This window comes from Ursus maritimus, unplaced genomic scaffold, assembly GCF_017311325.1.
Source record: "Ursus maritimus isolate PB19 unplaced genomic scaffold, ASM1731132v1 scaffold_10, whole genome shotgun sequence".
Taxonomy (NCBI): Eukaryota; Metazoa; Chordata; class Mammalia; order Carnivora; family Ursidae; genus Ursus; species Ursus maritimus.
Genome location: NW_024423344.1, coordinates 16,954,491 through 17,026,579, shown reverse-complemented (window position 1 = coordinate 17,026,579; position 72,089 = coordinate 16,954,491). Strand labels below are relative to the sequence as shown.

Below are 72,089 nucleotides of genomic sequence, written 5' to 3'. Positions count from 1 at the left end.
CAGAAAGCAAGTCTTGAACTTAAGTTCAACTTAAGTAACTCGCGTCTGTGAGAGACAAGAGCATGCTACAAAGTTAAGTGTCAGAGTCTGCAGGTATAGAGCCAGACACGGACTTATGGCCGCTTAATTAGAGCGAGGCCAGCTTGTGAGATCTCCTAGGGGACAACCAGATCATGTTTCCCAAGGTGCACACATATCTACATTACTAGGCATACTGTTCTAATATCCAGTTATTATTATTGTTGCCAAATCTCATTTTACAGATTATATGGAAGACCTATCTAAGTTACTAAACAAACAAACAAAAAAGTAAAAGGATCACAGATGCTATCTACTTTGGCTTAATCAGATTCTGAAATTTACAGAAATAAAGCATAATGTGTATGCAAACATAATCTATGCATTCTAGGGTCTGACTTTAAAGACCAACTCAAGCTGGTGGTGACAAAGTTGGAGAAGTCAAGAAGCATGCTCGTGTCTCTGGCCTGTACCAGTGAGTAGTTCAAGGGATGAACAGAATCAAAGGAAATGACCAAACAACCTAAACAACCATACCCGTGAAGATGGTGGAAAATCAGGAGGTATAAGTAAGGGAAGCATTTTAGGACAAAGTGGTTTACATTGTCAAGAACTTTGAAAGGTCAAATCATAAAAGTGGAATTTCTCTGGGAATGAGAATGGAGAACAGAGTGGGTCAGAGCAAGTTAGCATGAGATTCACATGGTAGAGGAGCAATATTCTGAAATATGCACTAAAATGGAAAAAGATTTGGACTCCCAACTTCCTGATAGATGGAATGTGAAGAATGAATCACATCCATAGGACAGGGCTACCTGGGGTCGGGGGTGGTTTCCTCATGTGAGCAGCAAGGATTCAGGAAGGGAAAATTGGTGAAAATTATTGTCAAAGCAGTAGGTAATTATTTAAAGCTCATTTATTTAACACAAAAGAAGTAAAGAAGTAATTGTTCCAGACTTAAAATAAAAGGGTTTAGGATGCCTGGGTGGCACAGTTGGTTAAGGGCCTGACTCTTGGTTTTGGTTCAGGTCATGATCTCAGGGTTGTAGGATTGAGCCCCGTGTAGGGCTCTGTGCTCAGCGTGGAGTCTGCTTAGATTCCCTCTCCTTTTCCCCCCTCCCCTTCCTTCTCACCACCTCCCCACTCCACTCTCTCTGTAAAATAAATAAATAAATACATATTTTAAAAAAATAGAAGGGTTTGAGGAAGAAATCATGGGAGAAAATGGATGACTGGGGAGAATAACAGTGAGAGTAGTTAACTATATAACAAGGATATAAAACAGGGTGGCTTTGGTGTGTTGCAAGATTTCCTAAAATAATTGATTTCCCAGGTTTCTGGTAGATTTGGGAAGAAAGTGAAAGCGTTACTTACTTTACTGTCCTTTCTGGGGAAAATCAGCCTCATCTTTGATTAATTGTGTTTCTGAGAGAATCTTAGCGCTGGTGAACAGGTGTCTAATAGGTTCAATTAGACATTAAGAATCTAACCGGAGTCCTAAATAGCAGTAGATTTATTTGTTGAATGAAGGCACTAACTGAAATCAACATTTTTTGAACCTTGAGACTTGTTGCTGAAAACCAGGAAAGAAAAAAGAGATTGGTTAAGGCAGTGACATAAACTTCTTCAAAAGGGGTTAATAGATCTAGTGCAATTTTTATAGGAGGCTAAATAAGTTAATTTCTAGCTCTCAATTTTTCTGTTTTCAAAAATCACTAGACTACCTCAATTCGTTCTTAGCCAGAAACAACTTGTTTATTTATCATATCTCTTATGGGTTGTTTGTGTGATGTTTATGGTTTTTTTGTTTTGTTTGTTTTTGTTTGTTTGTTTTGCCTCTTTCTCTCTAAAATGCTGCTCCATAATGCAGGGGCTTCGTTCCTGTTGTTCACTCTTTCTAGTTTCTAGTGTGGAGAAAAGTGTTTGGGCATTAAGGTATACCTAATAGGTATTTCTGAGTAAAGTTTTGAAATGTTCCTTCATACTATCAAGTGCATGTACTATCCCAAATTTCTCTATCAATAAGTCAAAGAAGTAGAAATACTAAAATGTATATAAACTCAATGGTTTTCTAAAATCACAAAGTTTATAGAAAACTTAACAAAGGAAAGAAAGAAATCTATTTTTTGAACACTTACTTATACGAGACTTTCATATACATTTTATTTGATGTAACTCATAAAGGTTGCTAATAGTTTTGTACGTGAAGGAAAAAGTTTAGTACTTTGCCCTGTGTCAAATGACATGTTTGTGGAATAAGATGGGTTTTGACATATGCACCTCACTTTGAAGAGGGAAAAAAAGGAAGAAGGAGGAAAAGCAGGTGAAGGATGAGAAAGGGAGGGAAGGAAGAGAAAGAAGAGAGAAGAAAAATTAGTATTTCTTGGGATAAACATTTTACCTCAGACTTTCATAAGAATTAGATGTGATAAACTCCATTCTCATATCATTCAATATTGATGATCATAGAATTTTTGTGATTTTTTTTCCCCAAGCAATTCATAGCTAAAATGCCATGGAGCTGGGATCTGAACTAGGGTATTTTAAAGGCCAAAGCCCACACTCTTCTGATTATATCACAGTCTTTGACATTAAGAGAAAATAAAGGCAGAGTATACTCAGTTTAATTTAGAACCCAAATTGATTTTCAGAAAACTGTATTTGCGCTGGTTCTTACAGTCATGGTAAATAGAGAGATACGGTATTCCTTCTTTCCCACAAATCCCCGTGTTTGGTTAGCTGGAGTTACATTGTTTTCATTTACATATTAATATCATACTAAAAATTAAAATATAAGGAAATAATGACTAACAAGCTATAGTCCTTTAGACATGGATAATTGTTTTCTCTCACATCAGATAACCTGTCAGAGACCCACAAAACACACACACAAAACACAAAAAGACTTTTTCTCGTTTGCGTTCTGCCTCCACAGAACATACCGTCTGGAGTCACCATGCGAGTCTGAAGGCACACATTCTGGAATTAGCCCCAAGAGTGAACTACGTGATGAAAAACAGATAACATTAAAGATTCGTTAAAGACGCATTTGACTTGCTGCGTTTTCAGTTAATAAAGGCAGAGCGATTCTAATGGGCTGTGCCTACTTCAGCTCTCCACTCTGTTCCCTGTCCTGAGCTTCCACGCCATTTCTTGATTATGTCATCACCAGCAACAGTCACTGTGGACCCTGTTAAGAGCTTCTATAATCTGATTACTGAATAAGGGAGGCATATAATAGCAGGAGATGAAAACTCATAAGCTACAGAAGTCAAAATTAGTTTTATGTGCAGAGAAAAAGAGATCCAGAAACAGTCGCATCAACATAGAGTCATGACACGATGTTTTACAAAGGTTTATCAATAAATTTGATATGAGACCAAAGGTAACAAATGCTGTTTTGTTTGTCGTTTTTGAAGTACCATATTTTTAAGATTTCTGTTATGAAATTTTTGATACCCGGCCTTTGCCTGACTCTAAAATAAAATAAATATATTCTTTTTTTTTTTAAAGATTTTATTTATTTATTCGACAGAGATAGAGACAGCCAGCGAGAGAGGGAACACAAGCAGGGGGAGTGGGAGAGGAAGAAGCAGGCTCATAGCGGAGGAGCCTGATGTGGGGCTCGATCCCATAACGCCGGGATCATGCCTGAGCCGAAGGCAGACGCTTAACCGCTGTGCCACCCAGGCGCCCCAGAATAAATATATTCTTTTGACACCCTGTGTGGAATAACTTTAGGCATTGAGCAGACTTGGCTATTGGCTGGTTGGAAGGGAACAAATAAGGACACAAATACTCTCTGTTTCTCTATGTGCTTGTCCTTCATTTCTTCATCTGCTGGGTGACTAGTTCTCAGGATCAGTGATGGCTTTTTCCACATATCAGAATATTCTCTTGACCTGACTGAAGCAGAGAAATAATGACAATTGTTACAGTGTTAACTCTTCTAACACAGGGTCTTGCAATAGCAATCTATTTATTTCCAACCTTTCACTCCTGGTCAAGAAGCAGGGGACATCTCTGAAGGAATTGTTTTGCAGAAGACACACAATGGGACATGTCCAGGTTGCAAATGGTTTGCTTGTGAGCATGGCAGGGAGAATTGTGAACTCCAGGCAGAGGGATAGTGGTACAAAGTGACTTCAAGCTGGGTTGGACCTTCGGAAGTAAGTTTGAGTATAAGTTTGTGCCCTGGTACCTGTATGTCTGTGTCACAGGCAGGGAGTAACCACAACCTGGCCCCCAGCTCGGAGGAAACTGTTAAAAGTAGTTTTTCCTGTGGAAAAAAGCTTGGCAGTGGCAACAAACTTGAGTGTTTTATAAGTTTATTATTGTGGACATACGAGAGTTTTCCATCTCTCTCTCTATTAGTACCATGAAATTCCCTATGAGATATTAATCCTAAATATAACCAGAAAAACCACAAAATATGATGTAGGAACGGCAGAGCTTTTAAAAATATTCACTCTAGATCTTTCCAAATAATATGCATTCTTCTTCCCATTGTAAAGATGATGAAACTGATAATCAAAAGGGCTAAATTTGCCAACATCTCCCACAACCAAGTAGACCTGTGCCAGAATTCAGATTCTTTGTTGCATGGAACAGGTGCTTGGGTTTTAGAGAAAAATGGCACCTACCCTATACTGTTCGAAACAAACCCTTTACTGGTTTCTTTTACACACTGTATGCTTTGAGCTTCTCAGTCTTGTTCTTTTCTGTCTGGGGTTGCTAATGGGAATCCAGGGTTGAAAACTGGGTATGCTGCCAGTAAAAGGAATCCCAGAAATGTATGATCTTTCTTCCTTTGTAGCTTTAATGGAGACACACCAGTCTGAGTCATAAAACCAGTTCAAAGAATCTCACCTACTAGGTAGTGGGTCAGTATCAATCTTTTTCTTTATCCTCTTCAGGATGGAGACTTCTGTGAAACTGTACAGCTATTAACTTTCTGTTTGTTTCTGTTATTATAAAACTACCCTTGAGTGTGTAGTTTGTAAACTACTCTCTGAACATCAGGAATTGTTGCTCTGACCCATAGAGAAGTAACATATTATTTCTAAAAATTCCGTCATCGTAATTGATTATCTAGCCTAACACATTGCTGTGCAGTAGTAGTCTAATTTATATACTCTTAAAATGTGCAAATTTTATAAAATAATTATTTGTCAAAACAACAGAGAATCATTGACACTTATATATTGTACCAAAATGTAGGAAGTTATAGATTTTTTTAAAATTCATTATTCAGAGGAATATTTTAGAGTTGTTACCGCATTTAAATTAACAATGTACTGTAACTACAGAATTTCAAGTTGGAAGGACTCTAAAATCATCTATTCTGGGACTCTAATGTCAGCTGAGGTCTTGTGAAGTGACTTGATACTCACAAGCATACACAGCAAGTTAGAGATGGAAGCACACTGGTAACACTGAGACCCAAGTTCCCGGATCCCTAGGCCAGCCTCCTAGATCTTACCCACGTGACCAGTCTTGAGGAATTGCACTGATCGGCACCTAACACAGGTCAAGTGCTGGATTTTAGAGCTTCCTATATAAACCTCTCCTACTGCGTGCGATCTGATTGGGGTTGCTCAGAAGCTGTGGTGAGCTTGTGGCAGGTTAACACCTCACGCCTAGATTAAGCCATGCTTAGAGACTCTGTGGCGGTTATGGTAGATTATGATGGCATTTACACCGAGTCATATTCAGGAAGTTTATGAATGAATTTTTATACTGTAATAATTTGTAGTATTTCATCTCCTGGTAAAATTTTTCCCCCAGGTACTAGTAAGCACCCATAACTACACTAAAAACGTTTACCACAATCTAGGGTCCATTTATCACAATTTGGTTGGCCATAGCTCATTCTCCAGAATCCAGCATTTGGGCCTTATTCCAACTTGTCTTCACCAAAATCTAGTTGCCTTAGCAATAAAATGGAGTTAATCATAGCATTTCATTTACTAATAATGAGAATAAAATGAAATGTTTGGAAGTTCTTTGAGGTGCAAAAATGTGTAAACAAACATAGGCCGACGGCTGCCTATCTTGCCTAAACTCAATTTATAGATGCTACAAAAGCAAGAGAGAGGTTGAAAGGTGTAGGGGTTTGGGGACAGAATGTTAGCCTAGGACATTATAAAAAGAGTACAGATTAACAAAGAGATTCCTAGATGTCTCGCACCAAGGGAATGGATATCTACAATGTCCGATAAGCATACTATTAAATATTATGCAGCAGTCAGAAGTAACAAACTCAATCCACACATAACCACATGGAATGATTTTTAAAATATGGTACTGAATAAAAAATGTACATATCTGTAGCAAAAATATGATCGTGTAAATTTATAATGTGCACACACACACACAAAACATTGTACATTTTTCATACCACACTTGTATACTTAAAATCATTGAGTTTCTTTTTTTAATTATTTAAAAAAAGTTTTTTTAGATTTTATTTATTTATTTGACAGAGGGAGAGATAACACATGTGCACGAGAGCAAGCAATCACAAGCAGGGGGAGCAGCGGAGGGAAAGGGAGGAGGCATAGGATCCCCACCATGCAGGGAGCCCCACGTGGGGCTTGAGTTCCAGGACCCTGGGATCATGACCTGAGCTGAAGGCAGACGCTGAACCAATTGAGCCACCCAGGCGCCCCAACAATCATTGAGTTTCTATGGGAATAAGAAGAATGCCATATGGGGAGAGTTTTTCTAAAAAAAGAAGGAAAAACATAACTCTATTGTCTTGATATTTCTTGCCCTAATAGTAATGTTGTACTTGACATTTTATGTTCCTAACCGGTGTAAGTACTTGTAGAATTGCTTTGTCAAACTAAGCAAGGATCATTAAGTACTTTAGTCGTCTTACATGCTCAAAGGAAAAATAAAGCGTCACTGCAGGGAATGGTCAGCAATCCCTATACTGAGGGATGAAAGATCACTCCAAACTTTGCCCTGAAAGAGAGGAAAAGGCAAGGGGGTCCACGCTCAGAGGTGAAGACACTTTGCTTTTCTTTTTATTGGTCCTTCAACATAATCACACATCCTTATCGCTGTTCCTCAAGCACAGGATGTGTGAAAAGGGGTCTTCCTGAACCTGGGAGGCTCTGTTTACAGAAGAGAGATGATATGCTAATTTGGGCATGTTCCACCAGGTCTGCTAAACAGCCTAAGGGACAATGCCTACCTCCCTTAGATCACAGGGCGACAGTTTGGGCTGGGAAAGCTTGCAGAAGGCAAGTCGCCGCAGCATTCCAACGGCAGAGTGGTCAAGTAGGCCTCGAAACTCCAAAGGCCTACGCCCTTCTCCGAAACCTTCCCTGCCCTTAGCGGCCTGTGTGTTACATTGTAGCAAGCCAGGTATTAACGGCTGATTTCATGCTCTACCTTAACCCCAACAGGTTCCCTCTGCTGTAAAAAAAAAAGAAAAAAAGAAAAGAAAAGAAAAGAAAGAAAGCAAAAAGAAAAGAAAACAATAATAAAACAGAACAAGGAAATAGACTTAAACTTCCCTATGCTGGTAATGTTTCATCTTTAATCCACCAACACCATGAAGAAAGAGAAAAGAGCAGGAAGATGAAGAGGAGTAAGAAAGTAGGGAGCACCGCTTAACATTAGGCTGGGCCTCACCTGTCTTCACTGTCGGTACAGAAAAGTGTCCCGTGATAGTTTCACAGCAATCATCCCAGTAACACACATAATTTTTACCAAGTGCAAATTGTCATTTTCTCTTATTGATAATTGTTTTCACACACACACAGACACACAGACACACACACACACACACACACACACACACTCCATTCATGTCTTTAGTGTCTGCTTAGATAATAAAGGTGCACAAAAAAGACTATAAATAGTCTGACTCCATTTTTGATGTTCGCTCACTAATAGCTTTCCAGCCCCTCTCTTTTCTCCTCTTGACTCCCATCTAGACAAGCCAATAAGAAAGTCCACACACTCTCTCTCCCTTGGTCTGGTAGGAAATTCAAGCCAGGCAAACCCAGTGTCTGTTGTGAGACCACCCGCCCTGGCCCTAAACCTTAACTCCAATAAAAGTCAAAGTCATTCTCCCAAACCACTTTTGAACCTTCTCCAGAGTCTACTTCCCAGTGAAAGCTTTATTACATAAGTAATGCATTTCTTTTTTTTTTTTTTAAGATTTTATTTATTTATTAGACAGAGAGAGAGACAGCCAGCGAGAGAGGGAACACAAGCAGGGGGAGTGGGAGAGGAAGAAGCAGGCTCATAGCGGAGGAGCCTGATGTGGGGCTCGATCCCACATCGCCGGGATCACGCTCTGAGCTGAAGGCAGACGCTTAACTGCTGTGCCACCCAGGAGCCCCAGTAATGTATTTCTTTATACCCTCCTTGTGCGTGTGTGGCATCCCAAGTCTTGATAACCAGACCAGATTTGAATAGTGGAGTCGACCCTGCTCCTGTCCTCAGGGCAACCACAAATCCAAAGGGAAAATAAAATGTACACAGGCACTAATTTTCATTCACACAGTCATGCTAATGATGATGCTGGCCTGAGGGGCCAGCACATAGTGAGTAAAAGACATGCATTGATTACCTGTGTTCTCCTACCTGAAATTATCATTAAGGCTGAATGCAAAAAAAAAAAAAATATATATATATATATATATATATATATAAAATTTCATCTCTATTTCATTTTGAATAGAGATGAAGGCAAAAATATATATATATATAATTTCATCTCTATTTCATTTTGAATAAAATAAAAATAGCACTTAAGCACAATAAGTGTTTTACAAGCCACGGCGAATATATTACTATGATAACATTGGTAACATGAAATCCAATAGAAATAGCAACAGTGATCTTGACATACTCCTAGGATTAGTTTTCTTTTGATACACCACATGGCACACAGGTAAGACCTGCAAAGACCTCAAGCAGAACACCTAAGCTACAATTTAACGCAACCTCAGAAGGAGGTTATACAAAGCTTTACCCTCAAAGTCACCTTGCAAAATAATCTGAAACTCCTTTTTAGACCATACATTTTACATGTTGATAAGAGACCCAAAGCATGAGCAAAAGATGGTTGCTTTTTCAGGGCACGCCAGTAGAATAGAAACCTTGTCAGATACTCCTTACTTTTAAGGCAGTGGCAACTGTCGGTGTCCCCTGGCAGACAAAACTCAAAAATCAAAAACCAAACAACGCAACAATGAAATACCTTAAACCTTTCTAGACAAAAGACTAAAAAGGAATTTTAAAGACACTTTACAGTTATAAATAAAATAAAATAAAAATAAATAATAAATAAATGTTATTCGTATAATGTTATAAAAAGTTATTGAATATCACCCTGATACATTTGAATAATATTCCTATGTGTGTATATATGATATATATATTTCTCTTTAATTTGGATATGTTCTGTTGCGAAGACTGGTCAGTTTAGCATCTCAGTGTCACTGTGACCTAACCTTACAACTCTCCCAGTAAAATTATTCAGCAATTACTTTGTCTTTGTTCATTCAGCCTGCCCTTTCTCCCCTATTGGGAAAGAGCCGGGCTATCCCTCTATATCTCCCCAGAGAGGATTTCCTGAATAAGTTGAGTAGAGACTTCTACATATGTTCCTTCCTCCAGAGGTGTCTTAATCCTAAAACTCCGAATCTTCTTTCAGCCACTTCACAGTTTAAGAAGTACTTTTACACACAGTGCACTCCATCTTCAACAAAAACCAACTCTGGGTGTTTCCACGGTTGTGTCTGGTACTATTGCACAATGGTGTCTAGCGGTCCATCACCGTGCCTGTCAAGGCGAAAAGTAAGTCTCTCTGAGTGCCTTTTGAGGGTCTCTTCTAACATAAACACAGAGTTGGCAATTTTGAGTAATACTCGCTTCTGTCAACTTTGAAAAGGCACAGAACTTACTCTATTTGGACATTTACTTAAAATCTTCCTCCTTCTTTAAAAATAACTACTAAAACATCTCTGAAGGGTTCAAAGGACAGATATTATTAGCTGGTTACTCAGCTAAGGAGATTGAGGTATAGGGATGTAGGAGATTTTCCCAGTGATCTCCCAGCTGGTGACTGGGTGATCAAGGGTTCACCCCAAGCCATCTGACCTCCCGAAATATAGAGCATGGTGTCTCTCTTTGCCTCAAGACATTAGGTTTTAACTTCTTTACTCTAAGTCTTTTTACTTTTATTAATATTCAAATCTTCCTTTAAATTTTAACAGTAGTATGTAAGTTTCTGTGAAAGTGATCCAATACGAAGGTTATAGAGAGTAATGAAAGGAGAGAAATGAAGAGAAAATAACCTTTGCTAAGAGACAGACGTGGTACCGGATTCATAAGTTTACTTAGAGTTTTTCCAAACTTTTCTTCTCAGAATCTGGTCTCAAACAAAAAGATCATAAACTCATCTTTACCTTGAAAAATTAGCAGCTGATAACAGATTAAAGTTCTACTTCTGCTTTCAGAGTACACTTTAACAGATAAAAATTTTTTTAAAGATTTTATTTATTTATTAGAAAGAGAGAGAGAGCACAAAGAGGGGGAGTGGCAGGCAGAGGGAGAGGGAGAAGCAGGCTCCCTATTGCCCTGGGAGCCTGATACGGAGCTCGAGCCCAGGACCCGGGATCCTGACCTGAGCCAAAGGCAGCTAACCGACTAAGACATCCAGGTGCCCAACAAATAAAATTCTTAAGCAAAAAACAAAACAAAACAAAAAACAAAGACTTTCATGCAGTAGAATTTCAGGCTACATCAAATGGTGGAAGACCTTAGAAGGATGAAAAATCTGGAAGGGAAAGAAGAGTGTCTCTGCCTGTCTCTGAGAATGCACCCAGTAAGAATTTTACTGCTCAGCTTTTAGATTTGATGGTTAGGGTCACTACCAGTCGATGGGCTAACTCCAAACACCATCTATCCCACTTCATATCTTCAACTGTGTGAAGTTATAGAACGCTATTTGAATCAAAAAGGGATCCAGAGAACCATCTAATCTAATTGCTTTATTTTGAACTAATCGAAACCCACAATCTTTATACTGAGTTCTAAATATTTTATCTATTCAAGAGATTTTTACAAACTTAATTTGTTAGAAGCTTAAAGCACTTCTTGGAATAACTTACAAGGATCAACAACAAAATCCAACTAATATACTTTGTGTCGGAGTCACCAAAACTAGTGGTTCTCAATCCTGGGTTGCTTATTGTTATTTCTCAGAGAAGTATTGATTTATTTTTTTCTGGGATGGTGGTCTGGCTATCTTATTTTTAAAAGCTCTTCAGCTCATTGTAATGTGTAGGTTGGGTCAATAAACACTGATTTAGACATTTTATATAAGAGTGCTTTAGAGCCCAAATTAACTGGGTGGTAGCCAAAATATTTTCCTTCCAAAGTAAGTATAAAACCCTTGTATTTTTTAAGGTTTTAAACTGGACATATAGATAAGTTAAAAGCCATCTTCTAAGACTTTAGTTACTAACAGTTTATCAAAAACATTTTCATCTGCTACATCCTAGATTTGCTATTTTGTCATCAAAGTCTCCAAGGAATTAGGTTAGTTATATCTGAATAATCTACAAAGAAAATACCTCTTCTTGAAGCTTTGAAAGAAAAAGAAATCACTTATTTTTGTTTTATTAACACATTAATTAAGAGTTATTACAATAAAACTAATAATTTGGAAGACTAGAAATCAAGAACTTCTAATGATGCTAAAAGCATAGTAAAAACACATATATTTTTATTCTCAAATGGATCAGATTTTTAAGCCACATGATCATGTATATAATACTTAAATAAAATACAAATGTTCTAGGTATGTTCCTGATCACTAGCACAAAGGTAGCAAGAAAGCACTTAATTGGAAATGTAGTGATCAGAAAATACTAGGTTTTTAATTGTGAGTACACGTTGAGCTGTCCAAGAATCCACTTTGGCAAAAGAGCCCAAATTCTGGTATAAAATTTCTCAGCAGATTAAAACTTTGAGAGTCCTTGGAGAAAATGCCATGTTGTGTTAAAGGCTCTTATCTCTACAAGGGCAAGTCTGAACACAATCAGATAAGTATCCAAAATATTAGGACTTATCGTTTATAATGTTCAGAATAAAAATCTCTAGGCCTTGGCTAGAGACTCTAGAAAGGAACATAGTTCAGGAGGAACTCTCAAAATATAACTCCTATGGTAAATTATATAATGCCTCATTAAAGTTAAAAAGGAAAAGAACCTAAGAAAACTTAGGGTATCTGCCTAAAGAGCCCTGAATTTAAAGGAGAAGATACGTAATTTTAAAATAATAAGAATATGGAAGAAGGCCAAAGCCCAAAGTGAATTGTGGTTTGTGGAAAATTGTAAAAGTAACCGCAAAAGGCTTTATCATATATTTTCACAGAAAAAAGCAAATCAGGAAAGGAGAAGATCTGTTCTTAGCGACGGATCTTTCACATAGGTAAAGCTCTTCTCAGTGTCTTTTCTCCAAACTGGTTAGGGAAAAACCACATTTTTCATAGAAAAATGGAAGTCTAGGTAGGTGTTAAGAAAGTAAGAGTACCTAACTGCCTCAAATAAGTTTAAATCCATCCACCAGAATAACTTCTGTCCCACGCTACTGAAAGTGTGTGCAGAGGAGACCACTGGATGCCTAGTGTTGGTCTATGACGGGCTATGACTGAACAAGACGCATGCTAGGAGATGGCGCAAAAGCAAACGAAGCTCAGATTTTAAGAAGAAAGGCTTGGGAATGTGGTATTCACTACAGATGAGATTCTGCATATCATTAAATTCATAGTTTTTTGAGCATATATAAGAAGAAGCCATGATTATCAAGATTCAAGCATGGGTTCACTAAGAGCAACTCACGCCTGGTTAACTTAACAAATGACTATGTCACTGATTGAAAGGTATGTAGATTTCAATATAATGTAGACACGAAAGGTATGTAGATTTCAATATAATATTATTCATGAACTACTTTTATAGGGATAGTACAATGAAAGGAATCTTTGGTAAACAGAGTATGTTGGACTTTAATACTAGTCATTCATGAACTTTTCAATAAGGATAGTATGGGCTGGATGCCAGGACGATAAGCAGATGAGCAATCATTCTCAAAAAGCTGTGATCAAGATGGTCACCAGGTTCCTGCTGATCTTTGAACTCTATCTTTGACCTGTTATTTTCAAAATTAATATATAGAATTGGGATTAAAAATTCAGATGCCAGTTCATAGATGTGAACACGGCATGAAGCTGAAACAGGTAGAAGAAAAATAAAACACTTCCCTGAATGCTAGTGAATATTCTAACTGGATTATGTTGATAAGCAAAACTCTTTATAAGCAGATTGCTTTTAAATATTCCGAAGGGATTATAGGCTTTGATGTCTCAGTAAATCTTTGTTTCTACATATGCCAAATAGTAATGGATGGTTTTACAGAAAGTTAAATAGGAGAAAAAATAGAAATATTTGAGATATTATGCTTATTGGCCTTAGGAGAGAAGTAGATTTCCTTTTTTTTTTTTTTTAAGATTTATTTATTTATTTCAGAGAGAGAGCATGAGCAGGAGAGGCAGAGAGAGTCCCAAGCAGACTCTGGGCTAAGCAGGGAGCCTGGCACTAGCCCCATCTCACAACCTTGAGACCACTACCCGAGTGGAAACCTTGAGTCTGATGCTTAACCGAGACCACCTAGGTGGCCCGAGAAATAGATTTTCTTTTATTTATATTTCTCTTCAGAGCAGTTTCAGGTTACAAAATCGATCTAAAAAATCAGTTGTGTTTTGGGGCGCCTGGGTGGCACAGCGGTTAAGCATCTGCCTTCGGCTCAGGGCGTGATCCCAGCGTTATGAGATCGAGCCCCACATCAGGCTCCTCGGCTATGAGCCTGCTTCTTCCTCTCCCACTCCCCCTGCTTGTGTTCCCTCTCTAGCTGGCTGTCTCTATCTCTGTTGAATAAATAAATAAAACCTTTTAAAAAAAATCAGTTGTGTTTTTATATACTAACAATAACTATCTGGAAAAGAAATTAAGAAAACAATCCAATTTCAATAGCATCACAAATAATAAAATATTTAAGAATAAATTTAACCAGGGAAAGAAATATATACTCAAAAATTTAAGACATTGATGAAAAAAATTAAAGACACAAATAAACAGAAGACATCCTGTGGTCATGGATGAGAAAAAGTTAATATTGTTAAAATGTCCACACTACCCAAAGCTATCTATAGATTCAATGCAATCTCTATCAAGATTCCAAGGGCATTTTTCACAGAAATAGAAAAAACAATCTTAAATTTGTATGAAACCACAAAAGACCCTGAATAGCCAAAGTAATCTTGAGAAAGAACAAAGCTGGAGGCATCACACTTTCTGACTTCAAAGTATATTACAAAACAGTATGGTATTGGCATAAAAATAGACACATAGATACACATGAATTGAGAGCCCAGAAATAAACCCACACATATACAGTCAACTAATGTCTGACAAGGAAGTCAAGAATACTAAATGGATAAGGATAGTTTCTTCAATAAAGGATGTTGGGAAAACTGGATATTCACATACAAAAAGAGAGAGAGAGACAGATTGGACCTCTATGTTATACCACTCACAAAACTTAACTTAAAATGGATTAAAACCCTTAAACATAAGACCTGACAGGTAAAAATCCCAGAAGAAAACATAGGAAAAAAACACTAGCAATGGACAATTGAAAGATTAAATGGAAAAAAATCTACCATTTGTAATAGCATCAAAGAGCATAAAATACTTTGTGAAGATTCATCTCAAAAAAAAAAATGCATACAGATTAACAGTTGCAAAATTTAGTTGCAACCAGTAGAGGTCAGACATTTAAGTTTTCAATATGATGCTCAGATACTAAAGTCATCCAGTTTAGAATTCTGTTCCTGATTTTTCAAAATATTTTCTAAATTATCTTTCATTATTAAAAGCCCTTTCTGTTCCAAAAGCTCAAAGCATTCCCTGCCTGAATGGAGAAGTGTTTTACATTGTATTTAAGCCAAGCTGCAAAATTCTAAGAGAAGTGTGATCCAGTAACACAGAAAGATGAAGCACAAACAGCCTGGTGATTTTCTGATGATTTTATGAAAATAAAGTAACTATGAGATATATATTACTTCCATATACATTATCTAATTTAACCATAGGTTAGAGGGCTCTATAGCCATTTCTAGATCTATGAGGAGTCTCAAGAGCCTAAATGCCATTCTCTCATAGCTACAGATATTAGGATCCTCCTGCATTTGAAGGGTGCAGTCTACGTGCTCTCTTCTTACATTTGGGCTGACTCGTACTGGCTTCAACTACTAACATGCATGGCGGAAGATCTCCATGTGTGCTAGGAGGCCAGCTCAAAAAAGATCATGCATATTCTGCTTTTTAAGTGGATAGATGAGCTGTCATGCATGAAGTCCTAACTACTCAGAGGCCACCGTGCTGGAGAGACCACATGGAGATGCCCCCCCACCCCCGTAGTCCCAGCTGAGCTCAGTCTTCCAGTTACCAATGCGCTGGACATGTGAGCGAAGACACCATCTTGGAAGTAGAGCCCCAGATGTTCCAGCTGGCATCTGGCAGTCACTGGAATCGCCCTAGCCGTTCTTGTTTTCCCAGCTGAAGCCACAGACATCATGGAGCAGGAGGGCTTATAAACAATTCCCATTGTGCACAGTCGGAAGCCCTGACCCGCTGACACCAAAGTGCAAGAAATGGATTCCTATTTGATGCCACTCAGTTTGGAGTGATCTGTTGGGCAGAAATAGATAACTGGAACACACAGAGAAGTTACCTGAGCTCCCCTTCTTCAACTGGGCTTTTATTCAAGGCAGAAATCTCCAAAATGTGGGTCCACGTGGCAAATGATTTGGTTGCTTTTCTGTTACCTTCTGGCTATTAATCTTGTAAGAGTAGGGGCTGGGGGAGAAACTGGAGAGAAAGCTGCTGCATGGTAAAAATAGGTGCAGACAGATGTTTAAATACAACTGAAAACTGGACATAATGTGTTCCAAAAGTGAAGTTCCCAAAATATTCTCTCAGGCTGAAGGATAATTAATTTGCAAACTCTATAGCTTTACGTTTGTTCGGCGATTAAGATTTCTTGTTGTATTAGCACTCTCAGCTCCCAGCCAAAAGAGTAGTTTCCCTGCCACACCTGACTTTGTGAATAAATTCCAAACAGTGCTAATGCATATGACCATATCCATTATACTTAATATCTGTTATGGTTATTATTATTTGAACCGATCTCTGCATACTTAAGAGTTTATTCTATTTAATGGAAAATGATTTGCTAAAGGCAAAGTAACATACAACTGTGTATGTTTGTTTCTATGAAGCTTAAAAGGCAGACTTAAAGAATCCAAGGTTTGGGTCATCTGCGTTCGTTAACAGTTGGTTAATCCTGGGATCCAGCCCTGCATAGGGCTCCCTGCTCGGTGGGGAGTCTGTTTCTCCCTCTCCCTCTGCCCCTGCTTGTGTTCTCTCTCACTTGCTCTCTCTCTCAAATAAACAACTAAAATATTAAAACAAACAAAAAAAATCAAAGTTTTTTTTTCTCATATAAAGGCCAAAGCTTTCACTATTATAGGCCTTTATTTTTCCGGAATAAGAACCACAGAATTAATCTCTATGTCTACTTGAATAATATTCCTCCCCAGAACTGTTTCTAACAATGTCCCCTTCTTTCTGGTTGTTCATTATATACTGGAAAGCTAAGCTGTCCAAACCCTGATGCAGGTCATGCATAACCAGATATAACCTGAGATCTTGCGCGTTGTCTAATTCCACTTTTCCTGCAAGTATGGGTGTCACTGGGAAAAAGAATAAAAATATAAAGAATGTTGCACAATTGTTAGCATAAAACAACTAGCAGTTCTTTTCCATTTTTGGTTTACATATTGGTTTACATATGAGAAAATTGTAGTGAATAAAAACCTTTATCAGATCCACACACTTAAAGGAGAATTGACATTTTCAAGTAAATTTGCATAAGAAAGCAGGAAACTTCATGATAATATCGGAGAGGAACAAGAAAGAATCTCTAACAGTAACAATACTGAATCTCTGCAATCGGAAATTAATCATTTAAGACCAATATTTGGAAAAGCAGAAAAAGTTTCTTTTAGAGCAGAATATATTCAATGTCTTTGAGGATAGCAGACAGGTTATGGTTGGAAAATGGGAAGTAACTCAGTTTCTCCCCCCTGCCACCCCCAGGCCGGGAAGAAGTACAGATTTTTAGAAGTGGAGGGAGAGAGGATATATACCATGTATTACAAACACTGGAAATAGAAGATGGAGAGAATTTGAGGACAATGTTGGCACGGACAAATAAACAGAGGGGATATCAGCAGACGGGGAGTGTGGGACCTGAGAATATTTCTATTTCAGAGGGAAAAGGCCCAAGAAGGTGATAAATGGGTGATTATCAAAGATTTTTTTCATATCAATTTCATATAAATTATTTAAATCAAAATGTAATGGTATCTGTGCTTCTAGAAACATGTACTGTACTTTCTCCACTAGATGTCTCCAGAGAAATACAAGTAAATATTGTTAATAAGAAATGCTGCTAATAAGCCCCCGGTGTAAAAATTTCGGAAGTATTCAGTTCAATTAGGGACAATAGTTACATTGATTACTTAGTATGAAAGTGAGATTTATCACTTGATGGGCTTTTAAAGGAAATGAGAGTCTAAATTTTAAAAAGAATGATGGCATTCTTTTACTACAGACATTTACTATAGAAATTTACCCACATTTACTACAGAAAACTTTCTATATACTTCCAAATGAATTGACATTAAAGAGAAATCGTATAATGCTTATTTGGGGGCCAAGTTAGTTATCTCTTTCTCTGAATACAAATTCATTACCTTTCACATATCATAGATTTCCTCCACTGGAAATATATTGGGAGTATGGCTTCAGAGGTACCACTTCTTGCGGGCTTTACACTGGGTCAGCCACAAATATCTGAGCCTATGTATTGTCCTTTTGACTTCTTTAAGTCGGGTATTGATTTTCAATTTTATTTTAGCTATATTTTTAGGTATACTTCAGGTAATATTTTAAAGAAGTAAAAAAAATCACAAAATCTAATTTTTGCTTAATTTGAATTCCTTTTACTTTTGGCTTTCCCTCACTCAAAGGAAACCAAGATCACTGGAACTTTGTCAGAACTTCAGTTTACACGGCTGCAAACCTAGGTACCAAAAAATGCTAAGACCTTCACTGGCCAAGCACTTGGACACTGAGACATGCTGCCCCCATGAATGTGTGGCATTAACTTCAAGGCCTTGTCATGTTTCATAATCAAGTTCTATTATCTATAGTTTACAAATACACCAGTAAGAAATGAAGTGATACTCAAGGAATGTTTCAAGATCCCACACACCATACGTTAAAAAGCAGGAGTTTAGACATAACTTGGGGCAAATAACTACTCTGGATCATTCAAAACCAAGGAAATGCCTTTTAAAAATCTACTCCTGGCTTGGGTATCCAGGTTTGTTGAATCCATGGACAATGTCCAGTCCTAGAGAGTGTAGGCATGTTGGTTACATGCTAGCTAGAGTAAGCATGATGTTACAATGACTTCACAGTCTCCAGAGGCTACAAGACTTGCTACCAAGATCCACCGGATAATTTGCAAACTGCCCATAAATTAACATCCTGATAGCTAGAAACAAATGTCTCTGTCTTTCAGACGCATTATTTTTCTTTGGTTGCATAATAAGCCATTTCCTTTTCATTAATGACTTACATTTCCAGGTCAGACTTTACAACCCTGAAGGTCAGATTCAATTGCCAAGATTTCAATCCTCCTCAAAATTGCTAATAAAATTACGTAGACAACCTAGGGGCAATATCCTTTCATGAAGCAGAAGAATAAGGGCCTTGTGTGGGGAGAAAGAATGAGAGAGAGATTGATCTCTGCCGAGTGTCCCAAAAAGAGAGAATGGTGTCCTTCTCAAGCTCTTTCTCTCTTTTCCACATCTTAGACTACCTTTTCTTCCATTCTCTGAAACTACTTTCTTCCCTCACCCTACCCTGCACTGCCAGATATAGACTAGCGTTCAATTGTTCGCCTCAGGGAAGCGAGGATCCTGGCTAAAGCAGTTGCTTGGACTTTAGACCACTCCATAATATCGTATAATATCACACTTCTGGGCTGAGCTTGGCTTTTCCAGTATCAGTGCTTCCATGCTTTTGTATTTACCCTAAAGTTTTCCTTCTCTTGGAATGTTCTCTAACCTCTAAATTCACATGTAGTTTATATGTACAATCTGGCCCTCATTTTCAAGATCCTCCTTGGTGGCATTACTCATCCTGGGTGTAAATATTTGCCGAGGGCTAACATTTGTTGACTTCCATGGGACTTATATAATTTCCAAAATGATGCTCAGGATGGATAGATTTAAGACTCTATTATTTGAAACTCTGAAAAAAAAAAGATTTCAGAGCCTTTTTAGTATATGAACATATATCATGCTTTTTATGAAAAGTAAACCTGTATCCCAGTCAGAAAGGAGCAGTCCTCTTTTGAAATATGAATGCATATTCATTTTTCTTACTCATCTCATGCAATTATTTGTCCATTTAGACCACCAAAGGAATCAAGGTGAATGGACGCCATTGATTCCAATGGTTACAAGGAACAACTAGGTGAAAATTGTTCTTAAAAGTAATCAATATATTTTCAATGTACTGCAGACACTACGAAGAAAGTAGGTAACGTGACAGGAAATCATTGATTCTGCCTTCATCCCGTACTTATAATAAGTCTGTTTGTCATCATTTGGGACTGTGTTTAAAGACATCTTTTACCCACGATACACATTATCCAAGTCTGTATCTCTTTCTCTCAATACCTAAGTCCTTCCTCTCCAGTCAGACCCCACCGGATTTAAGCAGATTTCAGCTTCATTACAGAAAACTTCTTAATAGTTGCAGCTGTCTAATAGGAAAAGGGTTGCATTGATATCAGTGAGAATCCAAGTTAAGAATGAATGACCATTATAATGGTGATGTCAGAGAAATCTCTGTATTATAAGTTTGATTTATCCTTCTATAATTCCCAAATTCCATTATTATGTCTTAGAAGATAAGTAATCTACATTATAATGTCTAATCAGTCTAGAATTGAAGACTTTTATATAACTATGTTACCAAGAATATTCTAACAGTTCATTTACTGGTATTAAGAACTTATTTTCATAAAACAGTCTTTCCATCTTACTCAATAAACAATTACTGACCACCTAACAATGTACACACATAAGAATAACAGAAACTTATGATATAAAGCAAACTAGTAACATAAGATGCTGTTAGAATAATTCCATTCAAAAATATATAAATGTTAGAAGAATCTTCTTCCTGCAAGGGACCAGGGACAAAATCTAATTTACGTTTTATGCTCTCTTCTCTCCAGTTCTCCTTTTGAATTGCTCTTTCATTTTCTTTTTTTTTTTTTTTTAAGATTTTATTTATTTATTTGACAGAGAGAGAGAGACAGCCAGCGAGAGAGGGAACACAAGCAGGGGGAGTGGGAGAGGAAGAAGCAGGCTTCTAGCAGAGGAGCCTGATGTGGGGCTCGATCCCGTAACGCCAGGATCACGCCCTGGGCCGAAGGCAGACGCTTAACCGCTGTGCCACCCAGGTGCCCCTGCTCTTTCATTTTCTGTACCTTAATACCAAGACTTTCAAATTGTGAGCAGGCCTCTGAATCATATTTCAGAATATTGTCTAATTGTATGCTTTCTTAATAAACTAGCTGTCGGTTGCAGAACGATTTTGGTGCCCCAAGGCAAAATTCTATAACAAGTTTAACATAACTCTCCTGATACCTGGAATCATCTCAGGCCCATCCGGCCTCCCCTAAAAGCCCTTGCAAGAGAACATGGTGAGGCAGTATCAAATTTCTCTATATCGCCAGTGGGGAAACAATACCAATGTGCTATTACAGAGGGAACACTTTGTGACAAGACGGGTTGGAATTACACTTCTATTTTAGGATAGTGAGCAACTTATGTTTTCAAGAAGACTCATCGCAGGTTATCGTTTCGGCTTATTGTTGACGTCTGACATTCAGATGTCTTTTACCTGGCGTTCCGACCATTTGACGTACCATGTGCGGAGAGGTAAGAGCTCATATTCTTTCGGATTGGAATCGCATGGTGTAACATGGAGACTTTGGTTACTTTTGATAAAAAGCAGAAGAAGACTTCTGGCAATGCTCTTTTTTCTTAATATGTCTTTAATCTATTACAGCTAGATTAGTAATACTTGTTTCCAACAGGGGCTGCTTTTGTCCAGTGGTTGTGAGATGTGCCGCCTAGACAAGTTCATCATCATGTGAAGTATGTAATGAAAAAACAATAAAGCACAAATGTTTTTCTTTTCTGCTTCATTTCAAGAGTTAGGAAAACTTGCCAGAAGTAGATTTATGTTAACTCTGTCTATTCCTTGATATTTGAAAAGAGAAGTGAAATGGGAAGTATCTCCCCAGTTTACTAGTATTTCAAGGAACATGTGGTCTCTCCTATATTTTCCCTCAGCAATTAAAGTTCTTATTTCATATTTTGTACAAGTTTTAGATCTATCCAACATCTGCTTTTAATCAACAGCCATTACTGCCTTATGATTATCAAACTTACATTTGCTTTCTGGTGAAAAATAATAACCCTTCAGTTCTGATGTGAACTAAATGTAAGAGATGTGATAAGATCAAACAATGATCTCATTGAGCACGGGGACATATACTCTGCAAGGGATGGATTGCAGACTAGTCCTTCAAACCCAAACAAAACCATTTTCCATAAACCCCTCCAAAGTACAAAAGAATAAAACTGAAATATGAACATGCAAAGAGTGAGTTATTAAGGAGGAATATAAATAATTTAACAATAAAAATAAATATCTTCTTCAGAATGAGATGTAAAAGAGGCTCAATGTGTTCAGTAAACATCGCTAACAAAAGTGCACGTTAGCTGCCAACTTGAAGTTGCTGATGTTTTTTGGAGAGAGCTCAGATTCCCAGGTTATACAGTGCTCCCTCCCACGACTCTGACATGTATATAAACTCTGAGCTCTCCAAAGCCCACTGCCAGTTCTCTTCGTGGACTAACTGCAACGGAGAGACTAAAGATGATTCCTTTCTTACCCATATTTTCTCTACTCTTGCTGGTTGTTGTTAACCCTGCAAACGCCAATGGCCATTATGACAAGATCTTGGCTCATAGCCGAATCAGGGGCCGGGATCAGGGGTAAGTCAGTGGTTAGGTTTTATAAATCTTTTTTTCCCCCCTTAGCTTGCTATATGTATAAGTATCTCTAAAGTTCCTTAAATACACCAGGGGTTTTTTCTACTTATTAGAAAGTAGTAAGAAAAAGGAAAAAAGGAGTATTCTGTGATTTATATGTGTGTTTTAAACTTTAAAAATCACTGTCAAAATAATTTGCATGTAATTGCTTTTTCTGAAGCATTATATAATTTTAATCTAGTTGACAGCATTTAACAGGGCATTTCTTTATTATTTCATTTATTCGTATTTTTATTTCCTTCCAAAAATCTGAAAAGAGGTTTTCAAAATTAAAAATATACGGTTAGGGCTTTCATTATGTAAACAACTTTGAAATATCTCACATGATGTTAGGGACATTTTCATTTTAGTTATGTATGAAAATTAAATAATGATTAATGTAACTAGTTCTTTGAATATTTTAAAGCATTTAAGAATGCTTTTAAATCCTGTATTCTGTAAAATTTGCAAACATAACATATTTCTTGGAATAAATTCAACTACAACTTAGCATTTTTAAAGTTAATAGGCATAATTTAGTAACTTAACCAACTATTTATAATTTTTTTTTTGAAATGGATCTTGGCACTTCTTCTAATGTCTCAGAGGGATTTTCACAGAGCTCAAAATTTCCTTTGCTTTACAGTGCAAATAAGACTTCCTATCTTTTTAAGAGAGAAAGACACTTAAAATTCTGGCAGAGGATGTTCTGATCTACTATTTCCATTCAAAGAAATAGATTTTCCTTTGTGCAGCCCTATTAATCAGTTAATTTTAGCACTCATTTACTTCTGTGATTACTTACCTGGAAAATTACAGCCTATTGTGTCTTTGGACCTAGTAAAACCTGTCTCTCCTCCTTGTTCCAGAGTCCGGTGTTGCAGATTAGAGTCCAAAACGAGCACATGTTTGGTTTAAAAAGGGTCAGTAGATTGTCTTGCTATTAAAAGTAACAAGAATGAAAACAAAATTAAGTTGAATTTAATGCTGCTTGAATATTCCTACTAGATTAACTTTTGAAACACTGGGGTTCTCCTTTCAAGGATGTATAATTTCCTCTCTCTTTTTCTCTCCCGTAGACTTTAGTTTTTCTGATGATTCAGTGTGCTTGGATCAAGAGGCAGATTTGTGCAAGACTAAAATCACATCTTTGAAAACTGAGTCCACATGTTAACTTTTTTTTCTGAACCATCTGACCTGAAAATATGAAAAACTCATTGTCATTAGGACACTAACTTTCTTTTCTTCTCTGTCTTCCAGCCCAAATGTTTGCGCCCTTCAACAGATTTTAGGCACCAAAAAGAAATACTTCAGCACTTGTAGGAACTGGTACCAAGGTGCTATCTGTGGAAAGAAAACGTAAGTCTCATCTTTTTTCTTAATGTGCCAATCCCAAAGATGTCTATGTCTTCCCTTGGACATACACACCATTTTTCTTGAAAATATTCTCCCAGATTGCAAGCTTGAAAACAAAAATTGGAACATAAACGTGAATAAAGGAATTCTCCCTGCATTTCTCCCTCTGCTAGTGGACCTCTCATGAGCCCTGAATTTATCTGTCGTGGAGATCCAAAGGAAAAAATCATATGGCGATGCATAGAATCAGTGTGAGACTGTGTCATTTCTACCCTTGGCTTGGTTCTCTTTTTTGGGCGAGACACTTAATCTCTATGCCTCATTTTATACAAATGGTTTCCTCGGTTTCCTCATTTTATTAAAAAAAAGAACAAATTGATCTAAAATATCAGGATTTTTGTAGCACAAACTAATGTTCGTCTACACTCATGTGGAAATTATCTGAAATACTCCAGTTTACCGCAAAATTTTCATCAAAGCTTGAAGTTGGAAAGAACTTAAGCTTCACCTCTTCATTTAATCCAGTTATTCCATCCCAAACTACCAGATTCGCAAGGGTCCACAAAGGTGATAAAGACCATCATTACATATACCATTTTAATAGCCAAAAAGACAATTACTCTTTACTTAGTTATATATTTCACTGATTAACTTAAAATCAGAAAGTATTTTTTATTACTTGATAGAAATAGGTATTGGTTTAATCTCTCAATAAATGTTGGTAGGAAAATACAATCCTGAGCATATAAAAGTTGAGAATTACTCATGTGGTCCAAGTTCTTCATTTTAAAGTGAAGGAGCTGAGTCATAGAATAAGTTACTATATCAAAAAAATTAGAGATACCATTGCTGGTCAAGAAAACAGTGCTTCCCATTAATTTGGACTCACTCTCAATGAAAGATGCCTTGAGAATCAAATACCTGAATGAGAACCTGCTTAGTACATCATCATTAAACTTTAGTTACCCTGAATAGGTGGAAGGATTGGGGGATTGTTAAAAACTTATTCTTAACTTAATAATGTTGGTACAAATATTAAATATAGCGTCACTGAACTTGGAGCCTTCATTTCTTTACCTGTGAAATGTGGATTTTATAGTTACAGTTTCTGGGGATAAAATGATTTGATGAATGTGAAATTGCTAAGTAAATCACAATATCAATTGTTCTTAAATTGAAAGTGCTTAAACAAATGGGTATATATGGGTGGGAAAAGGAGTTGTGACCAGACGCCTATCTAAAATGCATAAGACACATGTTGTGATGAGCACTGGGTGTTAACTAATGAATCATTGAACACCACATCAAACACTAATGAAAATAAATAAAATAAATAAAATGCATAAGATTGTCTTTATTTCCAGATAAAAATCATGTATTCAATGCATATAACCTTAGCTGGACTCTACTTCTCCATGGTCACTAAACCTAGAACACCACAGAACTTTGCTGCTTGTTCCTGTTCATTTGCTTAATAGAGTTTCAACTGATGATACTTTTTGGCCTGGACCTTATTCTTATTAGTTTGCAGACATCTGCTAGACTTGTGAGTCATTCATACAATTACAATGTAAGTCAGTGGTTGCAATGATCTTGGCCATGATGCAGGCTGGGCCCCATTTGGGAACTCCAGGGCTCTAGATTCTCCTCCCTTTTTTCTTCATATTCGTGGTTGCCATGAGGCATATTTGAAATGCACACCAACTGCATAAGGACCTGCTCTCTGAATTATTCAGGGGATATATTTATTACATCCTTCCTGGAAGTTAGGAAAGTATGATATAATCTCACTTTAACCATCTAAATATATTAGAGATGCCAAGGCTTGTACAAAGGTTACGCCAACATTCTTTCTTGTTCTCCACTAGAAAAAAAAAAAAATCCTGCTTTGAAGCCTGGCTTTTTACCAGAAACATAACAGTGTCTCCTTTGTTAAATTATATTAGCTTATTTCCCCCAAGTAGCTTCATTTTCACAAACACATTTACATCTGCTCTCTGAAATAAATGTAAAGGCTAGATGCTAGTTTCAAATAATCAAATAAATCAATAACATTGACAAGAGGAATGCCTGTTTTGCCATCTGCTTGCAGCTGCTAAAATTTCCAGAGATATCGTTAGGACTTTGTATCAGTTGACAGAAATGTTCGTCTTTTGGTTGAACAGTTGCTTTGTGGATTTGAAGGAAGTAATTGGGCAGGTCTAATGATAAACACGAATTTCCTAAGTTTAAGATATTTCCTACAACATATATTGGCCGAATAATACAGTATTTTGTAGACTTCCTATCAGCTTGCATTTTCATGAGATTTTAGATAACTAATCAGAAAATGAAGATAAATTTTTCACTTTCAGAGGTGTGCATGGTAATGATTTTTTCTTTACTCTTGTTTTATCCTACTAACCATATGGGAAATTTAAGTTTGGTGTAGAATAAGTGTTTTCCTGAAGAAACCTACAGTTTGTTTTCAAAATATCAACTCAGATAACCATATTGTTCAACTATTAGCTGAAATTGCAACTGTTTTGGAATTTCATTCCATCTGGCGTACTAATTGTCTACATTAAGGCTAATCCTTGGGTCATATTAGCATGTGTTAAAGAAATTTTTGTTACATTAACAATTTCCTCTTCTATTCATTCTTTTACTTCAAGTCAGTACTATCAATACTGGACCAATAAACATGTATCTCACTTTTTTAATTGTTTACAATATATGCTAAAGCTAATGTGGAAGAAATTCTGAATCAATCCTTTGGCATCCAAATATTCAAATTTATTTATATGGGGATCTAAGTAAATAAATTGTTTCAGGGGCCATTTTAGGATTTGTATAAGGCTCCCATATAGTTTCCATATGTTCCTAATACCAACTATTCTTGAAGTTATTTTAAAATTGATGAACAATTTGAAATTACCATTTTCCACTTAATTTTGTCCATGTTTATTTTTATCTATCAACTATCTTTAAGTCAGTTTTCTATGCCAGAAATTTTTCTTCTCATTCACCTTTTATACTGTACTGCATACATGTATATGCATAAATAATGGTACATTGTACTTTTTAAATTGACATCAAGAAAATAGAGAAATAAGAATCTAAGATCACAAATAAGACCACAAATCATGGATAATCAATTAATGGACCTGGCTTTAATTTGAAAAGCTTATTTACTTTTTTTTTTTTTAAGATTTTTTATTTATTTATTTGACAGAGATAGAGACAGCCAGCGAGAGAGGGAACACAAGCAGGGGGAGTGGGAGAGGAAGAAGCAGGCTCATAGAGGAGGAGCCTGATGTGGGGCTCGATCCTGGAACGCCGGGATCACTCCCTGAGCCGAAGGCAGACGCTTTAACCGCTGTGCCACCCAGGCGCCCCTACTTTTTAAACTATAGAAGACCATTTCTTACATCATTAATAATTCTACTTTTTATAAACTTGCTATTATTGTAAATTTTTTCATACTAAGAAAACATTTTTTATTCTTATAGTGATCTTTTTCTTAAATATATCCAAATACTCTCATTCATTCGTACTTTTTGAATACAATTATCACTAGAAAAAAAAAACAGAAATAAATAATATCTGAACTAGTTAATGCATGTTTAATTATTAAATTACAAGATAATCAGTCTTAAGTAATTATCTTAAATTGCATGACATGGAATTTATCAATTAAAAATTACAAAATGGTTTGTATTTCCTCTTTACTTATAATATTCCCCCATTTACAATTTTTGTTTTCTACATTCACCTTCATATTTCTATTGAGAGGAAACAGAGCATTATGTAAAATTTTAATTAAAAATACTACCTATGCTACATTTTGAAGACCAGAAAATATCAAATGGAATTTGATAAAATGAAGCTCAGGATTATATTTTTAATAAAGTAAGAAATAAAAGCAATTATATAGATGATTTCAGGGTACTATTTTCCCACAAAATAGAGTAATTTAAACAAACTTATTTTGGATATATCTTTGTTTGCTGAATTTTCTGGTTTGTTGCCTTAATTATGCCTTTATATAACTTAATACACTTTGTGAACTTTGAACAAAATAGTATTTCCTTGAATATTGTATTGTAGAAGATTTTTCTCAAGATTGTATTTAAAATGATCAAACTAATAACTCTACTGGCAATTCAAACCTAAAATATTATTTTAGTTAGCAGTGGAACAGCTTTTATTGATTGGAACGAGTTAATATATTTACTGATGTTTCTCGTTTCTAATAACCTTATACTGATAAACATTTCTAACTATTTATATTTCACAAAATGATTTCCGAAGTATCCTTTTATTTGGGAGTCACAACTAGCCTGTGAGTAGGTACCATAGCTACCACATCCATGTTAAATAGGTGGAGAAACTGAGACTCAAATTTGTTAAATGACTTGCTCAAGATCACACATCTGCCAAGGATAGAACTGGGAACCGAACCTCAGTCATCTGCCTCAAGATCCTGGAACTTTTCTACAATGTCATGACATTATATAGAGAAATCAAACTAATATCGATAACTTGGTATCAGGAAAAAAATCCAATTCTAGAGTCTCAGAAATCGTGGCAATAAGTGGTATATTTTTTGCTAAGATTATATGGAAATGAATTCTACGTAGTTCCTCATTTTAATATTGATTTTCTTCCGATATACAGGACTGTGTTATATGAATGTTGCCCTGGTTATATGAGAATGGAAGGAATGAAAGGCTGCCCAGCAGGTAAAATTTTAATTACTGAAATAAATGAGGAAGTTGTCTTGTGTGAGGAAAAAGATTTGAGGTAGCTCAACTTGTAGAGAAGCTGTGTGTGTGTGTGTGTGTGTGTGTGTGTGTGTTTAGCACCATGATAAATCCTAAGATATACCACCATCTTTGTGTTAATCGTGACTTTGTCATGGTGACGAAGTATTAAAACATACTGCTCATGCACTGAATGTTGAACCATCTAACAGAAGCTTGATTATAAATTTAAATTAGTTCAACTTTTCCTTCAAGAATGAAAATCCTCTCTACAAAATCCGTCTTTGAATTTGTCTACAAACATGGAGTGGACTAGTCGGGAAGGCATAATCTTCTGTAATTGAACAGCTCTGATTTTATAACATCCTTCTTATTGAAAATTGATTTTCTAAAATTGCCAACTAGAGAAAAAATAGTTAATCCAGTTCCTCTTTGAAATAACAGCCATTCAGATATTCAACACCAATCATCACATACTTCCTCTGCCTATCCTCTCTTTCTCAACAGAATTCTCTTCTCTGAGGTAATCATCCCCAGTTCTTCTAATAAACATAAACTTTGGGGCCCTCACCATCATGGACACCAATGCACAAAAAGCCTCTAACCCAGTCATCTTCTTTCTGAATGTGATTCTAGACTGGTGTCTGCATTCTCTGTGGGTCCCAGCAGCTGAGAGAATAAAATCAAGACAAATACTTCCCTTTGGGGGGGGCCCTGAACTTTGGTTAATGTCATAGATAACCATGTCCTATCATTAGCTCATAATGAATTCATGATTAATTAAAATTAATTACAGGTCTTTCTATCAAGTCAGGCCTTTCTCTAGGATTTATTTTTTTCAACTTGGGTATAAGGACATACATGGATCTCTGTTAATTTTGACTTGTTTTTCTCATCTTTTTGGGGTCTTTTTAAATCCTGATTTTGTAATTTAATTTATTAATTGTGTCACCTCGTCTTTATATATTCACAAATGTAATAACCATTTCTTTCATGATATTATCCAAATCATATGAGTTTTCAAATAAGATAGGGTCAAAAAATGAATAAATTAGCTGCATCAACTTTCAGGTTGACATTCATATATTAATATTGCTTCTGAAGTTCAAGAGAAACATTCTGGAAGCGTCAGATACTTCCATCCTTTTCCTTCCTGAAGTTAAGCTGAGAAGAAGTAGTTTCCTTTCGAAACCTAAATCTATAAAAATTAATATCATTAATTATACCATTTAGGAGTTTAAGCCAACATGAAAGAAAATAGTATCTTTGCCATCCTCAGTGAGAAGTGAGGAGCATCTTTTTTTTTTCAGTGAGGCAGAAAAATTTACGGATAATTATGATTGAACAATTATTGACATAGCAGGAGTCATATCTACATATGCTAATTGTTGACCAGGATGATAATTTATAATTCATTTTCCCTCAGCACAAAGGATATATGAAATAATAGTTTTCAATGGTAGTTTATTATTTAGCCCTCAAAAGACAACTTTTGTATAAAATTGATAATTCATAGAATTTTATTGCTAAAATTATCAGTTAAATGTATTGAGGAACGTAGAGTAAAGCTTAAATGATTGTGAAATAATATTCTTGAAATATTATCCTAAGTAATTCTTCATTTCTTGATTATTTCAGTTTTGCCAATTGACCATGTTTATGGCACTCTGGGCATCGTGGGAGCCACCACAACACAACGCTATTCTGATGTCTCCAGACTGAGGGAAGAGATTGAAGGGAAGGGATCATTCACTTACTTTGCGCCGAGTAATGAGGCTTGGGACAACTTGGATTCTGTAATTCATCATTTTTATTAATATAATTATTTTATTGTCATTTTAATTGATTTGTTAACTTGGAAATTAATAGAAATTTTATATCTTTTATTATACATATATGAGGATACATAAAAGAATGAGTTATTAAGTGTAAGGATGAAAGCATTTTGATACATCCATAAATGGAGTAACTCCCCAGCAGATTCATAGAATTATTTAAAAAAGGCGAACCAAGAGTGGACTGAACTGGTGTTTATTATTATTCTATTTTACTCTTTTCCTCTCTCCTTTTTGATTGGGAAGAAACATATTGAATTTTAGATGACATATCTAATAGAAAGGTAAGTTAAGAAGCCTAGTGGAATTTAAAATTTATTATAAGGCATATTATAAAGATACAATTAATTATTTTTAATTATATGGGAATATATTTAGCTCAGATATTGACATATTTATAAATGTGTATAGATGTTTAAATAAAGTATTATAAACAATGCATTTGATTTTCAGACTTTTTGTGCATAGTTTGTAATACGCTAAATTTCCAATCTGTAACACTGGTATAGAAATATATTCCTACTTTCTACTTGATATGACAGTGAATCGATATTTACTACTAGAGTCAAATAATATTTAGTAAAACTTAGGCAGATTCCTCTAGATATGATCTTGTTACATTAATTGTGTGGTTAATTTCTTGCATTACGGAACTCTCTCTGCTGGACGTCCTTGACCGTGTCTCTTAACCACCTTTCTGGTTCCTTTTGCTGACTCCCTCTTCTTCCTTCACTTAAGAATGAGTCTTACTAAAGTCTCTTCTGGGAATTAGACTCTGCTCTTTATGTACACTTCTAATGGCTTTAGCTATCACTTTAGTGCATATAACCATGAAATCTGTTTCTGTAGCTGTTCTTCTTGGAAACTCAGGAGAATATTTCTAATGTCCATTTCAATGTTTCTCCTTAGACACAGCACTGCATCTTTAAACAAAAACTTATCTAAAACATGTGCCATTTTCTTTCTCCACACAAACAATTGCTTTTCTGTTGCCTTTTTTTCCCATAATTGGCAGTACCCATCTTAAGTGTTTAGACTTCAAAATGGTGAGTCATCCCACTTCTGCTTTAATTCTTACAAACTGTTGTTAGTCATCAAGGTCTCATGTTTCATCCTCTTCACTAATACTCTCATTTTAGCTATGCTTTATCACCAGATTAACCTTCCCAAAGCCCAGACTAATCATGATATTCCAATGCCACAAAATCTTCAGTGGCTCCTTGTTGCCAGTTTACTCAGGCATTAAAGCCTTCCACATTATTGTGCTCCACACTTTTTCGAAAATTCTTTCTTAACATTATCTAAGAAACATGAAAGTATGTGCTAACCAAACTGAACAATATCTGCCCTCCCAACATTCATCCCTGTGTCAGCAACTGGACTTAGAATGATCACTACTATTCCTACCTTATCTACCCTTTAAGGCCTATCCCCAAGCCTTGAAGAGCTGCCTTTCCTCATTTGATCCATAGTGTGATTATAAGTATTTTAATGATGAACTGAAATAAAATAAACTGCTATCATTTCAATTTTTCCTAGGATATCCGGAGAGGCTTGGAGAGCAACGTAAATGTTGAATTATTGAACGCTTTACATAGCCATATGGTTAATAACAGAATGTTGACCAAAGACTTAAAAAATGGCATGATTATTCCTTCAATGTATAACAATTTGGGGCTTTTCATTAACCATTATCCTAATGGGGTAAGTTTCATGAATAAAAGGTACATTTCTGAGTAATATTGCTTTTAATTTTTTCTATACCTTTTATATCATGTTCACAGAAATAGTAAAATGTTAGTGAATATAAGTACTAGATTATGCCTTTTCCCCACAGTGGCTGACTTCTACAAGAGAGTGATTGGGAAGAGGAAATTAAATTCACAGTTCTTTGACAGTAGACTTAGATGTCCTAAAAAAAGGAAATTTTAGTAGTTGTGTTTGAAAAAAAATAACCAAAGAAAAAATAGTAAATAAGAATTTATCAAAGAATAATCAGACAATGTATTCCTTTATTTATCCTTTAGCTACTATACTGATTTATCATGTATAGATAAGTCTTTGTGGGAAACTTCCAACTGGGTCACAGGGCTCTTTCAATAAATTTCCAGGGATGAAAAGGGTCAGTGGTAAGGCAATAATTGGGAAATCACTGGAAAAGGACTGATTATATTTGTGCAATAACTATTTCTCTCTCTCAGAACTCACTTAAGGACGGATAGACTTTTTCATGTAATTCATTGACCTATAGCTGAAATAGTTTATGACTATCTCTATAAAGGGAAGAGAAGGAAAAAAAGCAATAACTCAAATGAAAAAAAATGCTTTTTTGCCTTAGTTTCTAGATCTCTTAAGTGTAACTGGATTGGGTTTTCAACTGGTCCTATTTTCTCTTAGTTTCTTTTTTAGACAGAGTGATATATGTCTTTATCCTCAACATTTACATTTAGAATGTTGACTCCTTCATGTTACATTTACTAGTAGAAATGAAAAATAGATAATGGCCTTGCAGTCTCAGTGATCAATGGATGGCTCTTTTTTCGGCACTTTAATTCTCCCAAATAATTATAGGTTGTCACTGTTAACTGCGCTCGAATCATCCATGGGAACCAGATTGCAACAAATGGTGTTGTACATGTCATTGACCGTGTCCTTACACAAATTGGTACCTCAATTCAAGACTTCATTGAAGCAGAAGATGACCTCTCATCTTTTAGGGTAAGTACAAGAAATAACAGCGGATTGTCTTGGATCATTGAAATTTCTTTTTCTGTGTCAGAATCTAACAATAAAAATGCTACTTAAAAAATCTGGCAGAAATGTAACAAATATGTTTCTTGAAATGAAAAGAGTTTTATTTTACACTGAAGAAGTCATCCCATATGACATAATAATACTTGTGTGGACATGATAGGTACAGAATGGTTAGTTATGTGCCTGTAGTGTATTTACTGCATTTAGCATGTGTCCATCTCAGTTATATGTACTGCTGGATATTGCTACAGTCACACAAATACGGTCAGAATTCCCATTCTCACAAACAGGTTTGAGGAAAGTTGGAAAGGTTGTGCCAAAAAATAATCTTTTAAAGATCTAACAAGAACAAACTTCTATAATTTTCTATAGAATCAACTCCCTCATGACAGCCTAGGTTAAGTGTGTTGTAATTTTCTTTTGGATTTGCAATGTGCAAGCCTCTTAAAAGCACATTTGTGTTTCAGGCAGCTGCTATCACATCTGATATACTGGAGTCCCTTGGAAGAGACGGTCACTTCACACTCTTTGCTCCCACCAATGAGGCTTTTGAGAAACTTCCACGAGGTGTCCTAGAAAGGATAATGGGAGATAAAGTGGCTTCTGAAGGTACTAAAATGTCCTCCTCTATGAGAAGCCTCCCAGAATTCCAAGAAGAAAAGAAAATTTTAAAAAAAGTTTAAGTCATGCCAGTATTATCAGCTTTGATAAGCAAAGGCAAAGAAAAACTTTTGTTCTGAATTGGACTACAAAAATTAAAAAAAAAAAACAAAACACACCAAAGCCCTTGAAAGAGTCAGCAGAGTAATTAAATAATTAATAATTAATTTAAAAATAAGAACATCATAAAGATCACATTCTTTTTTACTGCTTTCAAGTAAATAAGTAGCAGGCATTAAAAAGGATTTAGCCATTGTTGAAAAGAAATATTAGATCATCAAATTTTAATATCATATATGTGTTATGTAATGCTTTTAATTCTAAATTTATGCTAAAAGGTATAATTAAGTTGAGAAAATTGCATGGTTCTCTTGGGCTATTACTTATTTATAAACAAAATTTGGCTTTGTTCTAGTCTCCCTTTCCATTTTCAAATAGATTTTACATTGTGAGTAGTGCATTTAATTTACTCAGTCTCTCCCAAAATACATTTAACCAATTTAAAATGAGAAATTTTGATGATACAGATATAGACATAATACAGCTGAGGAATAGATACCTTCAGATATCTTCCAAGAAATCGTCTTTATTTTGTCTGCTCTCCAGATGTTTTCTGTAGGGGATTATTTGTCTTACCCTCCTCCTCTATTAATCTCTTTACAAATCATATGCAGTTATTCTGTTATGAGCAGCTAATGCAAGATGCTGCTTGGGTGTTTTGGAATAGGTATCTCTAATAAATACAGGAACCCTTCTCCTTGCTTTTCCATCAGAAAATACTTTCTTATGATAGTGGGAAGTTGCTCTAACACATTTTCTAAGTACTACACAAATCATTTCATGCAACTGACCTTCTCTTCTTACTTCCTACTGAACTGAGCTATTTCTATTGTGTAGTTCTTATAGTTAATTGAAGAAGTGTTCCTAGAAAATAAACAATTTAAACACCCTCGGTCAATACTTAGGTCTTATATTGTATTTTATTTCTTAGAAATACTTAGGTCCTCAGTGAAACATGTCTTTTAAGGGTTAAGTGCAATTTCCCTTGATCTCAAAACGTGCTGTTTTTAATTTGTCTTCCAGCTCTCATGAAGTACCACCTTTTGAACACCCTCCAGTGTTCTGAAGCTATCATGGGAGGAGCAGTCTTTGAGACTCTGGAAGGAAACACCATCGAGATAGGATGTGATGGTGACAGCATAACAGTGAATGGAATCAAAATGGTGAACAAAAAAGATATCGTGACAAATAATGGTGTCATCCATTTGATTGATCAGGTCCTAATTCCTGATTCTGGTGAGCAACAGTTTCAGATTCTTCCACCTACTACTGTTTACCATTTATGATGCCTCAAGACTAAATCCATGAAAAATGAATGTGTAGTATAAGGAAAGGCATGGGAAGCACAAATACAGCACAGTGAACGGACTACTAAGTAGCCTGTGTAGTCATGGGCTCTCCACGCACAGAACTTCCGCTTTCCAGGGCTTCTAACACTTACTATTTATTTATTTATTTATTTATTTATTTATTTATTTATTTTTAAATATTTTATTTATTTATTTGACAGAGAGACAGCCAGTGAGAGAACGCCGGGATCACGCCCCGAGCCGAAGGCAGACGCTTAATGACTGCGCTACCCACGCGCCCCTAACACTTAAAATTTATAAAGGTTCTCACAGTACCACAGTTTTGCTTGAAAATGAAAGGCAAGATATAGCCAAATGGTCAGTTTTGGATAAATGAAAGAGCTATGGCACTCACAAGAGCAGAGAGAGGCGGGAGGCGAGCAACAGAGAATTAAAGACAATGAAAATAAGAAGCCGGAAAAATATTTTCTTTCTGAAATCCTCTGTGGTTATCGACCCCCCCAAAAAGCAATCTGGAACTCTTACTAGGGAAGAGCAGGATATCTTATCACATTGTCATTGCAGCAAATAGCTTATAGAGAACAGCCAAAAATTGATTTACTAATAACAAAGATGATAATAACAAAGATGACATTGTTGGGATGGTGATGGTTTACTTTACAGCCAAACAAGTTATTGAGCTGGCTGGAAATCAGCAAACCACTTTCACAGACCTCGTGGCCCAATTAGGCTTGGCATCTGCTCTGCGGCCAGATGGAGAATACACTTTGCTGGCACCTGTGAATAATGCATTTTCAGGTATGTACTGGACACTGTCATGCCTACTCTACATTCCCAACCAACCCTCACACACCTTTTTTCTTCACCATGATTGTTTGCATTAAGGAATAACAAACGTTTTACGAAGTGTTAATTATTTCTTCATTGGCTACACAGCGTTAGCACCATGTTGTCTCTATCAAAATGTCCTTCATTTCCAAACATTTCATTATAATAGGTAATAGCCTACAGGGAGTGAAAGTTTGTGATAAGGAGTGGTCAGTTATTCTGACTCTAATCATATTTCCAGCACACATAAGGAATGTATTAATAGATCTTAAGAAAAATTAAACTGATTCATTTATTTAACACTGACATAATATTTAAGAATAAATAGCTTCATTTTTCATCTCAAAATTTGATATAAGGTGTCAAATTATAAATAAATAAAAGCAGACTATTTTATTATAACTTCTGTATTATGATGTAAACTATTGTTGTAAGTATTTTATCTAGTAGCTGCTCCTCAAGGATGGTGTTTAAATTAATGTAACCTGTCATTTTTTTCAGAAAAGTGATTTCACAAAACATATTTAAATTGTAAAGCAAATTTTACTAATTAAAACATAAGTACTATTTTAAAAATGTTTTTCTAAATGCTAAATTGTGATACATAAAATTATTAATAAAAATTCAAATTCCTAGAAATGCTGTTATTCCTTTTTGTAATAACTATATTCAGATGTGTTGACATTAACCCACCTTTAGGACGGTGGATGTGCTTTGAATTTCTTTTCAGAAGTAAAGATAAATTTACAAATGACTTGTCAGTAGTGTTTCATGTGACCAATGTATATCAAATTCTCAGAAAAAATCTTGGCCAATATTAGAGTTTAACTTTTGCCAATGACACCATAAAACTATGTAGCCCTTACATAGATGGAATCCATTGTTTGGACTCCATAGAATGTCACAGTCATTTGATGGAAGAGCTCAGAGTTCCTAATTGGTGCATGGAATTCATAGCCTTGAGGCTTTAGTTGACTCATATATTTTATGAGTGTAGAAGCCATAATATCCATAGTATTAGGGATTATCCATTTTCATGATTTTCTCTTACCAGGAGGAATTTTAATGCTTTCTAAATAATCCTTTTTTCTCATGAATTTATTTATAGATGATACTCTGAGCATGGATCAGCGGCTTCTTAAATTAATTCTGCAGAATCACATATTGAAAGTAAAAGTTGGCCTTAATGAGCTTTACAATGGACAAAAGCTTGAAACCATTGGAGGCAAACAGCTCAGAGTCTTTGTCTATCGTACAGTAAGTCAATACAATCAGAAAAAGATAAAATATCCACATTGGCTTAAATGTCAAATGACATGTCCTTGTCTAAAAATATTGTTACAACGAATGTTTCCAGAATTTTGTGAATGAGCTTTTAGTAATAGTAAATATTCATAGGAGGATCAGGGAACTGAGTAATGTATGAAAAGCCCATGAGGAAAGGACACAAAAAGAGCTGAGTATTAATAATTCAGATAATGTGCATTTGTTTCATTATAAATAACTTTCTGTTCTAAAGCATTACTTATTTCAATTCTAGAAATTACTACAACTCCTCTAAAATAAGCTTTTGATATATGGAGTCCTATAAGTTTACAAGGTAATTTTTTTATAGACACGTAAAGATCTCTGAAGTCTACAAAATGGTTGTAACATACATTATCTGAGGGAATATTTCTAGAAAATATTGCTTATGAAAATTACAATTCAAGTAGTGGTGCTGTTCAATTTCTGTCTAGGGAACAGATGCATCCAGAGCTCAAAGATTTCACAAGAAGTCAAGCATTACCTGATACAACACACAGCAGCTGCTCATGATGGTTCGACAATCCCAAGGCACACATTTTACAGGATTCAGAAAATGGGCCACATACACATATATTTGTTCAAAAACAGTATAACAAAATCAATAATGTGGCATAATTGATACAACCTTATAGTCAGGAAAATATAGTTAATATCTGTGAAGATCAAAAAAGGCACTGAAGTCAGGAAACTTTTTGGTTAAAGAGGGTCCTAAGGAGTTAAAGAGTGAAAGTTTCTTAAAGAAGGTGTGGAAGAATGGTTCAAACCTGGAGAAGAATGACGAAAAATATAGACATGGAATTCTATGGAATTTTTGTTATTTACGGATGAAACTACCTGCCTGACACATAAGGTAGCTTAACCAGTAGTAGAAAACCTGACTGAATAAGAAGTGTGAAGTCAGATTGTGCCAGACCTTAAAAACAGAAGTGAGATGCTATTTCCTCTGGTCAGAGAATCAGGAGACCTCTTAGAAGAGTCAATCCATTAGCTCAACTGTGCATCTACTTCCACATAGGACATTTCAAGTAAGGAAATAGTTGTATCTTTCCCTTCTTTGCTAGGCCGTCTGCATTGAAAATTCATGCATGGTGAGAGGAAGCAAACAAGGAAGAAATGGTGCCATTCACATCTTCCGAGAGATCATCAAACCAGCAGAGAAATCCCTCCATGAAAAATTAAAACAAGATAAGCGCTTTAGGTAAGCTTATTGGTTTCACCCCCACAAAAACAAAAACAAAAACAAAATCACTGTGAGAACCATTGATATAGTTTTGTTTCCCAGTTAGTATTCCAAAAGGCACTCAATATTCAGTATTACTGAACACAGAATTTAGAATAAGAAGTCCATGCAAATGTTTTCAAAACTGAAATATGTTCTTAACACTATTTTGCTTCTTAGTGCACCATAACATGGTTTGGTGAGTGAAACAATCTAATAGATTGACCTACTCCTTATAATTTTTTAATATTTAAGTTTTTGAAAAATGACAGTAAATACCAGCAAAGACTATTTTGTGGAATATTAAATGAAAAACACACACTTCTATTTTGTTATGAAGTATGACCTTGTCAAGTTTTATAAGATAAAAACTGAGTTTAGGAAATTTAAAAACCATATGTATATTTAAATAATTTCCTCATGATAAAACTTTCTTAACAGGTAAATTACATTTGAAACATGAAAATGCATGAACAGGGGGGCCTGGGTTGCAGAGTCAGTTAAGTGTCCAACTCTTAGTTTAGACTCAGGTTGTGATCTCAGGGTCGTGAGATCGAGCCCGGTGATGGGCTTCTCGCTCAGCACAGAGTCTGCTTGGGATTCTCTCTCTTCCTTTTCCTCTGACCCTCCCCCAACCCCTCAAATAGATAAATAAAACTTAAAAACAACAACAACAAAGAAAATGCATGAACAATTTCTCATGCTTTCCACCATAAATGGATTCTATTCTATTCCACGCATACCTAAACCTAAATCTAACAGAATAAACGTGTGTCTTTCCTGCTTAGCATCTTCCTCAGCCTACTGGAGGCTGCAGACTTGAAAGAGCTCCTGACACAACCTGGGGATTGGACTTTATTTGTTCCAACCAATGATGCCTTTAAGGGAATGACAAATGAAGAAAAAGAAATTCTGATTCGTGAGTAGAAGTGAATACCAGATATTTGCCCCTAGAGTTCAGGATCTCATTTCTTCCTCAAGCATTCCTGCCCAGAAGAAGTCAGCCTCCAAAATGTCCCCTCTTTAATATTCATGTCTAGCCTTTGTTTCCTTTAATTCCACTTGGAATATGTGGAGGGTCACTCTAATGTTCTTCATTAACTGCTTGCTGTCGTGGTTGTTGACCTAGATGTTCACTTATGCTATTTCTATTGAAGTCCACACAATTGGGTGACAAAGAAAGAAGTCACAATCCCAAAAATAATTTGATTTTTGTCCTCCCAGTACATTGGCTAATATTTTGATTGAACAGACTGAAGTGACTGTTTTGACATGGCATTGGTAGCAACTTGAGAGAACAATGATATGATGAGAAACTACAGTGCGGAAAAAACAAAGACAAAGAAATATTTCTATCCTTAGTCTTTCCAGCATCAAAATATCAAAAAAATATGACATGTTATAAATATATATTTTCCCCCAGGAGACAAAAATGCCCTTCAAAACATCATCCTTTATCACCTAACACCGGGAGTTTTCATTGGAAAAGGATTTGAACCTGGTGTTACTAACATCCTGAAGACCACACAAGGAAGCAAGATCTATCTGAAAGGAGTAAGTTCTCTAGAATGAATTTATGATAGCATTCATCCATTGTTCAATTACCTTAATGTTAACTTTTCATTAATTTCTCATTGACATTATCCTGTTTTGATAGGTAAATGATACACTTCTGGTGAACGAAGTGAAATCAAAAGAATCTGACATCATGACAACAAATGGTGTCATTCATGTTGTAGATAAACTCCTCTACCCAGCAGGTTGGTAATTATTGAACTCATTAGTGAATTAATCTTTTTCAATAGAAACCTAGACTTTTATTTCACACTTTCTTGCCAATACTCATTTAATATTCCTCTTCATAGACACACCTGTTGGAAATGATCAGCTGCTGGAAATACTTAATAAACTGATCAAATACATTCAAATTAAGGTACAGAACATTATTGGATTTGTTTGTACTGTGCTGAACAGATATGGCAATTTTAACATAAAAGACTAGAAATGTATACATTAATAGGTAGATGTACACTGGACTTGGACTGATCTTTGTTGATTATGTACCACTGGCCCACCTGTGAATAAATGACGTAATTTCTTTATGGTTTTATTCAACAAATACCTATTAAAAGCTACTTGGGTCCAAGCAGTATATTAAGTGTAATGGGAAATATAACTGGAATCAGAGATGGAAATTTATTTAAAAACTTACAGTCCAATTGGAAAGAAAAGACATGATGATAAAAAAACTATAATCTTTCTATCATTAAATACCTTTGCTACAGAATATAAGGTAAAGTATTTACTTGTAAAAAACTGTCACTAATCAGAGTGGTTAAAGGCAAAAAAGTGTTTTGCTCCTTTGTCTTTGTAGGGTCAAAGTATCAGAAAACATATGAAACACTATTTAAAAACCTATTTAATTTTAGATTAATATTTTATAATTTTTAAGACTCTGAGTAACAAGTCCCATAGTTTTTATGCCATCTGGCCCAATAGTAGGAGATTGCAAAATGAATTAAAGTGGTGCCATCATTTTGTTAATAAAACTATTAATTTCACATTACTAAATAACAAATATTTATTTTCAGTTTGTTCGTGGTAGCACCTTCAAAGAAATCCCCATGACTGTCTACAGTAAGTACATAATGAATATTCGTCACATACCAGTGGCAAGATGTAAAAAAAAGAAAACACAATAAGTTTCTTTGTACTTGGAAGCAGAAACTATTGATAATCTGGTATTTAGAATTCCAAACAATGGCAAATTTCATCCCTCTTGAAGCAAGTTAAGGTATGGATAAGACCTCTCAGCCAGGGCCATACTCTTCAGCTCCTGTGAACCCCTTACCCATTCATCAAAAAAACAGGAATGATAAGATATGAGAATAGCAGTAAAATATAATAGCTAGCATGGAAAAGAGGCAGGGAAAAAAAGACATACAAACATACGAAGAGGAGAGACAGTTAAAAGGCCCTCCAGAGTTATCTGAAAATTCAGATGTGTGGACACAGAAATAACACTGCTGAAGGATTTGCAGCTCATTCTACCCTCAAGCCGTCCCCTAAGGACAGGGTGGGCCGTGGTGTGCCAAAGAATCCTAATGTTTATGAATTGGCAGTTCAAAAACTCTCCCCATCCAAAATTGGATGAAGAAACAAAGAATTTGCCAGGCAATAAACCTAAGGTTTCTAGATGCCAAGGTTCTTTTATCCCTGACTCTACCAGATTATCAAAATTAAACCTCTACTACTTAACAACGGTAAAGGGTATTCTATTCTCATAAATGTATCTTGTAGTATTCCTTTTTCAACGTGGCTTTTTCTTCATTTGTCTTTTTTCTTTCTTTCTCCGTAGCTTTCAAAGCAGAAATTCTTTTCATTTTGTTTTGACTCTACAATTAAACACTTAAAATGTACCAGTAGCAAAAGCATTACTTCAATTCCCACTCTTATCCTGGCTAGAAAATAATTCTGTTTTATACTCTGAGCATTCTGTTACTGAATTTAAAAAATTTGCCTTAGGATTTACACTAGAGATGGAAAAAGAATGACGACAATGGAAGGAGCAAAACAAAATGTCTGCTGCTCTTACTGATTTCAATTATGTAATAATAAGATACGCAAATCCAGTATCAGGCCAGCTTAGCACTATTTTAAAGATGTAGCTGGACTAGCTATGAATCAACATGGTATAAATTCCAGTGTGGAAGTATACAATCTTGTATATATTTTAAAATAAATTAAAGAACCATTATGGGCTCTATTCATCAGAAATGTTATGTCATCTTTCTCATTAACGTTGTATATCTGCACCACTTTTCTTTACCTTTCCTACTTTACCCATGATAGGTCCACTACTTTCTATATATGCCAATGAAATATTTTGCTTACAATGAGCCAAAATGTTATAATTCCTCTATTTTCCTCTATTAAAATTGAATCCGCACTCACAGAAAAGAAGTTACATTTTATGAAATTATGCAGATCTAATAAACCTTGTCTATGTACTCAAAGAACTTGAAACAGCTCTGAGATTTACATTCCGATGCACGATGTTTAACTCCTGCCCAGACAGGCATGCCGCTATTTAGAAGTGTACTTCAAATAGAGGTAGAGAGTAATTAAACCTAAGATTACATTTTTACATTCCTTCATTGACTTGTCTCTAAAATTCTTTAATTTCCTTGTTACATATTACTGTTGTTCCCCAAATATCATACATTTTGATTGTATGGGGGGGAATGCTCTGTATTATACATTACCAAATATGTAACCTTTGAAGTAGAGCAGAACAAAATCAGTATGTAATCCTCAGTCCGGGACCTGTCAAAACTCTAATTCTTCAGGCAAGCAAGACTGAAACAAAATTACCAACCAACTAAACATGTACACTTCAAGTTCCTTAATAAAAAGTAAAGATTTAAGCTAAAAGTAATTAACTCATTTTGATAGTAGCAGCAGAGATCTCTGTGGATTTGCCTTCATGGAAAGGTTCCTCCTCTGTGGCAAGACCACTTGTGGGATCAGTCATTGGCTGCCTAGATTTGATATATTTTAAAGCTTCATAATTTAAGATTTCAAAATAAAAAATTTGATACGACAGAAACAGTCACAATTAAGATCTCGAACTCATATGAATTTTAAAAAGTTGACATTTCAGAAGCTTGATGTGAGAATGTGACAGAAACCCAAACTGTGCTAAATCTCACCTCTATTGTGTCGACACAATCTATTGTGATTGCACGGTTAGCTCTAGTGCAGCCCCACTATCTAATGGAGCTATGTTTTAAGGCTTCTAATTAGAAATGACAAAAAGCCAGTAGCCCTGGCTGAAGGCTCCAGAGGCACATTTCCAGTTAATCTGTACCACCAAAAGCCAAACAAATAGTTTGCTATTTTAAATAAATTTTGCATATTACTGTTTTAGTTGGGTGAATGACACACATTTAAAATACAAACTTTTAAATTTTAAAGAAATGATTGTGATAGGGGGCGCCTGGGTGGCTCAGTTGGTTAAGTGTCTGCCTTCGGCTCAGGTCCTGATCTCAGGGTCCTGGGATCAAGCCCCCTGTCGGCTCCCTGCTCCAGGAGGAGTCTGCTTCTTCCTCTCTCCTTGCCCCTCCCCCTGCTTGTGCTCTCTCTCTCTCTCTCTCTCACTCTCAAATAAATTAATAAAATCTTAAAAAATGATCATATATTAAAGCTGAAAATTAAAGACATTTTAGTTGATAACTTAAATACTGATCATACCATGTTTGTTGCATAGAGCTCATATTTGGCTGGCTGAAATTTATTTTTACGTTTAATTATTCTGAACTATTTTTCATATTTTCCTTTCTATATCACTGTTATCAGATGCATGAAAAAAATATCCTGTCTTTGTCTTTCAATTTTTTCTTTTGAGAAAGAATCCAACAATGCAATTTAAGATATTATGAATTGCATGAAATTAATCATGTTTATTTGTCTTCTGTTGCTATGCAGCCAATATTTTCAAGAAGTACAAAAGAAGGTAAAGAGCTTTAGTGGTGCAGTTCAAAATTACAGATTTCTAGATAGCATTCCTCACTTAGTGTGTATATATTTCACTGGAACAAACCCAAGTCACTGGAATTCAGAGTACACCATCTGGACATGAGAAGATAAATAGATAACGTTCCATGAATATTTCCTGTATCTGACTGCCTGAACACATTACCACAACTTATACCTCAGTACACAACAAAGATTAAAAAAAAAAAAAAAAAAGAGGACAATTTTGTTCAGGTTGTTTTTATGTAAACATCATTTATGTTCCACTTTCTATACTTTCAGCAACTAAAATTATAACCAAAGTTGTGGAACCAAAAATTAAAGTGATTGAAGGCAGTCTTCAGCCTATTATCAAAACGGAAGGTAAAAATCAATGTTATACATGGTTCCTTTTATTGTGAAAAAAAAAAATCCAAATAATAGACTGATTTCTATGAATGTATCTACATTCTTTTTGAAACTAACATGCTAAATATTTCTATATCAATGGCATGCTCATGTAATTGCAGAATGCAGAATGTAAATTATTTAGCAGAGTAGATGGTGCATTCCTAATACTTTCAGTACATTTGCTTGTACTTGATTTCATTTGAACCTAATTGGCCATTGCATTCGCACTAGTACCCAGATAAATAAGTAAACAAACGAACAAACAAATAAATAAATCTCGAGCTTTTTTTACTGCAGTTAGACTCCCTCATAGTATTTTTTGGTAGGTTTATCTCCAATCTCCCCACATGGTATCTTATTATAAGAAGCTCTTCCAAAAAGTACAGGCATTTTTCATTCAAGGACCTAAGAGGGCCCTGAAGCTATACATTGTTGAAAGCTTTTAAAATTATAACCACATATGACATATTTTTAAATTAGAACACCAGAAACAGAAGAGGGAATAAGTAGCTGGTGCAGTGAGGCAAACCTTAGAATTCTTAATTGCAGTCCTGAACTTCTCCCCTTACTGTCTGTCTATTTTAGCCAATTCCACCCAACATCTTTAATGCCACCTTCGTTTCATGTATTTTAATTATTACCAAGGGTCAGACCTTAAGAATGATTTGTTTTTATGTCCAAGCATCTTAATGGGGTGACTTGCCAAAGAGAAAAGTCTAAGTTTTCTTCTTTATTCTGTAAGAAGGTTACCAACGGTCTTCCAAAAAAGGAAAAAATCATGTTTTCAGTTGAATCTCAAAAAAACTCTTAATTTAATTTTCTTTGTTTTTGATGTTTCTTCTCATTCTCTTAACTGAGATGGCAATTTCTTGAATATTTTTGTCTATTCCTTTAAAGGCAAGCTATGATTTACATCTAGATATTGGAACTATGTATGCAAAAGTTTATTTCCTAGCTGATTAGTTATCTATATTTTTATTTCTTCTTGAGACCTAAAATCGACGTAGTCTTTGAAATTTCTGCTTGTTAAAAAAATACGTATGGTCATTTGATTGTTTTTATATTTTGATGAGAATTTCGTGTCTTAAGAAATTAAATCATAGAAATTTTTTGTTGACAAAATGCTTCTTGATCATTTTAACAAAAAATGATCAAATGATCCTTGGTACTACACTCGATTTTAACATTTTTGTACTGTTTTTAAAATTAGATCCCCTAAAACTTTGTATGATCATTTGTACACAGCTTCTATAATCAAAATCATTCACATGTGCTGTTCTTATTTTCAAAGATTCCTACCTTTTCTTTCGAGCTTCTTCATTCAACCCATTTATCTTCCCAATCTTTGTCAGTGGGAATCTACTGTATTAATCTTTCTTCAATTAGGAACACAGTGAAGCATCAACTTTACCTGGATTCTTCCTATAAAGGGAACAAGGATGAGAAATGGGGTCATGTCACCTATGTGTTAAAAACTCTTCAGTTCAGAAATTCAGAAATTTTACTTCTGTATAACATACTGAAGGAAACAAATAATTATTGTGGCAGCCATTTACAATTGTCCAGCTCTAAGATCACTACTGGTGTTTCCTTCTCATTGAACATTTGCAGGTTCACTGATGGATTCTTGAATTCCTTCTAAATGTATTAGGCTCCAAAACACAATTTTAAGATGTTTCTTATAAAAGGTACTTAACCAAATTATAGAATTAAGAAAAAATCAACCGAAATTCATTTCAACAAATATTTACTGAGCATCTTATTATTGTGCTGGGGACTCTTCTAGGTGCAGGGAGTAAATATGAAAAAAAGATTTGATAAAAATCCCTGCCTTCATAGAGCATAATGATAGAGGGTGTTTCTGCAATTTCAGTTTAGGCTCTTCCAAAGAAATACCAGTTTGGATATTTTATTAACTCATTTCTTGTTCTTAAACTCCTTAAGTGTATTTTCCTTTTGAAATTTCTAGACTTAAAAACCTGGGCTTGCATTTGATACTCAATATCCCTTGACCCAGTAAATCAAATATTATGGTATGAAGCACTCCTTATTTGAAAGAATAATTGTTTTCACTATTTTATAGTAGTTTTAGACTAATTCTGGGTAATGGTGTACATTAACAATTTCTGGGTAAGCAAATAAATCCTCTCAAAGATCAAATATAGTGATATTCAACTGTTGAAGGGTGTTACAGTATGAGTTAAATGTACTGAACTTTACTTTTCTTCTCTATGAAATAGTCTTAGTTAACTAATGTAGTAATCAGCTTTCTAACATTCAAAATGATTTTCTCTGGGAGTGAAATCATTTTGTAAGTCAAATGCAACACTTATTTAACTCTTGCATTTGAAGGACTATTTAATTATTAATTAGTAAATTTTTGCATCATTTTCACATATAAGGTAAGTACTCAAATCCATTTTCCCATAAAACCTGAAATTCAGTGTCTTAAATATAGGCATAAAGTTGAGATTTTTTAATGTTCAGTCTTATGCCCATCTGATAAAAAGTATACAATACTGAGTAATTAAAAATTAAATTTAATTTAATAAGGAAAGAGTAATCAATGATACTAGTATAGTAAAAGTAAGATCTACACTAGTTATCATTAGAGCAACTCAATTTCATACATACTATATGATTCACAAAGCACGTAATACCTTGTGTGATCCTACTTTACGACTACAAATAAATGGATGGACTTATGCTAAATGCTAAAACAGATGAAAGTAATTTTAGCAGCACACCAATAGACTGAATCATTTGTTCTCATAAATACTGCCTAATTTGAAGACAATGGGAAATGTTTAAAACCAATTTCATAAAGCCTGAAACCACTCTGATGTTTGAATAACACCAAATGTTGAAATAAATTTCCTGTTCTGCTAAAGTTAAAGAACTGCTTTAACATGATAATTTGTCTCCTAAAACAATGCCTCAGGACCCACAATAACAAAGGTCAAAATTGAAGGTGAACCTGAGTTCAGACTGATTAAAGAAGGTGAAACAGTAACTGAAGTGATCCATGGAGGTGCGTTATATGTATTTCCTAAAGCCTAGTTAGGATCACTGTGATTATTTTGAAACAGTTGGTTAAATATATTGGACATCTGATATTTTCTCTTGGCTTTTGTTTTATATAAATTGTGGGAATATTCATCTCACGGGCTCTTCCTGTTAGGTGTTTTTTTTTAATTTTTTAATTTTTAATTTTTTTCCAATCATATAAAATGCAAATTACCTTTAATGAAGTTAAAGTAATTTAGCTACTTGGAATTAATTTGCCCATTAAGTCACCAGATCCAACAAAACCATCATGGCTGTGCAAACGCCAGTGATGATTATGATGTCAATACAAAGTTATCTATTGGACTTAGAAGGAAAAATGGTCATTGTGTTAAGATTGACTAATAAATCACTGTTGAGACTGATGATAGGGCTCCCACTCTAATGATGCAGAATTCCCTGGGTTGTCACCAAAGACTCTAAATACTCATTCCACAGTTAGAAAACAAGTGTGACAGTAGGACATGGAGAGTTAACTTGCCAGCTGGCTCTCTCCTTCACCCAAGATTCAGGACATAACTCTACCATTTAAACATTTGTTGATCTGAATCTATTTGAGATATGTCCCCAGAACGATTATGATTGAATTCTAAGTGGTATTGCTTTGAGAAATATACTTAATCATTAAAATGTCTAGCTTATGTATCCATAAGGGGATACATCAAATGCATTTTTCTTCCCTTATTTTAGAGCCAATTATTAAAAAATACACTAAAATCATTGATGGAGTGCCTGTGGAAATAACTGAAAAAGAGACAAGGGAAGAACGAATCATTACAGGTAATCTTTGATTCCATACATGGAACAATGCCTGAATTATAAAGGTAAAACCGTATTAAATCTTAAAATCTCTCTCTCTATAAGAATCATGAGAGAAACTAAGTCATTTTCATGGTGATTACTGAAGTTATTTCTTTTTGGCAGAAATAATATTATTCTAAATATATAATCCACGTTTTTCTCTGAATTGGAATTTGTGGACAAATCTATAAGCATGTGTTTTTATTATGCAGATTCATACATATTATATAATATTTTCACTTTGCTACTTATGAGTTAATAAATTCTAGAAGAAAAACCATTCCGTCCTTTGATTTTCTATTTAGCTTAAGGTTTACACATCTACATACCAGAATATACGCAAGTTTGTATAAGACAACTGACATTTAATTTTAGTAAACCACTGTGTTAGTCTCCCACTAATGAATTAGCCTAAAATTCTGAATTCAGCTATTTTACAAGTATTTGTTTAAGTGAGCAGTCAGCAACTATGGTCTGTGCCACCTATGTATGTAAAGTTCTATCAGAACCCAGTGTGACCATCACTTCATATAATGTCTATAACTGTTTCTACCCTACAGTGACTATTTGAATAGCTTCAACACAAGTCATATGGCTAGAAAGTCTAAAATACTTACTCTCTGGCCCTTCAGAGTGGAAGTTTGTCTACCGCTATTTTAGACCTGTTTTAAAAATTGTCTTTCTTTTCAGGTCCTGAAATAAAATATACTAGGATTTCTACTGGTGGTGGAGAAACAGAAGAAACTCTGAAGAAATTGTTGCAAGAAGGTCAGCATGTCTAGAAAAATAAGAATGTGACTTTACCTAAGCTGTTTCAAAGTCTTCAAAGTAATCTTTGAGGCTTTTTACATATTTTCTACTGTATCTCATTCCTTTGTTCAAATTCCATGCCAACATATGAAAAAATGTCCAAAGATAGAGAATGAAACTCAAATGACAGTCATGTTGATTGTTTTGTTATGTATTTGTTATATATTATTCAATAGCTTTATAAGAAATTTGGCTCATCAAAAACAGCACTAAAACTGGAGGAAAAATCAAGTGTTGGTCTGGACTTCATTGTTAGTCAGATGTCATTATGTATCACATCAAGTGTCCTGTGTTTTTATTGCATAAACCAATTTCTGCTATAAACATGTATCCTCTCAGAGGTCACCAAGGTCACCAAATTCATTGAAGGTGGTGATGGTCATTTATTTGAAGATGAAGAAATTAAAAGACTGCTTCAGGGAGGTTAGTAAAAGGGAAACAACTAACCCGCTTACCAGGCTCTGGAGACTGAGTTCTTCAACTTTTTAAAGACTGAGCGTTCAAGTTTTTCTTTTTTTAAGGTTGACAGAGACAACATGGTGTGTTGTCTTAAGAGATTGATTTGTTCAATAATAATCATGAAGAAATGATTACTAGTTTAAACAGTCTTTAAAAAGTTCTATGGTATAAAACTTGGGGAGCAATGAATATTTTTTTTCTTTGATACAGATAATTGTAAGGATGTTTTAAGTATCTGACAGGAGAATACGTTTTTAAATTGGTAGCTGTTTAAAGAAGCCCAAATTGACATACTTTTTATATTTAAAAAAATGTATTCACTGCCCCCAAAACAATAATAAAAGGCATGTTTATGGATTTTTTAAGTGCATAGATCTAGCAAAAAAAAAAAAACAACAAACAGTGCATTTAGTGATTTTCTTTTCCGAACTACATTCTTGAGAATGGATATCTGTTTCTTCTAACAGTTTGTGTGATAATCTATACCTGGAGATGTAAATTATTTTGCATATGAAATTAATCTTTAAAGTATGGAATGTTCTCTGTCTCTGGCATTAAAAGAACCTACTTTTAAAAGCAAAGGAGAAAAAAAAAAGAATTCAAAATCTTACACAAACTCTAAAGGATAATTATTTGAAGAAACAGTAAATGCTAATAAGATATAATGTGGGTAATTGGCATTTGAATAAATGAACTTTTAGTTCATTTTACTACCAACAAAGTATTTAGATGACAAATTGCTTTAGAGAAACAAATATTTAAATTATTCAGAAAAGTCAAATATGCCTCCTGAAATATACTATGAATTGAGAAACACAACTGCAGTTTGGTAGTCATCCCAAATTTCATCCAAGATGGCTTTTCTGCTTTAATTGTATCCCTATGTTCAAAAAGATATAAATTCTCTTGGAACCATATATATTATAGGCAATTGTTTCTTTATTCTTTTTTTAACCCAAGTGAAATCTCTTTATATAGCGTTGAGACTATTCAGCGATAGTAAAAATAAATAATTTTTATTGAACCAATGATTGAATTTCCCCTCAATAGAAAAATATGTGTCTGAAAAATACAAGATTTCCTTTCAGACTGCAGGGAGTGTGTGACACAGCCAAACCCATAAAAGAATCAAGGTTTTCTGTATGATTTAATACAGAATTCACTCATCTACCCACAAACGTTTAACTGTCTGCTAGGAAAACAGGGATTTGTGGGAAGAGGTGAAGATATTATGAAGATTAAATTGAATTCTTTTTTTTTTTAAGTCCTTACCATAGTAAGCAGCTTTGTAGAATGGCAGTGCTTTCTAGAGAATGAATCATTTAGTAGCTGTACCTATATATACATTGCTTTACTTTTATTTAGGCTTAAACTTCAGGTAAGTATGTTTTCTTCTCCTTTAATAAGCCCCACTTAACAAGTTGATTATAAACAATGAGCTAAGTACATAACAATAACTTCAGGCAAAAGAAAATATCTGCTATAAGAATACGATATTCTAATTTTAGTTAATGAAATCTTTAACTCCTGTTTCTTTTATCCCAGGGGACTGGTTCCTTTAGTTCTCAATATTTGGTTTCTCTACATATCTATAAAGCATTAATGTCCACAATTCACATCATAATTTTTTATCAAAACATTTCTAAGGTTTTTTTTTTCACATAATACAGACAATATAAGCAGTGTAGTTATTAGTATCTGAACACTAATTGGACATGGTAGGTTTTCTTTCTAGCCCTGTAAAATCAGTGGGTTATCACTGAGTTACAAGTGTCTAGATCCTGACATACGTATTTACAAAGAAGTTGCTGTGAATAAAGATTACATCATACAAGACTGGCCTTTGTTCTTTCAGAATATAGATAATTGATCCTTATCCCAACTATAGTCTTCATCTCAAAGTTTGGAGTTTTCAACCTAGACTGTTCATAGTGGTACACAGAGTACATTTTGATGAATTGAGTGTATTCCTCAATTATTTTAGTCATGACTAGTAACGTGGCTAAGTGGTCCTTTTGGTACCGATATTGTGATTCGTCACTGAAGTACTGCAGAGCCCTTAACTCAAAAAATCTTCCCATGAAATGTGTAGAATTTCACACTTATCTTAGGCAAAGCTACATTTACTGAAACTACTAAAGTAATTAAGGGAGAATATCAACTTATAGAGAAAGGAACAAAAAAGATGTTATTTTGGATGGTTTTGACAAATCTGCCAATACAACATGTAAAGCCTGTGTAGAGAATAGGGATCAGCCTGTAGATCTGGCTTTTGATCTGGGCTCCAACTCAAACTACTTAAGTAAATTGATTCTTTTCTGCTTTGGTTTCTTCATCTGAAAATGAGGATGGTAATGTTACCTACATCTTAATGAGTTCATGTATGGAAAGCACCTGGAATAATGCTTGGCAAATACAAGCTCCAGGTAATGTCAACGATCATTAGTATCATGGCCAATTATACTTACATAATAAACTTACATAATATAAACTCAAGAAAGTAATATTTTATACCTAATTTAAATTTCTGAGAGTCACAGCCATATAAATATGCAAAAGTCATAAATAATTGGGCTGGAGCACTTTGCATGTTTCATGAAACGTGGTAGAGAGCGGCATTTGTGTGGGATCATTCATATGACTGGTTTATCTTCCCACATTTTGCTTCTCCAAGCATGACTTGATACGACTTTTATTCATTTTGAGGTAGCAGAGAGCCACTGGGAACAAATCTGATTTTCTGCACTTTATTCAGGCTTTCTTCTAAAGATTTTTTTTGCCACAATTAATACTTCTTATTTTACTAGTACCATAGCAAAATAGTAATAAATTAACAAATTACTTAATTGGATGTTCATTAAGTGGATGCTGTCAAGTGTATGAAAGAAAATCTGAGTATAAGTGCTTTTTTAGAAATGTAATGTTGTAATACTTCTGTGACCTTGTTTTAAATTATACAATAACTGTTACTTGGAGTTTAATAAGTCCACTATAGGGGCACCTGGGTGGTTCAGCCAGTTAAACGTCTGCCTTCAGCTCAGGTCATGATCCTGGAATCCTGGGATTGAGCCCTGGCATCAGCATCAGGCTCCCTGCTCAGCAGGGAGTCTGCTTCTCCCTCTACCTCTCCCCCTTCCCCTTCTCCTTCTCTCTCTCTCCCTTTCAAATAAATAAATAAAATCTTTAAGAAATTAAAAAATAAGTCCATTATAAACAATGGTCTTAGTCACTGGTTAAAGATTGGATCCATCTTTTCTTGACTATATTTTATAAGCCATTATTTTGTTACCAAATAAACCTGAAGTTAATGAAAATATATCAATTGGAGCATATTCCATAATAATACTATCTCAAACTTTCCTCTATTACCCAATCTAATGAGGTTTTCTACAGTTCTGTATTATAGTATTAGCATGATATTATAAATGGTTATACATCTTACATTTTGTGGGAAAAAAACATATTGGAAATGTGCCACATAGAAACAAACTTATTCAAACACTTTAAAAATGTTTCTTGGTGACATACAGCCAACATTACTGTTGGTGGTAGTTTCTTGCATTACTGTTTAACGGAATTTCACAGAATTGAAAACATATATATAATAGAAAAATTTTGACCTGATTATTGGGTATAGATAATATATAAAAGCAAGAAGTCAAAATTTAGAGAAAAAAACATTTTTAAAGGTAAGCAGAAAAATGAAGTCACTGTAGGAACCACATTTTCTCTTTGATCTTAAGCATCGGATAGCAGAGTGAAAATATGAATTAGGTCTTGCTGATGAGCTAAAGAAAAACAAGGACTTGGGAAATAGTTTGCAACTATAAAACAAAAAACTGCATAGTTATGAAACACTTGAAATTCTTAAATATGAAAGCTTTTATTATTTTTAACTAGTATTTATACTAGTTTATATATACTAGTTTATACCATTTATAAATGGTCTTGTAGGATTAGAGATAAATTTGGGAGTATGTTGGCTCACATTTCCTGAATTGCTTAATATTATATTTCTAGAGTTATTAGGCCAATGCTATTTGTTGTCTTCATGTTTGATAAGGTAATCATGAATTAATTTACAAGGAGAATTTTACAGAGGCTGAAGTCTGATACATCACAAATAGGAATGACTGGAGAAATGACTGGATATCTCTGAAATAAAAGTTCTGCTTAACTTTATATGTTAAACATCCCTTTATCATAAAGCAATGCTTTTCATAGAAGAGGTGAAAAAGTCATGTAAGTCACTTACTCTACAAAAAAATAACACATTATACGGGGCTCCAAATGCCATCATGAAACAATGTTTTGGAAATAGCAAGTATTATAATATGTGGAAAACAAATGTCTGTGGCCAATGAAAAAGTCTCACTGTTCCAAAAGAAAATCTACATGTTTAAGTGATGCTTACTTTAAAACTTTATACTTTTCTTTACTTATGGTCTCCTGTATGATGTTAACCATGATTTCAAAGTGTTTCTAACTACAGCTATTTAATTTTAGACACACCCGTGAGGAAGATACAAGCCAACAAAAGAGTTCAAGGTAAATGTGTTGATAGTAATGTGCATATGGGACACATGTTTTGTTATGTTAAGAGAAGCCAAAGGGTAGGGTTTTAATATATTTTATTGGACTTTGTTGTCTTTTAGGGAGAAAAGTCAGTAAATTTGAGGCAAAGTATTTTGATGATAAAAATCAGAAAATAAGTTATTCATGCTCTGCTCTATTAGTAAAATCTAAGGATAACAAATGTTAAAGGAAAGGCAATTATACTCACGTGAACTGCTAGATTTTTTGAAGCACTGGGGTAGACTTAAGTAGAGTTGAGTTGAAAAGAAATCTGTGAATATGACCCAAGCAAAAGTTGGTTGCTACCTGAACTCTCTAAAAATGTTATTATTTGAGATCAGGCTATGGTTTGAAACATAAGTAAATTAAAAACTCTACACATATAGAAAGGTATTCATATAACTTTGTACAAAATTTTGATATAATGTGTAGATTATACACATATACGTATCACCCATGCACTATAATATTTTTCATAACTATACTTAACGTGCTTTTTCTAAACTTTCACTTAGGTTACCTTGCATTCTGATACATTAAATAATCAAAGACTTTCCATGTAGAACTTAGAATAAATTACAAGTTTGAAATTTCTAAAATAATTACATATTAATAGTCAAAAGAAATTGCAGGGCTTAAAAAATGCATTATAGGTATATCTGATTTTAAGCCAATCCAACACAGACATTTGAAATTAAAAATCAATTGCATGAATCATTTCTAACTGAAGGTTTTATCAGGGATTTCTTCTAAGCATCCTAATCCAACCAAATTTTTAAAGAACTAAAATCCTCAAATTTTAAATTGCTATTTTCATATACTTTCAATCAAAAGATAACCTTGATTTCATCATCATAAACAGAGGATATGACTGAGAAAACATAATCTTATGTTTATTTTGATAAGAAATAATGGTCTTTATAGATATAGTCATGTACAGAACATCACGTTGTTAAATCCTAAAGTTTCATCACATTTAAAACCTATGCATTCTCCCTTCTTCCTATCAGGGTCTAGAAGACGATCAAGAGAAGGTCGTTCTCAGTGAAAATCCAGCAACCAGACAACAAAGTTTATACAACCCTAAATGAATAACCTGATCTTAAAGGAAAATTATGAGGGCCACATTGACTTCAGGAAATGAACCACCAGCACAAAAAAAGCAATCATTGAACACTTCTGAATACAAATTTCATCTTTTTTTTCTCTGAATGAAATTGTGGGATTAGTCTCCTGTGGGATAGGAACTGAAGGAAATCGAACACCTTACATACAGGTTTTTACATCTTGACATGAAAAATTCTGGCTAACTTTGGGATCCATCAAAGAAAATTCTTGTCAACGGATTTATTACAATTTAAATCTCACATTCCATTGAGAAGATTGAGTCTTGAATCTAAGAGATAGATAAAATGAATGCAAGCAGGTACCTCTCCATGGGAAGCTAAGTTATAAAAATGGGTGCTCACTATTAAAAAATAACAAAACTTCTACTTCAAAAAGCTTTGCACATTTCTAATACAATGTGGGTTTACCAGTAAATTATGTTATTTCTACAACTAATTTTGTACTCTTGAAATGTTTGTCATATGCTTTTTGCAATACATATTGTTATCTCAAACATTTCAATAAAACATTTTTCTTTCAGTTATAAACAGAATTACTTTAAATTGGGTAGTTCAGAAAACTCAAGGTTTAAATTAATAAGTGGTTTGGACTTGGGAACAGGACTTTTATACCTCTTTTTTTATAACAAATACTCATTAAAGGAAATTGAATAAATTTAGTGTTTCTTGAATTTTTAAAACTATTGTGTTACATAAAGAATCATTACACACCGAAGCAATCATTAAGCCTCAACTGAGTACCTATTATAACCCCAGGACCGTGCAAGGTTGTGAGGATCCAAAACATGAATCAGACAGTTACTGTCCTCAAAGCGTAAAGAGACAAATCACCAATAATTCACAATTCACCATGAGCTATCGTAGAAGAATAAACAGTACTACACAAACACCAAGACATCAATCAATTTTTTCCTAGGCTTTTGCTAGATACAGGAAAAGCCACAGCGGTGCCCTTAACTAAGAGTGAAGTGATGTGAAGAGTCCATTGCATGGCAAAAGAGGGGAGGAAAATTTTTGTTTGCAGAGAATGGTAAAGAGATCAGTTGATCCAGTCAGATCTCAACAAATATCATCCTCACTTGGTCTAATTGAAATGAAAGCAATCAGGGAGCAAAATCCGTACTGATGAGAAACTGAGAGGTAATAAAATTGTACCATGCTTATAAAACTGAGGAACACCAAACTGAAGATACCAGTCTGGATCAGAGATGTCCAGCTTGGATTAGAGACCTGGGACAAAGGTATCACTAAAGGATCTGGAAATTTTTTTGACTAGGTGAAAGCATGGGGTCGTTGAGATGCAATTGGGATGAAGAAGTAAAATAGAAAATTCTGGCAGTGACTCTTACTGAGGAAGTACTGAATAGCCTTGCTTTCCAGAATGCTTTCTGGTCTGGGACAGTGGTGAGATTTATGTAAAGCATTTAAAGCCCTTGCCGGGAAGCAAAATGCCCCAGCAGCTCCGTACTCATCTAGAGAATTTGGAACTTCAATCTCAACTGGACGGAGTGTGGCCACGATCACCCCAAAGTGATTCAGAGGGGGTGGTCATAGAAGGTGGTACAGGTAGAATATACTAAACCATCATCAACAAAGATGAGTATTCCAGACAGCATGTTGTTCATGATCGTCCAGAAGATCCCAAGATAATTACATAGAACAAATAGTAGGTCGGCTTATTCATTTAGCCCTCTTCGGGGTTTTCATTTGATGATGAGCCAGGTGTTCCAGAGGTGGACTTTGAATATGGTAATCCGTGACAATAGGAATGAGGTTAAAGGCTTTTTAAAGACTGCTAATTTTAATGCCCTACTTTTTTTTTTTTTTTAAGATTTTTTTTTATTTATGTGACAGAGAGACAGCCAGCGAGAGAGGGAACACAGCAGGGGAGTGGGAGAGGAAGAAGCAGGCTCCCAGCGGAGGAGCCCGATGTGGGACTCGATCCCGGAACGCCAGGATCACGCCCTGAGCCGAAGGCAGACGCTTAACAACTGCGCTACCCAGGCGCCCCCCTACTTTTTTTTTTTTTTTTAACTCAAACCAAAGGAGAAAAAATAAATTGGTTTTGGTTAGTACACACACAAAAATCTAGCATAACTCTGTGGTGAAGGACAGAGTCTTTCAAATGACACGTATGTAAATATATTTAAAGATCAAATTTAAAGAATTATTAATAAAATATAAAGACAATACAAATAAAAAACAAGATTTAAAACATATGAAAATAAAAAATAATTTTAAACCCCCAAATAAGAATTTTAAAGTAGATAAATAAATAAATAAATAATATAAATAAATCCTATTCAAACACATTCTATAAATTGAAGAGGCAGAGCAGTATGCATTTTTACATGCAATATTTAATCCTTTAAAAATTCTGAAGTTTTATCATCTCCAGTTTTATATGAAAAAATGAGGCTCAATTAGTTTACATAAATTTTTTTGCCTTGTAATCTTAAAACAAGCCATCAATCAACTTACCACATGTTCATTACTCAACAAGTACAAACTTGGGTATAGCAAACATGTTTGTTTTCACAATTGTGCTGACTCTGTACTACCTGATTTCAGCTCTTTCTAATCGTCCTCTGAATAAACAGCATATAGGTTTCAGCACACTGAATTTAAGACTGCAGTTTCAAATAAGCCTTCTGAAGTCTTCAAGAAACCACTGATCTACTTTCCGTCACTCTAAATAATTGCATTTTCTAGACTTTTTTTTTTAAAGATTTTATTTATTTATTTGACAGAGAGAGAGACAGCCAGCGAGAGAGGGAACACAGGCAGGGGAGTGGGAGAGGAGGAAGCAGGCTCATAGCGGAGGAGCCTGATGTGGGGCTCGATCCATAACGCCAGGATCACGCCCTGAGCCGAAGGCAGACGCTTAATGACTGAGCCACCCAGGCACCCCTGGCATTTTCTAGACTTTTATATAAATTTAGTCATACAGTGTGCCTGGCTTCTTCTTTGCCTGGCGTTCCATTCTTTGGTATTCTATGTAGGAGTGGAATGACAGGAAGGACCACACAGAAGGTATACGATTAATGTTTTAGGAAACTGCCAAACAATACTCCAAAGGAGTTCTACTATTTTAAATTCCCACCAGAAGTATACGGGGGCTCCAATTTCTCTTGCCAACACTTTCTATGGACAATGTTTTCATTTTACCTATTCTACTAGGTGTGTAGTGGTATCTCATTGTGGTTTAAATTGGCATCTCCCTGATGTATGCTTTTCATGTGCTTATTTGACATTTGTATATATTCTCTGAAGTGTCTGTTCAAATCTTTTGCTGATTTTTATTTAGTTTTTTATTATTGAGTACTGAGAGTTCCATATATATATAGTTTATATAGCTCTATTAGCTATATAAGATGCAAATATTTTCTCCCAGTATGTAGCTTATCTTTTCATTCTCTTGGCAGTGTTTTTGAAGATAACAAAATTGAATTTATCTTAATTTTTTTTATGGATTATGCTTTTGGTATCAAATCTAAGGAATCTTTTATTAACCACGGTTCACAAAAAAATTCTGATCTGTTTTCTTTTAGAAGCTGTATTAGATTTAGGTTTTACACTAAAGTATATAATTCACTTTGAATTCATTTTTGTTTACGGCACAGGTATGAATCAAAGATAGCCAATTATGCTAGCTCCATTCTCTAAAAAGACAAGAATAGTCTATTGATATAACTTTACAACTTTGTCAAAATTCCATATATCTACGAATCTATTTCTGTTTCTCTTCTTTCTATTCTGTTCTATTATTCTATTTCTCTATCTTAATTGAAACACCATATTGACTAGATTAGTGTAGTTTTAAATACATCATGAAGTCAGGTTGGGTTAGTCAATTTTGCTCATATTTTTTCAAAGTTGATCTGGGTATTTTAAGTTATTTGCATCTCCACATGAATTTTTAAATCAGCTTGGCAATTCCTCCAAAAAGTTAAGGTATCTTCTTAACTTTGAATTGAGATTGTAATGAATATATGGGCCGATTTGAGGATAATTAAAATCTTTACATACTGAGTCTTCAAACCATGAACAAAATACATCTCTCAGTTTATACAGCTCTTCCTTAATTACATTACCAATGTTTTGTTATTTTGAGTGTACAGGTCTTGCACCTCTTTTGTAGATTCTCCGTAAGTGCTTAATATTTAATTTTTATGGTATTACCAGTGACATTGATTTTATTTCAATTGCTTATGGTTTATTTTCTGTGTATTGATCTTGTATTCAGCAACCTTGTTAAACTCACTTATTAGTTCTAGTAATTTTTTATAGATTGCATCATATTTTCTACATTGACAGTCATGTTGCGTGCAAATGAAGACAATTTAGTTCTTTTGCAATCTGAATGCATTTGATGTTTTCTTGTCTAATTTCACTGGTTAATATTGAATAGTAGTGTAATGTTGGATAGAAGTGGCAAGAGTGACCATTCTCTTTCTTCATGATCTTAAAGGGAAAACATTCATCCGGTCTTTTAATGTTAAGTATGATGTTTAATTTGATGTTAGCAACATTGTCTTCTGTTTCTCATAGATATCCATTACCAGGTTGATGAAAGCACTTTCTATTCCAAATTTCCTGAAACCTTTTTTATCAAGAATGAATTTCAGATTTTACCAAATGCTTTTTCTGTATCTTTTGATATGATCATGTGGGTTTTCTTTTTTAGTTTGTTAATATGGTGAATTATATGGATTTAATTTTGAATATTAAATCCTCATCCCATTTATCTTATTCATTCTGGGATGAATTCCACTTAGCCATGACATACTCAGTTTGTGAAATTGTGTTAAGCATTTTTACGTGTATGCTCATGAAAGATACTTGTCTATCATTTTCTTTTTGTAGATTACATCATATTTTCTACATTGACAATCAAGTTGCAGTCTCTTTGTCTGACTTTGGTATCATGGCAATGCAGGCCTCACAAGATGAGTTGGGAAGAATTCTCTTCAGTTTCTAGAAAGTGTCTGTGTAGAACTGATAATTTTATTCCTCCTTAAATGTTTGATAGAATTCACCAGTGAAGACATCTACTCTTAGAATTTTCTTTGAAGAATGATTTTTAGGTACAAGTTCAATTTCTTTAATACATATAGGGCTATTTGGATTATCTATTTCCGCTTGAATGGGATTTGGTGCTTTGTATCTTTCAGGGAGCTTGTCCACTTCAATACTTTTAAAATTTATTGGCATAATATTGTTCAAAATATTCCATTTTTATCCTTTAAAAAGTGTTGTCACCTCTCTCAAGCCTGATTTTTGTAATTTTTTTTCTTCTCTTTTTCCTAACAAATCTAGCTAGCCATCAATCAATTGTATTGGTTTTCTCAAAGAACATGCTTTTAGTTCCATTGATTTTCTGTACTGTGTTTCTGTTTTCTATGTCATTGATTTTCACTCTTTATTATTGTCTTCTGCTTTATTTAATTTTAATTTGATCTTCATTTTCTAGTCTTGTTTAAGGTGAAAGCTGAAATCATTGATTTAAGAACTTTTTTCTCTCTAATACCAGAGTTTAGTGGTATAAATTCCTCTACCAAGTATTACTTAGTGGTATCTCACAGATTTTTTTATGTATTTTAATTTTCATTCACTTCGAAGTGCTTTCTAATTTTCTTTCTAAATATGTTTAAAAAGTCAGTTATTTTTTAAAGAAATTTAAATAATAAAAATATTATCTATTTACATATGTAGTAACTATTTTTTGGGCTCTTTCTTCCTTTGGTAGATCCATATTTCCATCTGGTATCATTTTTTCTTTTCCTAACGTATCTTTTAGTGCAAATCTGGTAATAAATTTTTCGGTCTAAAAAAGATCACTATTTTGCTTTTGTTATTTCAAAATATCTTTGTTGGATATGTAAGTGTAGGTTGACAATTTTTATTTATGCTATTTTTAAAGATGTTATCTCACTGATACTTTTGCTTGTCTTGTTTCTTATTTGCTCTGTGTACGTCCTTTTTTCCTTCTTCATCATTGCTTTAGAATTTTCTTTTTATCATTGGTTTTGAAAAATTTGATTATTATGTATAATGGGGTGATTTTCCTCATGTTTCTTGTTCCTAGGATGTATTGAATTTGTTGGACCTGTGAGTTTAGAATTTTTATTATATTTGATATTTTTTAGTCATCAATGATTTATTCTGTCCCCTTCTTTACATATATATTAGGGTGCTCTTAAATTGTAATACAGCTCACTGTTGCTTTTTCATTTTTTTTAATTCTTATTTTATTTGTGTGACTTACATTTTAGAAAGTTTCTATTTTTGTGTCTTCATAGTCACTAACCCTTTCTTCTGTAACATAATTTGACCCTTAGCCCATACTTCATTTTTCATTTCAGACATAGTTTTCCTCTCTAGAAACTTTATTTGGATATTTTTATATCTTGCATGTCTCTCTTTAACTTTTTGAACATATGGAATATAATTACAGTAAATCTTTCAATAACCTCTGCTATTGTAACAATTGTGCCAGTTCTGGGTCAATTCAATTGATTTTTCTTCTCGTTATTCACCAAATAGTCCTGTTGTTACTTTGCATACCTGGTCATCTTTGATTGGTTGCCAGAGATTGTAAATTTTGCCTTCTTGGGTGCTGGATATTTTGTATTCCTATGAATATTCTTGAACTTTGTTCTAGAATGTAGTTAATTGGAAACAGTTTGATCCATTGGGTTCTTGCTTTTAAGGTTTGTTAGGCAGGGCCAGATCTAGGTGTTGCTGGGGCTAATTACTCCCTGCTCTTTAGGCATGGCTCTCCTGAGTACTATTCCCAATTTCCAGTGAATTATGAGATTTTCCCATCTGCCTGGTGGGAACAGGTGTTAGTTATTCCAGGCCCTGTGTGAGTGTTAGGTTCTGTCCCCCTTAATCCTTTCAGGTGGCTCTTTCTCTGGCCTCTATTAGTTTCCGTAAGTGCCTGTGTTCATCAGCACTCTGCTGAATACTCAAGGGGGCCTTCTGCAAATCTCTGGAGTTCTCTCTCTGTGCAGCTCTCTCCTCCCTGGGCCTTTGTCCTGTGAACTCAAGCCTTCTTGGTCTCCCTTCACCACCCTGTGAGTGTGCAGGACTCCATCTGGATTCTTACGCACTGCAGCACAGACTGGAAAGTCTCTCCAGTGCTGAGACAGTCATAGAGCTTTCCTCATTTGTATCCTGCAGCTCAGGCATCACTGTTGTTTGTTGCCAGTGTCTTCAAAATCATTCCTTGGATATTTTTTTAATTGTTTCAGTCAGCAGAGTAAATCTGGTTTCTACTATTCCATTTTCCCGGAAGTGAAAGTTCCTCTCTCATTTAGTTTAGTTATATTAACTCCTTTTCATAATAATGAATTGTAACTTTATTTTTTTTTTACTTATTTATTCCTTTATTTTTTAAAATTTTAATTCCAGTACAGTTAACATAGAGTGTTATATTAAGTTCAGATGTATAACACAGTGATTCAACAATTCCATGCATCATCCAGTGCTCATCACAAGTGCACTCCTTAATCCCCATCCCCTATTTAACCCATCCCCCAGCCCTCTCCCCTATGGTATCCATCAGTTTGTTCTCTATAGTTAAGAATCTGTTTCTTGGTTTCTCTCTCTCTCTCTCTCTCTCTCTCTGTCTCTTTTGCTTATTTTGTGTCTTAAATTCCACATATGAGTGAAATCATATGGTATCTGTCATTCTCTGACTTATTTCACTTAGCATTAAATTCTCCAGCTCCATCCATGTTGTTGCAAATAGCAAGATTTCATTCTTTTTTGTGGCTGAATAATACTCAATTGAATATATATACCACTTCTACTTTATCAATTTATCTATTGATGGACCCCTGGGCTCTTCCATAGTTTGGCTATTATTAATAATGCTGCTATAAACATAGAGGTGCATGTATCCCTTCGAATTAATGTTTTTGTATTTTTTGGGTAAATATCCAGTAGTATAATTACTAGATAGTAGGGAAGTTACATTTTTAACTTTTCCAGGAATTTTCATACTGTTTTCCACAATGGCTGCACCAATTTGCATTCCTACCAAAAGTGCAAGAGGTTCCTCTTTTCTCCACATTCTTGCCAATGTTTGCTGTTTCTTTTTTAGCCATACTGTCAAGTGTGAGGTGATATCTCCTTGTAGTTTGATCTGTATTTCCCTGATGATGAGTGATGTTGAGCATCTTTTCATGTTTCTATTGGCCATGTGATGTCTTCTTTGGAAGAATGTCTGTTCATCTGCCCATTTTTAATTGGATTATTTGTTTTTTGTGTGTGTTGGGTTGTATAAGTTCTTTACATATTTTGGATACTAACCCTTTATCAGATATGTCATGTGCAAATAGCTTCTCCCATTTTGTATGTTGCCTTTTAGTTTTGTTGATTGTTTCCTTCATTGTGCAAAAGCCTTTTATCTTGGTGTAGTCCCAATAGTTCATTTTGACTTTTATTTCACTTGCCTCAGGAGACATATCTAGAAAAATATTGCTATGGCCGATGTCAGAGACATTGCTGCCTGTGCTCTCTTCTAGGATTTTTCATGATTAAAGCCCTCAAAAACGTAGGTTTAGAAGGAACATACTTCAACATAATAAAGGCCATGTATGAAAAACCACAGCTAACATCATCCTTCATGGGGAAAAACTGAGAGCTTTTCCCATAAGCTCAGTAATAAGACAAGGATGTCCATTCTCATAACTTTTATTCAACACCTACTAGAAGCCTAGCCACAGTACTCAGAAGACATAAAGAAATAAAAGTCATCTAAACTGGTAAGAAAGAAGTAAAACTTTGACTACTTGCAGATGACATGATACTATATGTAGAAAGCCTGAAAGATACAACCAAAAACTACTTGAACTAACAAATGAATTCAGTAAAGTCACAGGATACAAAATCAATGTGCAGAAATCTGTTGCATTTCTATACACTAATAATAGAGCAGCAAAAAGAGAAATTAAGAAAATAATTCCATTGTTTTCAAATTGCACCAAAAATAATAAGATACCTAGGAATAAACCTAACCAAAGAGGTAAAAGATCTGTACTCTGAAAACTATAAAACATTGATGAAAGAAGTTGAAGATGACACAAAGAAATGTAAAGACATTCCGTGCTAATAGATTGGAAGAACAAATATTGCTAAAAAGTCTATACTACCCAATCTATAGATTTAATGCAATCCCTACCAAAATACAAACTCCAACTTTAAATAGAAGCAACCTACTGGAAGATGTTCATCACAAGAATAGCCAGATGGGAAAATGCTGATGGGACGCACACAGGTCTATCAAAGTAACAGAAAAGGATTTTAGGATAAAATATCTTAGAGCTAGTATCATTGCTACATAATTGTGCACATGTACTCACACATAAACCAATAAGAAATGATAGAAAGGAAATAGCAGTTGAATTTTATTTACTGTGTTTCTTTTGTATTTATCTGAACAGATACTTCTTTTCATCCATAAACACTGAAAATAATAGTTCTTAAAATTTTAAGCATATCCATTTTTCTTGAAAATAGGCTCATTGTCTTCACTTCTGTGGGGGTCTTTTGAAGGTTTTACATAACATCTAATAAATATTCATTGATTTCTACAGTGTGATGGGAAAAAAATGGTAATTTTCTAACCAACCTAAGTTCCAAAAACAATAGTTGGAAAATTAAACCACATGTGAACAAGGCTGTTAGATGACTTTCATTTTTAGTACTAATACAATTAACTAATGCATTTCCTAAACTTTTATGAAGTCTCACAAAAAACTATGGAAACACGGAAAAATATGAAAAATAAAGAGTAATTATAGAACTCCATGAAAGACAAATCAAGCAATTCCATAACTATAAGTTTCAAGTGATTGACAAGAACACTTAACTTGAAAATATAAGCAAAGTAAAAATAAAAATGAACAGAAATAGGATCAATAAACAATGTATAAATTAAGTATCCAGTTCAATTAAAACAATTTTAACAAGTGTTTCCCGAATTAATTATTTCTGAAAAATAGTCCCAACTTAATTTGGTTAAACTTCAGAAACTATTTATTAGGCTAAAGTTTTAATATAAAAATCAATCTAGATTTTTTCTTAATATGGCAAAACAAGACATTTGGTTTAAAAAAAAATACTGAAACTCACTAATTTATCCTGCTCTAAGAGATCTCAATTTTTCCTAAAGTTCATTAAATGCCACCAATAGTTGAATTTCACACACTTAAGCCACAACTTCTGTTTGCTTCTTTTGCTACAATAAAATGATCATCTCTCACACCCTTGAGATTGATAGTGTGCGTGTACACAGCCATCAGAGACCGCGAGTGGCCGCTGGAACTGTACATAACTACGCTGTTATCACTGTGAACCCAAAGCTACTCTCCCATATTCCCCACTTTCTTAGCTGCAATAAAAAATAGATCTTCAGAAAAACAAGCATAAAGAGAAAATAAACCCATGGATTTTGTTTTACTAAGACAATTTTCTCTGGCTTCTTGGCCAAACACAGGAAATACCTTGGAAAAATTAATGTAGCTAAAAGACTGAAGAGAAAATTAACACCACTTACGCTACAATACTCTTTGAATATTTCAAATACTTTTTATGCATGTGTTATTTAGGTAATTTCCTCAGTCCTTTATTATCTTTGTGTTTATAGGTATGCCTTTACATAGGTCAGAGAAATAAGACAGTTAACTCATAGCATTTCCTTAAATGCAAAAGTGATACAATCTTGAATATAATTACAGGAGTTCTACTAAACAAACAGACAAACAAAATAGCTTAATGTAGTTAGAGTGCAGATGAAAGGGTAGGCGAAATATGGCCAAATCCAGCCCACTACCTGTTTTTGTAAATAAATTTTTATTGAAACAAATAAGACGTAAGTATTTGTGTCTGTACTGTCTCCGGCCTCTTTCATGCTGCAAGGACTGAGTTGAAGAACTGTGACAGAGACAGTATGGCCCATGAACCTAAAATACTTACTGCTTGGCTCTTTATAGAAAAAAAAGTGCCAATCTCTGTTATAGATCTCAAATTGGGGAATCTTTCTATAATTTTGTGCTTAACTCACATCCTGAATTCATACTTTTGCACCAGGTTGGAACTAAATATTATGTAAAAATCAGTCCCTTTTACACAAATGTAAGTAAGCCCTGCTTTAAAGAGATTTGTGTGTTAGTTGATGACTTCATATTAATTTCTAGTAATTCAGAATTTTTACATGCTTTCAGCAGTAGAAAAAGAATGCCAATGTATGAAGTAAAGTAAGATAAATTCTATATAATTTGCGTATAATCAGTAAGACATAGGAAATGATAATTCATTTCTTTATGGACACTATTTTCTAGCATTGGCTATGTCAGTGATGGGGGCTGAGGGAGCAGTCTTCTTCAGGTATCTGCACCTTCAGAACTGTGGCCAAATTTGAAACATCATTTTTTTTAAAGATTTATTTTTTTATTTTAGAGAGAGAGCATGTGCGCATGAGAGTGAGGAGGGGCAAAGGGAGAGAGAATCCTCAAGCAGACGCCCTGCTGAGTGCTGAGCTGGATACAGGGCTCGATCCCAGGACCCTGAGATCATGACCTGAATCGAAAGAAGAGTCAAACACTTGACCAACTGAGCCATCCATGTGTCCCAGAACATCATTTCTAAAGGAGGTATTGCTTGTAGGAAGTTTTAAAGCCTCCAACTCAGGTCTCCAAGAAATAGAATTTATTTCTTATTGATGAATTAACTTAGTCTCTGTTTCTAGCCACATTCTGTATGATGGCAGAAAACTGAATCTTGGTCAATTCCAAGTATTCTGAAGACATTTAGATTTGAATGCAGATGTTTTTCTTCCACTTACTTCCTCAATGTCCAGCATAGTCTCTAGTTCCAGGTGGCATTTGCAGTAATTTCAAGGTTGGAGGGAAGGTATGGAATTGCTTGTGTATGCATGGAAATTGGAGACAACTGTTACTTAGATGTAGTTGGGACTCTTTGCTGCTCAGCCCTTTTCAGTTGTTCACACTGGCATGTTCTGAGGTGTACGCATTCCCACCTCGTCTCTAACTAGTTTGGCCCATGCTGGGGTACTATTCCATTTGCCCTTCTTAGGAACAACGTTCTATATTCATGCTCACAACTCTGTGGGAGCAGGAAACTCAGATTTTGTCAGTCCCATTCTGCCAAAACCCAAAACCCCTATACCACCATCCCAAGAGGGCAAACATTTAAAATATAATACTTGGGCAAAACTTAAAACAGTAACACTAAATTTTGGTGAAAATGGAAGGACAAGGGGGTACTGTTGGCACATTTTCTTCTCTCTACCCCCCCTTCCCACTACACAAACCATATACCATATATATATTTCATGTTCTTACTTCTCTTACTTATTCCACAGTTTGCATTACATAAAACAGTGATGTCTCCTTATCAAGACAAAGATGTATGTTTTTGTCACATGTGTGCCCCCATTGCCTTACACAGGGCTGTCAGAAACAATATCGTTACAAAAGAGCATAAATTAGGGGTGATGACTTGAAGTGTAACTTCCCTAAGTGGATCTGTACTTTCAACTTGGAGCCTGTGCATCCTTAAAGATGGTAGACATGCCCTTGAATAAGAATTGAACTTCAAAAAGGAAAAATTCAACATCTACTTCTAATTCTTACACTTAGCTTCCCTAAATGCGCTACGTCATCTGCACTGGACAAATCCTTTACCTCCTTCTTCTAGGTTCCCTGGTCATCTGCTTTCTGTCTCCTCCACTGTTCCATCATCACCTGTGCCTTTGTTCTAATAAATCTGTCCATCTTTCTTATCACTTGGTTATATTTAATATATAAGTTTTTTTCACAATGACCTCACACTGGGAAACAGCTTTCCTAGGACTCTCCTTCTCACGCTTATAAGCAATCACCACTCAGACCATTTGACATTTCCAGTGGAACTCAGAAATTATAAAATAAGAATGATTTTTAAAATCGATAAATCTATTAGGTGCTTATCATATGACAGGACCTATTAAGCACTTTGTATGAATCCTCCTGACAATTCTATGAGGTAGGTGTAATTTTTATCTATTTTAGAGAAAAGGAATCTGGATCACAGACAGTTTAAGTAGCTTGGCCAAATTAGCCAAAAGAAGAAAGAGAATTTGAATCCACATAGCATGGCTTTATAGTCTGAGCTCTTAATTACATGATAGGCTACTTAAAAAAATTAATGCTTTGAGCAAAAGAGCCAAATTCTGACAACAGAATTAACAGAATTAAGGTAAGTAGTGGATGGAAGGATGTTCCCAGGCATCAGGGGGGTTTTCCTTTCCAGGAGACATCACTATACATGGAATCAGAGGTGGACCCTGAATATAAGGGAAAGACGCTTTACTGGATTTTATCTACTTTATACTCAGAGAAACTACTTTGAAAATGATAGTACAATGTAAATACAAAGATAAAAATTTGCATATTTACTTATTTTCAGAACTACATGAGTGTTATTTTTATTTGACACATGAGTTATTAAAGGCCATGAACTTCACTGTAACACTGATGGTGCCCTGCACAGCCACATGGATTCATATCAAATATAATTATTAATATTATGTACTAATGCATGGCTTCTAATAAATAGAAGTGGAAAGGCAACACCTTTACAAATGCTAACTCATCTCAATTTTTAACTAGTAAGATCAGTTCCTTAATATGTTAAAATTGTTCAACTTCTGTGCATCAGAAAACAAAACTAAAAGCACCTATTTACTCTATAATCTAGAATTTCAACACATCAGTATGTGATGGAACATATAACTTTTTCTTTTTACTCTTATTATAAATACCATCTTAAACATGAATATCTTGATTGGTGATTTCATGTTACCTTATACATTGCTCTTTTTTTTTTTTTCTTAATGAAGAGTTCAAGTTTTATTTTCAGGTCCCTCTTGACACACTTGGACTTCCAACTAGAAAAGTGCTGATATCAACAGACAAAAATACTATACTTTTAATTGTCTAGTTTTGGTATATAAATTTTGGTTTTCATTATTATTTTTCTTGTTTAAATCTATTCTCTTCCTAAATTAGTTCTTTTTAGTAGAAATGTGGCTGAAAAGTCTGGTAGTATTATTAACACATGGGTACACGTAAAGGCTTTTAGGCTGTCTTAATGGCAAGACTAATTTCAAGCCCTGTCCTCAAGTTTGCTCAATCTCTTTTCTCAGTTTTCCCTGAATCTGACCTGGAGTCTAGTTAGTATTGTTTGGATCTTTATGATTCATTTTCTAGACTATAGCAACAATTTCCCAACTGGGCATCATTCTTCTTGGGTCTCTCTCTTTGTCCTATTTCATGTGTAAAAAATCAACTCATTTTTATTCCTAAAACCCAGCTCTGATAGCATCACTCCATTGCTCAGCAACTTTGAACACTTTCACTTAACTCTAGAAGAAAGACTAAACTTCTGTTCAGGCATACAAGACGCCCTTCAACATGAACTTAACCTCACACTAACTTGACAAATCCTGAATATACACCTAACTGTGTTACTCTTGACTTCCCAGGTCTGATATTTATCACATCTCTTTCCTCTTCTTGCTGTGAAGGCTCAGCTCAATCCATGACACATCATCCGTAACACCCACATTGATTTCTCCAGTCAACCATCCTCTCCTCTTCTGATCTCACATGCTGCTTTGGTGGAACCTCTCTACTGTCACACATTATAGCTGATCTTAATTTCTCCCGTGTTAATTTATTCAGCAAACATAAAGCTATATATTCATGCCCTTTTTCTTACAATATTTTAGATTTTAGAGAACGTGCTAGATTTTGTCCTCTTAATATCCCTATAGCTCCTAATCAGCTGTGTTTTACATAGATTATACTTAATGAATGATGATTGATATAAATACTTGAGTTTGTTCAAGATTTATTGAATACTTTTCAGCAATTTCTCCTGAATCAGAGTTGTAGTGTTTCCATTTGTGAATCAGTCCGATTTGTCTCCATTTTTAGCAGTCATTCCTCAACAATAAGGCTGTAAACAAGACATTTGTGGGAAAAACGTGGTCTCAGAATCTTCTCAAGCTGTTGTTCATCTGTACACATCTGTTGGTCATTATTGGTCACAGGAAAATGTCTGAGAGTTACAAGTTTTATTTAAATTCTCCTTCATAGTCTCTTTATATGAGCCAACCATCATTAGATCCTGCGTATACTAGCCCTTCCCATGTACAAAAGCTTGGCTTCCTGCTCTGAGTCTTTCTGCTCATTTTCTATATTGGTAAACTGTAAAAGCCCATAATCAGCATCGGGTTGAACATAGTTCTGGGAACTCCAGATGCCCTTTTTCTTTCCTTCAGAAAGAAGAACAATTCACACAGAAATATTACTTCGAAATCACTACATATTTTTACCATTTTGAAGTTTTGAGAGATTATTTGGTTCTTAAGGTTGTTTTTTTTTTTAAGATTTTATTTACTCATTTGACAGAGAGAGCAGGAGTGGTGGGGTGAGGCAGAGGGAGAGAGAGAAGCAGACTCCCCGCTGAGCAGGGAGCCCTACATGGGGCTTAATCGCAGGACACTAGGATCATGACCTGAGCCAAAGACAGCGGCTTAACCATCTGAGCCACCCAGGCACCCTGAGATTATTTGGTTCTTAACAGTGTGTTGTTAATGAGCAATTGCATTTGGCAGAAATGATAGCCCCATTATGAAACCGATCTCACTAACACAGACCCGATCACAAATATAAGCTCCTGAAAATTCATAAACCTGTAGAATTTCATTCTACAAATACTAAAATTGTTATTTATTCATAAGCATAATGGTAAATACTTGTCAGGTCTGTGCACAGAGCATATACAAATGCCTGGACACAGAATTCAGAAACATGCTAAGTGATTTGTTAAGGAAAAGCTTTCATTATAATTTTTGTTACTGAAAATAGTCAGCAAAAAGAAATTAATATAAATTATAAGTATTATATAAAGCAAGATGTTTTACATTACAAACAGTTAATGAAAATTTTCTAGGAGATAACTTAAAAATGTATCTAAAAGAACTTTTAAAATCTTCTATACATCCAGTTGAGATAAACATAGATTCAGTATTTTCTTTCTGTCACCACTTCTTCATTACCCCCTTATGATATTAATTTTTCTACCATATATTTCATTTTGCCCTATTTCATGTGTAAAAAGTAGCCTCTCACTGCCTCTAGCTTTATTATCAGTAATCTTTCAAAATCTCAAAATGATTATGTATCACTATTAAGGCCAAATCTAAAGTTTTCAGGATAAAGGCTGAACTCCTTACTTTAAACCATTAAATCAGCCCCTACCTACTAAACATCTCCCACCCTTTCATTCATCATGCACCATTTACCCAAACTACAATGATGTACTCAATACATTCTGACTCCCTCCTTCATACTGTTGCATATGCTTAGAATACACATTTTCTTAGAATGTTCTCTGCAATAATCCCAATACTCAAATCATACCTGTAAATACACACAGCCTTTCCCATTAAAACCCCTTTTACATTTACTCATCTCTCAACTCAAATATCACCTCTTCTGGCAAGCTTTCCTTAGTCTGTTAGTTTGTTTTAGACTCTGATTCCATAAAGTACATTTTACGAATCACAGCACTCATCTCACTGTATTCTATCATTGGTTTTCTTGTCGGAATTGGAAGGAAACAGAAGGTCCTTGAAAGCAAGAGTAAAGGTTCGTGAGTCTTGTGGCACCTGGACAAAGCATAATGCTTGGCAATTGTTCTTAACGTTGGGTATAGCAAAAGAGCTGGAAGGAAGCTAGAAAGGCTATCAGGGGGAGGAAAGAAGGATTTACAATCTATAGACATTCCCCAGATGAGTCTTAATTTCAAT

General features: G+C 34.8%; 1 protein-coding gene across 6 annotated transcripts; it reads left to right on the top strand.

Moving 5' to 3' along the window:
* The first annotated feature begins 22,154 nt into the window (after positions 1-22,154).
* On the top strand, positions 22,155-55,847 carry POSTN (periostin). Of its 6 annotated transcripts, XM_008692238.1 has the most exons (22): positions 22,155-22,324; positions 23,621-23,719; positions 28,376-28,440; positions 30,100-30,257; positions 31,836-32,000; positions 32,868-33,014; positions 33,518-33,659; positions 34,794-35,006; positions 35,744-35,878; positions 37,017-37,165; positions 38,278-38,414; positions 39,224-39,354; positions 39,859-39,989; positions 40,093-40,195; positions 40,301-40,368; positions 41,027-41,072; positions 47,302-47,391; positions 48,117-48,206; positions 48,918-48,995; positions 49,377-49,460; positions 54,003-54,044; positions 55,082-55,847. In XM_008692238.1, exons 1-22 carry the CDS (start codon positions 22,206-22,208, stop codon positions 55,117-55,119), a joined length of 2,430 nt encoding a protein of 809 aa, XP_008690460.1. In that variant the 5' UTR covers positions 22,155-22,205; the 3' UTR covers positions 55,120-55,847. The 6 variants fall into 6 exon arrangements, with proteins under 6 accessions (XP_008690460.1, XP_008690462.1, XP_008690464.1 ...); XM_008692240.1 differs by lacking the exon at positions 47,302-47,391; XM_008692239.2 differs by lacking the exon at positions 49,377-49,460 and having other exon boundaries at positions 22,157-22,324.
* Positions 55,848-72,089: the final 16,242 nt, after the last annotated feature.

Coding starts and splice junctions, on each gene's coding strand:
- POSTN (XM_008692238.1), top strand. CDS start 22,206: ATGATTCCTTTCTTACCCATATTTTCTCTACTCTTGCTGGTTGTTGTT. Junction 23,720..28,375: donor GCTATCTGTGGAAAGAAAAC/GTAAGTCTCATC, acceptor TCCGATATACAG/GACTGTGTTATATGAATGTT. Junction 39,355..39,858: donor AGAAAAAGAAATTCTGATTC/GTGAGTAGAAGT, acceptor ATTTTCCCCCAG/GAGACAAAAATGCCCTTCAA.